Raw genomic sequence first — 72,089 nt, 5'->3', positions numbered from 1 at the left:
GAGGTTGCCATGGGAAAATTCTAGCACCTTTTACTTACTGCCTTCTCTGACCCCAAGTGCCAGACATGTGCCTGTGGAAGGAACAAATTCAGAAACAGCCACCATGTGGTCGTCAGGAATGTCCTCCCTTCCACACAGCCACAGTTTTGTTCCAGAGTCACCCCTCACATAACTGCCATCTTTTCTCCCCCGGGATAAAGTCTTCCTGTAAGTAGGCTCCAACAGGCTCACTTCAGCCTCCACTGGCCCCACTAGGCACAAGTGGCCCATGCTGGGTACACACACTCACACCGCCTGAATCCCCACACAGACAGGCTGGCATCAGGGGCTCCCATGCTGACTCCCATGCACCCCATTCTTGGAAACAATCAGGCTGTAAACTATGATGGTGCCTTTCCCTGAGCAAGACCAGCAGGTTTTGAGGCCAGCTCTGTTTCCTATGTCCCTCCTCCAAGGCACACATTCCTAGTCCAAAATAAAGCTGCTTAATGTGAGTCCATGGACCCACCTGTGTCACTCTGAGGTTTCTCTCTGTATGGTGCCATGCAGGCATCTCTGGGAGGTACTGTTGTTTAATAAGCAAGTGAAGAACAGTGTATAAAATGTGCTACCTTTCGTGTGAGAGAGAGGAGGAATATATGTATTATGTAGTTGTGTGTGTGTGTACATTTGCCTATATTTTCAAAAATAGACCAGATAAACCAGAAGCTAATTAAAATTGTTACCAATAGAACTTTGGAGGGGAAAGGGATGGGAGGTACCCTTCCCTGAATTGACCTTGTTTTTAAATTTTTGACTTTGGAATTTGGTAAATGTTTTACATGACCTTAAACTTTTAAATCTAACCAAAAAAAATACAGTCACTAAAGATGAAAAACAAACTGAAACAAATTTATTCAACTCTGTTTCAGGTTGCTGGCATAACTACAAGAGAAAAGTTATTTCAATTCACTTAAAATACATTCCTTTCACTGCATAGCTCACTAGGAATATAGCCTAATGAAGAACTCAGAGAAATTTTATAATGTATTCACTAGTCTTATTATTAGTAGTAATGTTATTATTTTGAAACTTTTTGTGTATGCTGTAACATAAAGTAAATAAGTAACTGAATAAATGGCATTAGACTCCAAGATTTTAGTAGAAAAGAAACAAAGAAGTTAAGACATTTTACCTTTTAAATCTTTAAAAGCTAGGTCCCTCTGACTCTCCAGCCTATGTTTTTTCCAGGATAGGATACCATATGACTTAAAAGAGGAGGAAATGCTATTTTTAAAAAACATGGATTATCATTTGTATTCGTTTCCTAGGGCTATGTATTAGTCCGTCCTCACATTGCTATAAAGAAATACCGAGACTGGGTAATTTATAAAGAAACGGGGCTTAATTGGCTCACGGTTCCCCAGGCTGTACAGGAAGCATGATATTGACATCTGCTTCGTTTCTGGGGAGGCCTCGGGAAACTTTCAATCATGGTGGAAGGCAAAGGGGGGAGCGAGGAGCTTCACATGGCCATAGCAAGAGGAAGAGGGAAAAGCAGAAGGTCCCACACACTTTTAAACAAGATCTTACAAGAGCTCACTCACTATCATGAGAACAGCACCAAGGGGATGGTGCTAAAACCATTCATGAAGGACCATCCCCATGATCCAATCACCTCCCACCAGGCCCCACCTCCAACACTGGGGATAAGAATTCTACATGAGATTTGACTGGGGACACAGATCCAAACCATGTCAGCTTGTTATAGCAAAGTACCTTGAACTAGGTAGCTTAAGACAACAGAAATGTAAAATATGTTTCGTAGTTCTAGATACCAGAAGTCCAAATCAAGGTATTTGCAAGTTCCTTCCTGGGAGCTCAGAAAGAGAATCTGTTCCATGCTTCCCACCCAGCCTCTGGTGGTTGCTGCAGTTCTTGGCATTCCTTGGCTTGTGCAGCACAAATCCAACCTCTACCTTGTGTGTCTCTGTCTCTGTGTCTCCTCTTCTCTTCTTAAAAGGCCATACATCACAATGTATTAGGGATCCATCCTACTCCAGTGTGACCTTATCTTTATTTAACTAATTATATCTACAATTAAGTTCACATTCTAAGGTTCCGGGAAGGACATGGATTTGGAGAGGGCATTAGTCAACCCAGTCCATCACTTTTCTTTTTTTTCTTTTGTATTCTGAAACAAGTGACACTTTCATTTTGGGGGAGTGTTTCACCTGTTCCAAGTTCTTTTTAGGTTCAGACATAAAGTCTAAGAAGGAAATTAATTATAGGCAATCATAGTTAATACTAACATTTGCTTAGCTAAATTTACAATATTTCCAGACTCTGCAGTGACTGCTTTCCATGAATGTTCTGGTTGAATCCTCACAGCCGGACAATTATTATCCCCAATTTCAGTAGAGTCTGTTGAGGCTCAGAGAGATTAATTTCCTGAAGTCAGACAACTAGGATGCAAGAATCAGGAGCTTGGGAGAAAGAAAGCAGTCAAGCTCTGGAGCCAGTATACAAACACTTGTGTGATTCTGTACGCCTTCCACAAACCAGGCCTCTCAACAGACCATTTAGCAGGATTCAGGTTCATCATTTGGAGAAAGCTTTCCCATCATCTCGACTCTAGCTCTGGTTTGTCTTTCAGATCACAGAGGGAAAGGAAAGGAAATTAACACGAGAACTGAATGTTTTCATGAAGTCACATCTCTTGGATGATACTATCAATGCCAGTGTATAGTAAGCAACACATCAGTGTCATTGGGCCTGACTCCTGGCTTCCTGATCTCTTATATATTACTGGCATTACAAGACTGATTGACAACCAGATTTAAAAAAAAAGAGCTCTGGGCCAGGAGTGGTGGCTCACACCTGTAATCCCAGCACTTTGAGAGGCCGAGGTGGGTGGATCACGAGGTAGGGAGTTTGAGACCAGCCTGACCAACATGGCGAAACCCCATCTCTACTAAAAATACAAAAATTATATGGGCATGGTGTTGCATGCCTGTAATCTCAGCTGCTCAGGAGGCTGAGGCAGGAGAATCGCTTGAACCTGGGAGACAGAGGTTGCAGTGAGCCGAGATTGTGCCACTGCACTTCAGCCTGGGCGACAGAGCAAGACTCCAAATCTAAAAAAAAAAAAAAAAAAAAAGCTCAGTCTCCTATTTCAATCTCTGCTCCTCCTGCCATTTATGTATTTATCCTCTTTAGTATCTGGCTTTCTTCCCCACTAGAGCTTAAGGTCTATGAAGGCAGGGATTCTTCTGTGTGTGCTATATCCCAAGGTTCTAGCTATATCCCAAGGTTCTGGGACACTCTCTAGTACATGGAAAGTACCCAATACATATTTTCGAATGGAAGTTTGCTATCTATGTTGAAATCAATTCGCTTGTTTTACTTAAACTTATCTAAGTAAAAATTTATTTTTGAAGGAAACTTGATATTACTACCACAAATGGAAAGCAGTATCTCATGTAGCACAAATAGAATTCACAAAAATAAATACAACTAAGCAGTTTCAATGTTAACAGTGAAAGTATAAATTGAAATATACAAGTATATCTGAAAAGATGTTAAACCACACTCACAGTAAGAGAAATGTAGATTTCAACCCAAACTGGAGATACCATTCTTTATCAGACGAGTAAAGATCAAAAGGTCAGGTTCTTGGCATGTCGGCATGAGGGTGGGAATCAGGTGAGCTGGTAGATTGCTGGTGGGCTTGTGAGCATTCACCCTTATGTCAAGGCACTGCCAGGGAACTGTTGGCTGTGGGCCTGCCTAGATATGTACCATCGGTGAAATGTCAAGGTTTTATCCTCCCAACAGCATCACTGGCTATGATCTCATGGGTAACAACAGGTTAGTAATTGAATTTGGCCCACATTTCCTGAGGGCCAACTGAGTGCTGAGCTTCTAGAGACTGGGGTGGGGGTGGGTGGCAGATGGCCTTTGGGATCTATTTGGACATGGGCATGGAAAGCCTGCCAACCTACCACAGAGTGACAAGGCGCATTACCAAGAAGGAAACAAAGCTGCTCAGAAAGATGTGGAGCCGAGGGGATTGGGTCCAGTGGGCCTTCCCTGCCCCTGCCCACCAATGAGTCTTCCAGTCTGCCTTGTATAGGTAGATGCTTGTTGCCCTCTCCCTCTGGGTTCCATCCACTTGGTGCCCACACCCCACTGTTCTCAGTCTTCTGCGAGGGCATGCCTGGTCCTTTCCAAATCCGTAGAGTGGAGTATCTACATGGCAGCACTGCTTTCTCCACTGACCACACCTCCAGGGAGGTCACTCTGCTTGCTATATTGAAAGACCCCCTTCCTCCCAGGTGCAAGGCAGGGAAGTGGTAGGGGAGGGAAGGCCCTCACCCTGTCACATGTGTAATTTGGTAGCTTCAAGACCACCTGAAAACGCTCAAACCTTTGTGCCAAGTAAAAGGGTATTGAAACTGGGCTGAAAGAAGGAAGCTGGAGTGGACCATTCTGGTGCCAGGTTACTTCTGTCCCCTAGACCCCAGTCCTGCTCACTCCATCCCATGGCAGCATACCATGCCACACCTGGTCCTGCAAAACACGTGCCATGGGACACTCTGGTGAGGACAGATGGAGTAAGAGAATGGGTATCTCAAGGACCCCTGCCATTCTGCTCTCAGTGGAGAGAGCCATGTAGCCTGACAATATAGTCATCCAGTCAGCCCATCAGAGTAAGACAAGGAGAGTCCCTGGGTTGCCTGAATGGATTGGAAACAGCTTATACTTGCTCATAGCCAAATTATGAGGATTCAGGGAACCATGTGTGCTACAGTTAGGGGTGGTGCCCATGGAGGCCTGGGCTACTTGGATTAAGGAGTGTCCATTGGATTATCTGTTCAATTCTGTGTGGGGCTGGTTTTGCACTGCAATTTCTTTGGCAGGATGAACAGCCTCCTGATATCAGCTTCAGACCAATGAGAAAATAATCACTTTTTTCTCTACTTTCATTGCATGAGCAAATTAAAGCTATAATTTTTTTTGTTTTGTGGGGAAGTTATAGTAGGAATTGAAGCCATAAAGATTATATTATTTCCAAATTTAGAAAGAAAGATTTGATTTTTAAAAATCATAATTTCAGACAAGGCTAAAGGAGTGGGAATGATGAGAGTTGCTTTTATTTCTTATATACTTGTCCAAACAGTGTGGGCCAAAAGCTTTTGAATGTGTGCTAATTACACGGTGAAGCGTTTGGGATCTTGGGAGCTTTTAACTGGGCATATGGTTGGGCCAGTTTCTATTCCAAAACTTCTTCCTGTGCCTTACAAATGTTTTTGGCATGCAAACTTTTTTTTCTTTTCTTTTTTTTTCTTTGTTTTGAGATGGGCTCTTGCTGTATTGCTTAGGCTGTAGCGCAATGGTGCAATCACAGTTTCCTGCAGCCTCACCCTTCCAGGCTCTATCAATCCTCTCACCTCAGCCTCCTGAATAACTAGGATTACAGGCATGTGCCACCATACCTGGCTATTTTTTTTTTTTTTTTGGTAGGGACGGGGTCTCCCTCTGTTGCCCAGGCTAGTCTGGAACTCCTGGGCTCAAGTGATCCTCCCATCTCTGCCTCTCAAAATGCTGGGATTATAGGCGTGAGCCACTGCGCCTAGCTGACATGCAAAACCATGAGTATGTATTTGCCTCTAACAAGCCCTCTAATGCAAGGTACTACAAATTAATTTTATAATATAGTAATGGTTACTTGTTTTGTATTAATATTTTACAGTTGACAAAATGTTCCCTCAATTTCTTTCTTACAACAATTCTATAAGTCTAGCATATTTTCATCATCTTGACTATATGAGGAAGCTGTTTCACTAAGCTGGACCAGAGCCCACACAGCCAGTAAGAGGTGAAATCAAGGCAAAAGTCTCTATTTTTTTTTAACCTTACATGCTATCTTTAGGTTAGATAATGCATAGCAGTTCGAAAATAAACATGCAGAGAATGGACTTGCATCCCCAAACCGAAGCTATACAGCTAATAATAAGTAGGGGAACTTTGGTAAAATACCCCATCATTTTTATGGTTTTCAGCAATCTCAGCCCTGCAGCTACAGGAGATACGAGTCTCTTTCAGGACATACATTTCAAATCATTTATGTAAGGCTTAAGCTGAAAATTTGAATCCCTGAGCTCATCCTTTTCTCTCTCCATGTTGTCCAATGACATTAAGAGCAACCAGCCAATCTCATCCTCATTAGTTTAACAAAAATGTTCTAAGGTATCAAATACATGGTCACTCATAGTTTTATGTCTTATAAATATGTGATTAAGCATATTCAGTAGTGATATTCTACATATCTCTATCATCACATAATGCCGTAAACTATCAGTGTTCTCTTTGCTGCTGGAAACAGTCATTAGTACCTTTAAATCTGATCAGATTAGAGAACCAATTCCAGAAACCCCAGAACCAATTCAGAAATTCAACCTTAAGACTATTTCCCTAGAACCACTCTGTGTAGTAAAATCTGTATTAGTCAAAGTTCTCCAGCGAAACAGAACAAGTAGAGTGGGTGTGCATGTGTATAGAAAGAAAGAGATTTATTTTAAGGAATTGGCTCACATGACTGTGGGGGCTGGCAAGTCCAAAATTTTCAGGTCAGGCCCTCAGGCTGGGATCCAGGGCAGAGTCCATGTTGCAATTTCCAGTCTGAAGGCAGAATTCTTTCCTCTTTATAGCTATAAAATTACCCTCTAAGCATTGCTTGACCTGCCTCTTACAAATTTTAATGTGCTGCTTTCTCATTATCAATCAGTTCAAAATGTTTTTGAACTCCTTTTGTGATTTATTTTGACTCATGCAACTGTATGTTTCAAAAAATATTTTGGTGAGAATTATAAAACATTCTATTTTTTTTTTTTTTTTTTTGAGACGGAGTCTCGCTCTGTCACCCAGGCTGGAGTGCAGTGGCGCAATCTCGGCTCACTGCAAGCTCCGCCTCCCGGGTTCACGCCATTCTCCTGCCTCAGCCTCTCCGAGTAGCTGGGACTACAGGCGCCCGCCACGACGCCCGGCTAATTTCTTTGTATTTTTAGTAGAGACGGGGTTTCACCGTGGTCTCGATCTCCTGACCTCGTGATCCGCCCGCCTCGGCCTCCCAAAGTGCTGGGATTACAAAAAACATTCTATTTTTACATAGCAGCCATGCGTCTGTAAAAGAGAACCCTATAAGTAATGTAGTCTTGGAATGCAATGTGATTGCGTGCCAGTTAGGAAATGAATGCACCACCTACTCTTGATTGTTTGTCACCCACACCCTACCCCACAGAAACTGAAGGTTGCAGGAAATGTTCTTCCCATAATTCTTTATCAGCTATATCAGCAACAAGGCAGTTTAGGTCTACAGTTAACAAATCTGGTTAGACTGTATTCACAAGTTAAGGTGTCTAAAGAGATAAAGTTTAGGGAAACTGCTTGTGGTTCCAGTATAATTTTCCCAAGGAAGAAACCTTTTTAGTGTCACTGAGGACATTTATATAACAGGGCATAAGTTAAGTATTTTATTAATAGATAATGCTGAACACTCTAGGAAAAACTGAGTCAGCACTGAGTGATTTTCAGTTTTGTAAAATTTCCTGAATGAATTCTCAAGAGAGTGTTCTTTGGGAAGGCTGGCGGGGTCCCTCTGGAACAGAAAGGAGGCTGTGGCATGGAAGGTCAAGGTCATTTGATGACTCTACATACTGTCATCAGGAGAAAAGATGAACCATTAGGATTGTGAAAGTGTGAAAAATGTGAGAGCCTTTTTTTCTACAAAAAAAAATGAATCTGTAGTCATATGTGTTTAATACCAAAGATATGTGGCATAAATGTTTATTTTCTACCGTACACTTCAGGTTTTTATGGCAAAGAAAGATTTATGCCTACTAATGGTTTAACATATGTGGAGAAAATATGGTATTTTCAATCTGTGATGTTGGTATAATTAGCTATCCATTTGGACAATAAAGCCAGATTCCTAAAGCATCATATTCTCTAAATGTCCAGAAAGATTAAAGACCTAAAAGTGACTGGAAAAATATCTTAAAGCCAATATATAAGAAAAAATGATATAGAGTATATTGGTTTCTATTCATACTGGAAAAAGAACTAAAGATACCCACATGTGTATATATGTATAAAATGTAAGCATATAGAACAGTATGGAAAAATATCTGTACAATGAAACACACCATAAACAAAGTTATTTTTATAAAATTTACTGTTTCAATAACAACACAAATCTCTTTAGAGAAAATTTCAAGGAATGCAGGATAAGGACACACAAAAAAACTCACCATAGTCACAATGAAAATGGAAATTTGTATACTTGTATATTCATTTCTGAGTCTAAAAATATCACATTCATATGGGAGAATATTTGGAAACCTAAGAAAACTGTAAAGAATAAAATCACTTATACTCTCACCACCTAGAGATTTTAATCACTAACATTTTAGTAGGTTTCCTTCTTGTCTGTTTATACATTGTATGTAGGATCTTTTTCAAATTTTTAATATAAACAAAGTATTTTTGTATGTAAAAAATAAATATTTAAAAATCTAAGAGCTATAAACTGGCAAGGGGATATGTAAGTTTTTTAAATATTGGCCATTAATGTCAGCCAGACAGCATATTTTTATTCTTCAGCTCTTTTGTTTTGGCTGAGGCTACCTGAGTCCTCCTTCCAGTTGTCCAACATCACCCATTCACATTACCCCATCTAGTCCAGAGGTGATAGGCTCAGGTTAGCACCTTGAGCTGGTGGATCTTGCAGCATTGCCCCTGATGACCAGAAAGAGAGCCCTAGACCTAAGTCCAACTGCCCCTGCTGCTCCTGACCTTACTTCTCAGGAAGACCAGGAATGGAGACCAGAGAGACCCATTGAAATCCATGGTGGTTAGCAGGAGAGCTGCAGCCATTTGTTCATAAGCCAGGTTGTGGCTCTTTGAAGGGCAGAAGGGGCTTAGGAGTTACCAAGGACCATACATTATAGGAGATTTCACCAGACAGCTTCTGGAGAGAGATGGTTATGAAATTAATTCATCAGACTTTGCCAAGAGATAATAAATTCCTTAGCAAGGGGCATCTTTTGAACAGGAGAATTGGCACATGACTGTTGGGTAGGCTAACGCCACTAATTCTGAAAACCAAAGGGGTCTTCAGGAAGGACTGCCCAGTGAGAGAGGTTTTTAGATCTGGCTGGACATTACCAATGAGATGCTTCAGAAGTGAAATAGAGCAAATACAGAAAAGCTTACCTGAGTCACATCCTAGGCACATCTGTATAACCAGGGCTAACAATGCTTTTCAAATTGTGACTGAAAACTGAAAGATATTTTAGAACACAGAAAACCACGAGATAGACTAAACAGGCCAAATTTCTAATATCTTACCAGAAAAAGAAACATTTCCCCTTATGATGCTAGAAATATAAGCCAGGAGGGAAAGAAGAACCAGAAAACGGAGAAAAGACAAAATAGATCAAAAAAGAAAAACAAACAAAACAAAAAAAGGCAAAAAGAAATCTAGCTGTTAGGTTCTCAGCAGATTTTATTGGTTTCATGATGGCCAATATTAAAAGAAAAACTTTAGCCAAATTAAGTTTAACAAAGTTTAACTGAGCAAAGAAGGATTCACAAATCCAGCAGCCTCCTGAGCCAGAGTAGGCTCAGAGACTCCCGTGCAACCACGTGGTGGAAGAAGATTTATGGACAGAAAAAGGAAAGTGACAGTACAGAAAATGGAAGTGAGGTACAGAAACAGCCAGATTGGTTACGGCTTGGCTTGTGCCTTATTTGAACACGGTTTGAACAGCTGGCCACCTTTGATTGGCCAAGACTTGGTGGTTGGCACAAGAGGAGGCTATAGTCTGTTTACAACTATATTTAGGTTATAGTTCACACTGTATAGAGAAACCTTGAGGCCAAACTTAAAATATGTAAGGAGGCAGATTTAGGCTAAACTTGATTTAACATCAGTGATGGTACAGGAGTAAATGGTGCAGTGTTTCAGCTCAATAAGGGTGTGAACTCTTTTTAAACCTTGCAAAATCTCAGTCTTTCTCCACAATTCAACTTCTTTCTTATCTTAGCATCCTTACAGTAAGGAGAAGTAAAGCAAACAAGAGTACATAAAAACTTCAAAACAAACAAGATAAAATACTTCAGAAAGAACTACACCCTAAATCACAACAGAACAAAGTGAAAGGGATTTCAGGATATTAGGTTGCATAAATCCTAATTAAAGACACAAAAGGGCATTAGGAAGACAATCTTCCTAGGCCCCACACAAGGAAAAAAAAGGGATGAAGAGAATATATCACAACTAGGTTTAAAATACTCACTGATCTTGGATGTAATGTGGGGATCCTATATTCCTATGTGGCTCTCTCTGCTTCCATCTTAGTATATTTACCCCTCAGCATTCTATGGAACTGATTATATGGGGTAGATTTTATTCCTTCCACCTAGGAAAGTCTGGAATCCCTTAGACAAGGGTGCTCAAGTGCCATGAGCCATGAAGACACTGAAGAATCTGCAGACACATCTGAATGTTAGAGCATGCATGGGAAGAGACTGCCCAGCCCATGGGCTTGGGTGGCCATTAGGCTTCCAAATTCCAATATGATTCACACCATTCATAAGACAAGTCCCAGCTGGACCCTCCAGGACTTGCTGTTTATGTTTTACCTCAAACAGAAAAGACTGCAGAGCCACCCTCTAACACCCTGAATCTATAGACATAACGACACCAGCAACAATGACACTGGTTTCATTCGCATCTTTAGAAGGTCTACTCACACATGGACCCCTGTTTTGAGATAGATATTGTGGGCAAAAACTCCAGGGACTACACTCATGTGCAGCTTAAAAGAAAAAGCTACTTCAGTAAGTCTGAAGTTGTCCGTGGCAGCAGCTCCCCACAATACCTGTGTGATGCTATAAAACAGTAGTCAGGAAATGTAAGAAGCATTACAGCCAGCCTCTGAAGATCACACCATCTGACAAGTACCCACCTGGGCTGGAATGTGTGTGTGTGCTGATGATAGGTCATATGACTTTGTGGCAGTCAAGGTGAGTCATTTACCAGTTCTGCTGTTGTGTGACAAAGCCAGACTGGCTAAGAGGCCCTGCATCCCACAGAGGGTAATCCTCTGTTCAAGGGGCAGAAAATCTCCTTGTGGTCACCATGGACTCAACTCCAAGACAGATGAGGCTAGAGAAGCGGTGTCAATTGTATTCAACAGATAGCAGACCCACCCCAAAGAAAATTAAACAGAGAATATACTTTCAAAAGGATGACATCTCAGATGTGTCTCAGGACACACCAGACTAAGGAGAGCTCATGAGGAAGGAGGCTGCAGCCACAGTGTATGGCTGTGTCACCTGAGTCAAGGTACTTAACCTACCCAAACTTTTATATTCTTATCTGAAAAACTGAAGGTAAAGATAGTATACTTGGAATTGTTTTAAGGACTGAATGAGGCAATTCTTTGAAAATACGTAGCAAAGATTCTGGCATATAACAAGTGCTTAATAAGTATTAACTATTATTATTAGACCCTTGATATAAAGAGAAGGGTAATATTGGAGTGTTTCAGTTAAGACTGTTTATTTTTCAGCCACCCCAAAGAGGGACTTTGGACAGGGGAAGAAACTGTACAGGGACTCCCAAGGTTTTACGAGAGTTGGATGAAGAAGAAGAGCAGGGAGAGGATCATTAGCAAAAGTGATCAAGAAAGGACACACCCTGGGGATGCAGACTGGGCATCTGACTGGGCCCAGGAGCAGAGCAGCTCCAGGGAGGAGGAAGAAGCTGTAGCACATGTGTGATAAAGCAAAGGGTCAGTCACCTGTTGCTGTGAAATTAGCCAAATTTGGCAGCTTAAAAGACAATAAACGTCTTTTATCTCCCACAGTGTCTGGGCATCAGAAATTCAGAGGCGGTTTAGCTAGGTAGTTCCGGCCTGGGGTCTCTTATGAGGTGGTAATAAAGACATCAGATGGTGCTGCAGTTATCTGAAGGTTTGACTGGGGCTGGAGGATCAGCTTCTACAGTGGCTCATGCAGGTGGCTGGCCAACCAATCCTGGCTGTTCACTGGAGGCCTCAGCTCCTTACCACCCAGACCTCTCCCCAGACTGTGAAAACAGTGATCTGTTTTCTATAATAATGAAGATCTTTCAAGCTGCTTGCATCACTATCTCAAGTTTTTTAAATATTTTCAAATTCTACTTCACAGGAAGCCATTCATTAGAATTATCTGAGTCTCAAGTTTGTTAGTTAGATTTAACAGAGCTAACCCTCATCCATGACTTATCAGCAGTTATAGGTAAAAGTAAGGCTTTGTGCTTGCTTTGGCAGCACAAATACTAAAATTGGAACAATATGGAGAAAATTAGCACGGTGAAGCATTTCATATTTTGCAGTCACAGGAAGGTCACTTGACTGTTTGCTGGCTAGCTAAGTAATAGTTTGAATCAAAACAAAATGGGTGGCGCATTATATTAGAATTGTGATTTTTCACTACAGAAACGTTTGTGTAAGGTGATCTATAAACTGAGAATGGAGATAAGTAACACATGGGGTGTTGTGTAAATATTTTGTTGTGTGTATCTTGGAAATGAGAAAATGTCAACTTTCATCTATTTCATGGAACTTAAAAAAAAAGAAAGTTGGGTTTTGTGCTCCATGTCAGTTGGAGATAACATCACTGATGGAGATTAACCATCATTCTAGCAAACATCTGCTGGTTCGTTAGAGTCTGTAGAGAAGTAACAGTGGTAGCCCAAGCCAGATCTTGACATCTGTTAGTTTTCTGCCCTTGGAATTTGATGAGCTCAATAATAGTGAACAATCGTGTTACCTATTTTAATGAAATAATGCATTCATAAATAAATTTATTTACAAATTATGAAATAGTTGAGATGCCCTGAATTATAAGCCACAAATAATAGAACAATAAGCAAAATTCGGACTTAACAACATTTTTCTTAAACTGAAGTATTTGAATATTAGAACCTATGAAAAAATACACATTGGGTTTGATTTGGGATTTCAAAATAGTTTCAGCAATAAAGTTCAAGAACAAATTCCACTGCTTTACTATTTCTCTGTGAATGTTAAAAATGCTACTTCATTAAACCTATATAACAACCTAGTGAAAGAAGGCAGTAAAATCTAGAAGAAGACATTGTGCCTAAGAGAAGCAACTTGTTTAAGAGCAAATACCTGTTGGCTATAGAGCCAGGACCTACCAGTAAGAGCCAGGAAGGTGACTTTTCATTATGTCAAGCTGATGTGAGATAGTTTGCTGAGCTATACTGCCTTCACTTCATGAGTACTTCACCTGTTTTTATTATTTAATTAGAAAGGTACTAAGAAGTTTGTAGAGTCCTTTATTAAGCTGGTGGCCAAAGAGACAACTAATGCTCAAAATTCTCTTGGCCACGAGGAAGGGGCTCGATTAACTTTTATACCTAGGTTTAGGAAGGGGAGGGGGACTCAAATTTAATAATTTTACAGAAGTAAAAACATGCAAGAATCAAAAGAAGCAAAATGGTTACAGAGTGATAAACAACTTAAAAGACAAATGGTTACAAGAAGAGCAATGGTACCAGGTGCAAGGTCCTAAATCTTTCATTATAATTAGATATAGGGTCTATGCCAGACAGGAACTCAAGGTTTTATGTTGTTATCTCTTGGAGAAAAATCCTGGGAACTTCATACATTGTTGGTGTTAGTACCTTATCAGTTAATTGGGCTCTTTGAAATGCTGAGGATCTGTTTACCCAGGCCACCTCCTTAGGAAAGGGGGTTGGCTGAGGAGCCCTTAGTGTCCTGTAAATTAAGGGGTCAATTGGAGTTTGTCTGGCCTTCCTAGCTAGAGAGAGTCTTATTTACCTGAGAGCAAGGCTAGGTGATTAAAGAGACAAGCAGGATAAAATTCAAAGTAATGAGTTAAAGTAAAAACAGGGTTAGGCATTTCAACACGTGGCACACATGGTGACAAAGAGGGGAGGAACTGCCAATTGGATAGACCTAGTTTCTATTCACTGGAATTTGCATATCAATACTTGCCAACCTGGCTTTCCAAGCTGCTTTTCTATTAGGAAGGAAATGTTTTGGGAGTTGCTTTTATTAAAAGAAATTTCCACTGAGAACCCTCACCCTTTCTACCTACCTAAAAATTATTTCTTAGTAAATCCTGTATTACCATGGTGGAGCCCCTAGACAGCTTCAGGATGGAAGCTGGTCAGCAGAAAGACCAAGCACCTGATAATAGTATTGATTGAGGCTTTGAGCCCAAGAGATCAGCTTGTTCTCCAGACTTCCAATATGCTGAAGATTGATTTTGATCAAGTAGCTAAGTATTTATTCAATCATGCTTATGTAATGAGACCTCAATAAAACCTCTGAACACCAAAGCTCAGTGGAGTTTTGTGGTTGGCGAACACATTGATGTGACAGCAGAGTGACATACCAAATTTCCCAGGGAGTGGGGCATGTAACTTCCATGTCTAGGACCCTCCCAAACCTCATCTTAGGTGTATTCTTTATAATAAAATTATAATAATAAGCTTAGGGCTTTCCTGAGCTCTGTGAGCCATTCTAGTGAATTAATGAACCTGAGGGGGTCATGGAAACTCCCAATTTAGTGGCCAGTTGGTCAGAAGTGCAGGTGGCCTGAGAACCCCTGAACTTGCAGCTGGCATCTGAAGTAAGAGTAGTCTTATTGGGGACTATGCTCGTAAACCTGCAGAGTCTGATGCTAACTATGGGCAGTTAGTGTCAGAATTGAATTGCAGTACATCCAGGTGGAGTGGAAACAGAAAGCATTCTATCAGAATCAAGAAAGGGATTGGCCAGTCACCTCTCAAGAGCGATGTGGTCAGCTGTCACTGCCTACATGCCCAAACTACCACCTTTAAGATAAATCTGGCCAGGGCCTAGTGGCAGGTGGCTCTCTTTCCTCCGAGCTCAACACTTCCCTGACATACGATTTGATTTTTTTTTTTTTTTTTGAGATGGAGTCTCAATCTATCACCCAGGCTGGAGTGCAGTGGCGCGATCTCAGCTAACTGTAACTTCTGTCTCCCAGATTGAAGCGATTCTCCTGCCTCAGCTTCCTGAGTAGCTGGGATTACAGGCACCCACGAACATGCCCAGCTAATTTTTGTATTTTTAGTAGAGATGGGGTTTCACTGTGTTGGCCAGGCTGATCTCAAACTCCTGACATTGTGACCCGCCTGCCTTGGCCTCCCAAAGTGCTGGGATTACAAGCATGAGCCACCGTGCCTGACCACCTGACATATGATTTGAATGGTGATTTTTCCAGAGAAGCCAGAACTCCCTTCTTTCCCAATAAAGGTAATTTGTTATGCTTAGAACTAAATGTGATTTAACTGTTGTAAGCATCTGTAAAATAAATTCCGAAATAAGACAAAAATATATTTGTGGTCTAAGGGTGTTTTGTTCTGAGGCCAGTTATGCAATCTAACAGTTGTCCATCCTGACAGGCCAACCCTCTACTAAAAGTGAGCACAGAGCAATTCCTTTATGGAGGAAACAAGTGATAAAGTAAGATTCATCATCAGTTAGCAGAAGAGATAGAAAAGACTTCGGAAAACATATAAAGGAAAAACCACAAAATATAGGTTAACCAACATCTCCTGAACGCTACAAAACATTTTAAATATATCCATTCTGGCAAACTTTCAAGATAAAAGCCTCTGTTTTTCAGGAATCCAAAGGAAAAATGGTGGGATCTGAAGAGACTATTCTCATCCATCCTACTTTGGGAGTAAGTCATAAGAGATCGAAAAACTGACAGCAGCGGTGAAGAAGAAAGGAAAACAAGCTTTGTCTTCAATGCCCGAAGGCAGAGGAAGGCTTGGGAAAGCTGTTGGTCTCTGGCATTGCCCATAGAGATCATCCCACTAAACTAGGATTTAGTGGCTGCTCCAGAAATTACTGGAAGAAGGAAAGAGTACTGGAATTCAGATAAACCACAGTCACTCATTACTTCTCTTTGTTACTATTGGGAATCAGAGACATAGATTTTATTGATATTAGTTATTCAAATAAAATAAACATGAATGTGCATACATTGGCTTTGTTTTTCAAGGAGATAACTTTTGGATACAATAGCAATTTAATGAAAATTCTTTAGGAAATAACACGGTCCTTCCAACCAGACTATGTTAGAAACAAAAATAATGTTAAATTCATTAATTGACTCCTAAAGTGGTTATCTTCAATGAATATCAGAGCAATTTCCAAATGGAAAAGCTTATTCATATCTAATGCTTTCAGTAACTTTATTTTGTATAAGTATGCCAAATTCAATGGTTTATTATACTTTTTGATGAGGTTTATATATTATACCTTCTTGCCATGAGTGGATGAAGAAACTTTCTGAAGGCTGAACTAGAGGATATAAGAAATGTAGGCACATTATGACAGCACAGGGGTGTGAGAAATAAAGAATATTATATACTAGGATTCACCAAACATATATTTAAGCTGATCAATTCAGGACACTTCCACAGAGCACTTGGGAAGTGTACATTCAACTAAAGTGCCATTGTCATTGTGTACCTGCTCAATTGTCAGGCAAGTTTAAGAGCATGTATAGTCTATGAAATATACTGTATGTATTGATTATTTTGTTTGAAATCCCATTCAGAATACACGTGACAATAAAGATGAACAGAACAGAGCCCTCAGAAATAATGCCGCTTATCTACAACTATCTGATCTTTGACAAACCTGACAAAAACAAGAAATGGGGAAACGATTCCCTATTTAATAAACGGTGTTGGGAAAACTGGCTAGCCATATGTAGAAAGCTGAAACTGGATCCTTTCCTTACATCTTATACAAAAATTAATTCAAGATGTATTAAAGACTTACATGTTAGACCAAAAACCATAAAAACCCTGGAAGAAAATCTAGGCAATACAATTCAGGACATAGGCATGGGCAAGGACTTCATGTCTAAAACACCAAAAGCAATGGCAACAAAAGCCAAAATTGACCAATGGGATCTAATTAAACTTAAGAGCTTCTGCACAGCAAAAGAAACTACCATCAGAGTGAACAGGCAACCTACAAAATGGGAGAAAATTTTCGCAACCTACTCATCTGACAAAGGGCTAATATCCAGAATCTACAATGAACTCAAATTTACAAGAAAAAAACAAACAACCCCATCAAAAAGTGGGTGAAGGACATGAACAGACACTTCTCAAAAGAAGACGTTTATGCAGCCAAAAAACATATGCAAAAATGCTCATCATCACTGGCCATCAGAGAAATGCAAATCAAAATCACAATGAGATACCATCTCACACCAGTTAGATTGGCCATCATTAAAAAGTCAGGAAACAACAGGTGCTGGAGAGGATGTGGAGAAATAGGAACACTTTTACACTGTTGGTGGGACTGTAAACTAGTTCAACCATTGTGGAAGTCAGTGTGGCAATTCCTCAGGGATCTAGAACTAGAAATACCATTTGACCCAGCCATCCCATTACTGGGTATACACCTAAAGGACTATAAATCATGCTGCTATAAAGACACATGCACACGTATGTTTATTGCGGCACTATTCACAATAGCAAAGACTTGGAAACAACCCAAATGTCCAACAATGATAGACTGGATTAAGAAAATGTGGCACATATACACGATGGAATACTATGCAGCCATAAAAAATGATGAGTTCATGTCCTTTGTAGGGACATGGATGAAACTGGAAACCATCATTCTCAGTAAACTATCGCAAGGACAAAAAACCAAACACCGCATGTTCTCACTCATAGGTGAGAATTGAACAATGAGAACTCATGGACACAGGAAGGGGAACATCACACTCCGGGGACTGTTGTGGGGTGGGGGGAGGGGGAAGGGAGAGCCTTAGGAGATATACCTAATGCTAAATGACGAGTTAATGGGTGCAGCACACCAACATGGCACATGGATACATATGTAACAAACCTGCACATTGTGCACATGTACCCTAAAACTTAAAGTATAATAATAAAAAAAAAGATCGTGTTTCGAACATAGCCAGAGAAATAAAAGATGAACAAAAATCTGGGACAGATAAGTTTGCAATACACATTTAATGTCATGTACACTCAAGATAAAGGAGAACTTCCCTTCCCCAGATAAATCAGCAGGGGGCTCACTGAAGCTGCGCATTCTGATTCAGCGGGCCTGAGATTCTGCACTTCTAGTAAGTTCTCGAGTGATGGTGACTCTGCTGATTTTTGGCCATGATCTGAGTAGTAAGATTATAGACTTCCCTACGCTGAAATTGGGAAGAAGAACCATTGAAGAGCAGCAGTTCAAGACATAACAGGCTCAGGGGACAGCATAATTTTGCTTTAATTCTACAGCATGTTTCTATCAAGAGGGGAAGGAGAACAAGTTGAAGTAATAGAAATTATAGGTGCCAGATCATATTGCTAAAACAAAATATAGGTTAACCAACATCTCCTGAATGCTACAAAACATTTTAAATATATCCATTCTGGCAAACTTTCAAGATAAAAGCCTCTGTTTTTCAGGAATCCAAAGGAAAAATGGTGGGATCTGAAGAGACTATTCTCATCCACCGTATTTTGGGAGTAAGTCATAAGAGATCCAAAAACTGACAGCAGCTATGAAGAAGAAAGGAAAACAAGCTTTGTCTTCAATGCCCGAAGGCAGAGGAAGGCTTGGGAAAGCTGTTGGTCTCTGGCATTGCCCATAGAGATCATCCCACTAAACTAGGATTTAGTGGCTGCTCCAGAAATTACTGGAAGAAGGAAAGAGTACTGGAATTCAGATAAACCACAGTCACTCATTACTTCTCTTTGTTACTATTGGGAATCAGAGACATAGATTTTATTGATATTAGTTATTCAAATGAAATAAACATGAATGTGCGTACATTGGCTTTGTTTTTCAAGGAGATAACTTTTGCATACAATAGCAATTTAATGAAAATTCTTTAGGAAATAACATGGTCCTTCAAACCAGACTATGTTAGAAACAAAAATAATGTTAAATTCATTAATGGACTCCTAAAGTGGTTATTTTCAATGAATATCAGAGCAATTTCCAAATGGAAAAGCTTATTCATATCTAATGCTTTCAGTAACTTTATTTTGTATAAGTATGCCAAATTCGATGGTTTATTATACTTTTTGATGAGGTTTATATATTGTACCTTCTTGCCATGAGTGGATGAAGAAACTTTCTGAAGGCTGAACTAGAGGATATAAGAAATGTAGGCACATTATGACAGCACAGGGGTGTGAGAAATAAAGAATATTATATACTAGGATTCACCAAACATATATTTAAGCTGATCAATTCAGGACACTTCCACAGAGCACTTGGGAAGTGTACATTCAACTAAAGTGCCACTGTCATTGTGTACCTGCTCAATTGTCAGGCAAGTTTAAGAGCATGTATAGTCTATGAAATATACTGTATGTATTGATTAGTTTGTTTGAAATCCCATTCAGGATACAAGTGACAAGAAAGATCGTGTTTCGAACATAGCCAGAGAAACAAAAGATGAAGAAAAATCTGGGACAGGTAAGTTTGCAATACACATTTAATGTCATGTACACTCAAGATAAAGGAGAACTTCCCTTTCCCGAATAAATCAGCAGGGGGCTCACTGAAGCTGAGCATTCTGATTCAGGGGGCCTGAGATTCTGCACTTCTAGTAAGTTCTCGAGTGATGGTGACTTTGCTGATTTTTGGCCATGACCTGAGTAGTAAGATTATAGACTTCTCTACATTGAAATTGGGAAGAAGAACCACTGGAGAGCAGCAGTTCAAGACGTAACAGGCTCAGGGACAGCATAATTTTGCTTTAATTCTACAGCATGTTTCCATCAAGAGGGGAAGGAGAACAAGATGAAGTAATAGAAATTACAGGCGCCAGATCATATTGCTAAAACAAAATATAGGTTAACCAACATCTCCTGAACGCTACAAAACATTTTAAAAATATCCATTCTGGCAAACTTTCAAGATAAAAGCCTCTGTTTTTCAGGAATCCAAAGGAAAAATGGTGGGATCTGAAGAGACTATTCTCATCCATCCTATTTTGGGAGTAAGTCATAAGAGATCGAAAAGGTGACAGCAGCTGTGAAGAAGAAAGGAAAACAAGCTTTGTCTTCAATGCCTGAAGGCAGAGGAAGGCTGGGAAAGCTGTTGGTCTCTGGCATTGCCCATAGAGGTCATCCCACTAAACTAGGATTTGGGAGCCTAATTGGAGGGGATTGAGACTACAAATTTAGAATAATGCCCTTAAAGAAGAAAGTGACATGTTCCATGTGTGCTTTCAGTTCCAAGACTGAAGTTTGCTGCATCCAGTTCCCTAAATATTAGGACAGTCTCCCCCAGAATCCAAGTTAGCGCAACTTACACAGCAATGAAAAAATCCAAAGTTCAAGAACAGAAGCTAAGGAACTCTGTAGCTGACAAGAGGGAGGAAGTCTGAAGAAGTGCACAAAGTTAAGGTGGGCCAGTTTGGAGGAAATACAAACAGCCATATATCAGTGCTCAGGATTCAAGGCTTAGCTTCTGAACAATCAAATTGCCTCCAATAGGAAAAGGAAAGAAATATGGCCTCTAGTCTCTATTACTGATATGGTTTGGATCCATGTTCCCACCCAGATCTCATGTCAAATTGTAATCCCCAGTGTTGGAGGTGGGATCTGGTGGGAGGTGATTGGATCATGGGGATGGATCCTTCATGAATGGTTTAGCACCATCCCCTTGGTGCTGTTCTCATGATACAGTTCTTATGAGATCTGGTTGTTTGAAAGTGTGTAGCAACTCCCCTCTCTCGTTCTCTTCCTCCTGCTCCAGCCATGTAAGACATGCCTGCTGTCTCTTCAATTTCCACCATGATTTTAAGTTTCCTGAGGGCCCTCCAGAAGCAGAAGCCACTCTGCTTCTTATACAGCCTGCAGAACCATGAGCCAATTAAACCTTTTCTTTATAAATTACCCAGTCTCACGTATTTTTTATAGCAGTACAAGAATGGACTAATACAATTACCACACCTAAAATGGAATTAACATTTAAGGATCACCTGAGCCCTTCATATAAATACCAGGACGATGTGCTGAACTGCACAATCTATCAAAGATTACTGGGGAGGTTTCTTGAGGGAGTTGGGATCCCATTCCCCTATCTCCTCTCCGTCTTTCCTTCCAGTCTGCAGTGATACAGGGTAGACTCAGGGCTTTGGTTCCATAGGTATCCTCCAAAATCACGACACACACAGATGAAAAATGTCTAAGATGGAGTTATATATCTCCTTTTCTGCATGTCAACTTTATTCTTAATATTCTACAGTCTCCTAAATCACTCCTTTGTTTTCTGAAACTATTCTAATTATAAATCTCCAACCTTATATAATGTTTCAGGGCACTATGTGCTAGCCACACATCTAGTACTACTACTTTGAATGTCTCTAAATTTCTCAGGGAAAAGAAGATATACAAGTATATGTGATTATTTGCTTAGATCCAATCTGCAGAACCTAGAAAAAATCATTTTCCTTTGTGAAACACAGCACTAACTTTGATATTATGTGGCAATCCAAGATATGTTAGGAATTAAGTGGAAAATCTTATGAGGTTATTGGATAGTGGAAGACAAAGGACCATTACGTAGACAAAGGGACAGGTTTCCTCATTGATTTCACAGATCAGGAAGCTGATACCCAGACTGAGAGTTTAGGTCATTTGCCCCATCTACTGCTTCTTAGGAAAATCAAGGTTGGATCTTAGATACGCTGATGTGGCCTGATTTTCCTTCTCCATTAAGTTTGGAATTATGATGTTAAAATCACAAGACATTGAAAGCCCATATACAAATGAAGATACTTTATCTATTGGTGTTCATAATAGAGAAATTTATCAGAGTCATTTTTAGATAGATGGACATTTAGTATTAAAATTATAAGGGGAATTGGAGTTGGAAAGGAAGACAGACTTATAGCTGCACATTTCTGCATCAGATGCAAGAAAGGCATATATTTAGACATAGCTGGATCTGCTGCTCTGAGCCAGACCAAAGCACACCTCTCCTCTCACACTCTGGGGTGGGTTTGAGGAGATAAGGCAACAGAAACATTCCCTATTTAATAAATAGTGCTGGGAAAACTGGCTAGCCATATGTAGAAAGCTGAAACTGGATCCCTTCCTTACACCTTATACAAAAATTAATTCAAGATGGACTAAAGACTTACATGTTAGACATAAAACCATAAAAACCCTAGAAGAAAACCTAGGCAATACCATTCAGGACATAGGCATGGGCAAGGACTTCATGTCTAAAACACCAAAAGCAATGGCAACAAAAGCCAAAATTGACCAGTGGGATCTAATTAAACTAAAGAGCTTCTGCACAGCAAAAGAAACTACCATCAGAGTGAACAGGCAACTACAGAATGGGAGAAAATGTTCACAACCTACTCTTCTGACAAAGGTCTAGTATCCAGAATCTACAATGAACTCAAACAAATTTACAAGAAAAAACAAACAACTCCATCAAAAAGTGGGCGAAGGACATGAACAGACACTTCTCAAAAGAAGACATTTATGCAGCCAAAAAACACATGCAAAAATGCTCATCATCACTGGCCATCAGAGAAATGCAAATCAAAACCACAGTGAGATACCATCTCACACCAGTTAGAATGGCCATCATTAAAAAGTCAGGAAACAACAGGTGCTGGAGAGGATGTGGAGAAATAGGAACACTTTTACACTGTTGGTGGGACTGTAAACTAGTTCAACCATTGTGGAAGTCAGTGTCGCGATTCCTCAGGGACTTAGAACTAGAAATACCATTTGACCCAGCCATCCCATTACTGGGTATATACCCAAAGGATTATAAATCATGCTGCTATAAGGACACATGCACACGTATGTTTATTGCGGCACTATTCACAATAGCAAAGACTTGGAACCAACCCAAATGTCCAAAAACGATAGACTGGATTAAGAAAATGTGGCACATATACACCATGGAATACTATGCAGCCATAAAAAATGATGAGTTCATGTCCTTTGTAGGGACATGGATGAAACTGGAAACCATCATTCTCAGTAAACTATCGCAAGGACAAAAAACCAAACACCGCATGTTCTCACTCATAGGTGAGAACTGAACAATGAGAACTCATGGACACAGGAAGGGGAACATCACACTCCGGGGACTGTTGTGGGGTGGGGGGAGGGGGGAGGGACAGCATTAGGAGATATACCTAATGCTAAATGACGAGTTAATGGGTGCAGCACACCAACATGGCACATGGATACATATGTAACAAACCTGCACATTGTGCACATGTACCCTAAAACCTAAAGTATAATAATAATTATAATAATAATAATAATAAAAAGGCAACAGAAACACTAAAGCAAAAGTAAGAGGGAGGGACAAATTAATGAAGCAAGAATTATCATTTAATAGACTTTCAGATATTCTATGACAACTGCTGAATTCTCAACTCAGGCCTGAGACAAAATGGCAGAGGAAGAAGATTAAAGAAGACAAGGGTGAGAACAGAGAAATCGGGGTGCTATCAGTGGCACAAGCTTCCAATTGGTGAATTTTTAAAAAATGAGCAACACATTTGCCAGCCCTTTGGTATTTTCTGCTTATATTGATATATATAAATTGCCAGTGTGTATTTCTTTGAGGTTTACAGATTTTCTTTATCAAAGTATCAAAATATTCAGAGGTTCTTCATTTATCCCTGGCATGTAGAGATAATGTGAAGCTCTTGGGAAAAAAAAAATCATTCTAGGCTTAGGAAGTGGAACCTGAAACTTCTTTCAATAAGCTTCTGAAGCCTGTGAACCATAGTTGTCTGTTCTTTTACAGGGCCTATTGTGTAGAAGAAAAAGGCCTGGCAACCCTCCCAACTCAACATACTAAAACCAAAGTAGCAGCCTTCCCAGCACCAATGGCCTGTTTCTATTAATTCTCCTATGCTCTCAAATTATCTTGGATTCTTTTCTTTTTCCTATATGTTAAGGGTATCATTGTGTTCTGAGAATTGTCCTTCCATGTGATCTGATTCCCTCCTTCATCTTCCATTCTCTCTGCCTGCAACACCAGTTTGAAGTCTGCAAATTACTTTTCTCTGCCTTTTCTGCCCGTCCCTCTCCCTGTCTCCAATAAATCCTGAACACTACCAGGTTCAGGATTTAGGCTCTTTAGATTTTTATGTTAATTAGCCTAATAGGGATATTAAGATAAACACATTGTGTAGGCAGATCACTTTAATTCTTCCTCTAAGAATAATGGCATAGGGGGACTGCCATAAGTGAGAATAAAGGAAAGCCATTGAGTAAGCCAGGACATTATTCCTAGGAAAATGTCGGTTTCTAATTACTGCTGACAATGCTAGTATTTTATTTCTATTACTCCTGGATATACCTGCGGTGATTGGCATTGGAGTTTGACAAGGGGTTAGTGTGCCTTTTTTAAGGGCAGTGTAGAAGAGTATCTATAATACCTCACCCATAAACAAGCGTGGTGGGAGAGGAACCCCTAATAACAGAAGTGAAGGAGGGTAAACAGTCTCTATGGCTTTTAGAAAACAGGGTAGAGCTAAGTGTAACTATCATGAGGTCCTTATGATCACATGCTTATTTGCTTCAAAAAGACCATTACTAAAGTGATGAAGTACAAACTTCTTAGTCTAGCATTCAAGATTTAACATCAAAATAGCAAACCAGTCTTTCGAAAAAGAACCTCTAATGCTCATGAATCCTCAAGAGTGATTTCCTTCTAAAATCTTGATTTACACATGGAATGACCTCCCCAGGGCTCTGCTAGACCCATATCCATCCCCCCTCCCTTCAAGGCCCAATTCAAGCCCCACCTTCCCTATGAAGCTTTGTCTGACCAACAGGTCCAGGTCCGCATGACCTCTTCCTCCTCTGAATACCCCTAGCACAGGAGTCCCCAATCCCAGGCCATGGGCTAGTACTTGTTCATGGCCTGTTAGGAACTGGGCCGCACAGCAGAAGGTAATTGGCGGGTGACCGTCTGAGCTCAACTTTCTGTCAGATAAGCGGGGCATTAGATTCTCATAGGAGTGCAAACCCTATTGTGAACTGCCACATGCGAGGGATCTAGGGTGCGAGCTCCTTATGAGAATCTAATGCCTGATGATTCGAGATGGAACATTTTCATCCTGAAACCATCCCAGCCACTGCCCACCCCAACCCCTTGCCCCCACCCCCACCCCACCATGAAAAATTGTCTTCCATGAAACCTGTCCCTGGTGTCAAATTGGCTGGGGACTGCTGGCCTAGCAGATACAGTCTGAACTCATTTGGCTCTTAATATATATATATATACCACCTTTAAATAATTCTTTATTTCTGTGTCCTCATTTCCCAGACTAAATCACTAACTCCTTCAGAGTTAAGGAGTCTAACTCTGTTTGAGTTAGACAAGGTTATAATTTGCACCTATCTCATGATGGCTTCTCCATCAACATTTCCTGTTGATTACTGATTGAGCCGCTATCAGAAGCAGATGAAAACTTGAGTTGATGGAACCAAAAGTGTCCTAGTTCCTGTGATGGTTAGCAGAATCTAGCACTTATCTAAAGACCTCAGAGTTTATTACCCTTTGAGTAATAAACCCCACAAATTGGAGACTCAGGTAGATTCAAAGCCATCAACACACTGGAAGAAATATCCGGACTCAGTGAGCGTCGGGATTTCCACAAGCTAAATTTTTGTTTAGGTTTTTGGTTTTTTGTTTTTCTTTTCTTTCTTTCTTTCTTTCTTTTTTTGAGACAGAATGTCGCTCTGTCACTCAGGCTGGAGTGAAGTGTTGCGATCAGTGCACTGCAACCTCTGCCTCCCGGGTTCAAGTGATTCTCCTGCCTCAGCCTCCTGAGTAGCTGGGATTATAGGCGCGTGCCAACACGCCCGGCTATTTTTTGTATTTTTAGTAGAGACGGGGTTTCACTATGTTGGTCAGGCTGGCCTCAAACTCCTGACCTCTTGATCCGCCCACCTCGGCCTCCCAAAGTGCTGGGATTACAGGCGTGAGCCACCGCACATGTCTTTTTTCTTTTTTTGAGAGGGACTCTGTCTCTGTCACTGGAGTGCAGTGGCGCAATCTCAGCTCACTGTAACCTCTGCCTCCCTGGGTTCAAGCGATTCTCCTGCCTCAGCCTCCAGAGTAGCTGGGATTACAGGCGTGCACCACCACACCCGGCTAATTTTTGTATTTTTAATAGAGACAGGACCTGGCTAATTTTTGTATTTTTAGTAGAGACGGGGTTTCACTATGTTGGCCAGGCTGGCCTCCAACTTCTAGCCTCAGGTGATCTGTCCGCCTTGGCCTCCCAAAGTGCTGGAATTATAGGCTGAGCCACCATGCCCAGCCTTATTTTTTTAGGTATTTAACTCAAGAGGCCAAGGAAGCAGAAACATCCACCCAACCTCCTTCTAGCATGAACAGCTCTTTATTCTGTATTGTCAAGTGGCTCTTGAAACACTTTTGAGACGTGGAGTAAAAAGTTATTAAAGACCAGGGGGCAGAGAAGACTATGCTAACTCTTTCCCAACTCACTCTTAAGAAACATCAACGACAGAGGAGCCCCTGAGCAACAAAGGCTCAGCTGAGGATGCTCCCCAGCATTTGAAGGCTACCTGGGCAGACCAGAAGAATGGAAGCTCTGAGGACAACAACTTTTCTGAAACCCATAATGACAAAGACTCTGCAAGTGGCGGAGACGCTCCAGCTTCTGGAGCAGATATGGAAGAGCCCAAGTGTGCAGATGACCGTCAGCATATACCAACAAGTCCTCTCCCGGCACCTGCGGAAAAAGCAGTAGAGACAAACCCTGAAGAGGCAGAAGAAATAAAACCTAGCGAGCTCAAGGAGGATTAGGATGCTGAAGAGCCTGACCTGACCTGTTGTGGCCTTTGTATTTCATGGTGGAAATCTCTAAAGGCAAGTGAAGGAGCCCTGAGAACATCCTCCAGGGAACAGACACCCTACACCCTCTCCATAGCAGCCCCTGAGCCCACTGGGCTGAGCCCTCCATAGGCTGCTTTAATGAGGGAGAGGCTGAGGTGCCGGTCAGGCTACGACATGCAGGATTCCGAGGGCCAGGCAGCGCGTTCTTGTCTGCAGTACCACTTAAGCTCATTTGAGGGGATCCAGCCCTGCCCTCCAAGTCCCCAGAAGACAACAGGGAGAGAGCTTCACCAGTTCAACATGAGCAGCCACCGGGGTTGATCATGAATCCCCCTGTTTCATGCCAACTGGGAAAGGTGTGAGAAGGAGGGAGGCACCCCGAGGCTTCTTGACACACAAGCAGCACCCCCAGCCCAGCATTGCACACCTGCGAGCACTCAGTAGGTCCTGGCATCAAGAAGGGGAAAGGCCAGGATCCAAGACCCGCTGGGATGTGCCCAGTCCCATGGACCCCCCAGCCTCCATGGAGCCCTCGATGTCTGGGGTGGCCTCATGGCCCCATTTCTCAAGATGAGGTTGGAGGCTTCTGTGTGTAGAGAGCACTGGCTTGGGCATCAGTGGTTCTGTGTCTGTGTCAGACACCAACAAAGAAACCCTTGATATACATATTGTAGCAGGACGAGCCGCAGACAAAACTCCTGACACTGGATTAAAGAAGGAAGAAGTTTATCCGGCCAGGAGCGTTGGCAGACTAGAATCTTAAAAGCCGAGCTCCCCGCAAAAGAAATTCCTAGCCCTTTTAAGGGCTTACAACTTGAAGGGGTCCATGTGAAAGGGTTCTGATAGATCGAGCAAGCGTGGGGAACGTGTCTGGGGGCTACATGCATCAGCTAACAGAACAAAAAGTTTTACAGTGCTTTCTCATACAATGTCTGGAACTTACAGATAACAGAAGTTGTTTTGGTCGGGGTTAATATTATTTTTATTATTTTAACCACCAGGGCCGGGTGGTGGTGCCAAGGTCGTCTACTATTTATCTTACTTCTGTTTCTTTCTAACTTTTTGCTTTCTCACTTTTCTCCTGTCTTATAAACTAGGGAAAAGGGGAGGTGGGGGAGAAGCTGGGAGGGACAACAGGAGAAGTGGTGGTCTCATTCCATAGTATAAGCACATTTTTTTCAATAAGTCAACCTTAGCTTACTGTAACTTTTTCACTATATAAACTTAGTATTTTAACTTTTCAAAAAAAAAAAAAGACAAGAAAACAAAAGAAACATCAGCGTATTACATATTTCCTCTTTAGACATCTGGACTCCTCTACAAAGAGGTGTCTATTTTTGATTTTATGGTGTCTAAGAACTTGGTCTCCCAGAGTGCCCTGTCCCCCAAAAGATGTTGAAAGCTGGCATTCTATAATCTACCCAAACTCTTCTGCTTTTATGTTAATTACAGCTGGCTGTAGAGAGAGTTCAGTCCCGTTGAGCCCCATCTTCCGCTTGAAGCTGTTTGACAGGTCCCCTGTGTGGCTCAGGGCCCAGCCTTTCAGATCAGTTCAATAAAGCCCAGGGGTCTACTCCAAGGACACTAACCCATCACTTTCCAGTGCCTCGTATAATTACGTAGCCGACCCTAGAACGCCCTCCCCGCCTCCACGTCCCCTCTACATGAAGTCGCTAAGCCAAAAACTCCTCAGGTTTTTCCACAGGCCGTCGTCACTCCCTCTTTGCCACGGCATTTGAGATTCTGGGCTAAGACTATTGGTTTCAGCATCTGGGATGTTTTCTCACAGCCGAAGATGCTGAATTAGAAAACTGCCAGAAAACGGGAGGCGTCCCTGGCAGCAGGTCCCGTTTTTTCTCGCCACCTGCCTCCCGGGTGCTGCAGCTTACGTCACGACAGTCTCGACCCTGCACACGGATTTTTTTCCTCCATTCCATGAACCAGACATAATGATTCTGGTTTACATATTTAAGCTAAGGGGAGAAGAAACGCGATTCTCAGGACCCAAGGGCTGAGGCAGGGTTTTTCTGTCTCAAAGACCTCCAGTTAAGACATTTTTCTCCTGCAAAGCCTTTCCTACAATGATGGCTTAATCGTGTAATTATGAAAACCAGTTACAACCTGGATAGCTAAAACAAAAAAACCAATTCCCTACGCCCGAGCCAAACCAGCTCCCCCTCGCCGCGCCGCATTCCAAACCCCCAGCGCTCGCTCAGCAACCGCCAGGTTTCGGTTCAACCGAAAACCACGGGAAGTGGGAGGAGCTACCGGCTCAAGGGAGGGAGGCGGGACTTGATCTCCGAGCAACGGCCCCGGTGATTGGCCAACCTTCTGCCGCCGCCACCAATGGGCAGAGGCCCTGAAACGTTCGGCGAGCCGACTGAGGCTGCGCGGGGTATTCGAATTGGCGGCGGTTTCTGGTTTGAGGTTCAAGTTTGGCCGCTGCCGGCCAGCGTCCTCTGGCCATGGGCACCCCGGAAAATGTCATTCAGTAAGTGTCCGTCTGGTGGGGTGGGGAAGCCCAGCGGGCTGGGGCGCCTAGGGTTCGGGCCCGGCCCGCCCCAGACCTGCCTTCTTTTGCCCCCTTCGCCCCCTTCCTGGGTTTGGAATGTGTCCCACCCAGCAAGGCTGTGGGCTGCTTGAGAGCCGGGGAGGGCTCCGGCACCTTGGGTTCCGCTGAGGCCTGGCGCTTGTCCGCCCATGTGCGCCACGGTGGCCGTTTGGAGCAATCTGGATAATTCGTTAGGCCCTCAGAGCTCTCGTTTATTCTTTGTAAGGAATCCCCTCCTGACAGTTCAAACTAACAAAAATCCTGAACCTTATGTTTAGATTTTATGATACATTTTTCAAAGTCACGTATTTAACAATTCGACTACAATAGGGAACGAATTTAAAGTTGCTCTCCTATCCGTAATCTCACTGCTATTTTTTAAAAGTCTTTGAATACAGTGTACTTTAAGAAAAAAAAAATTGAAAAAAAATAGCTTTGCTCATTATTGGTGATGTGTGCCAACCTGCTAACATCACTAACTTTTTTAAGTTCCTACGCCTTTGTTTTATGACTTAGATGATTTACCCAGACTGTTACTTAAAGGTATTTAAAACAATTAAGTCATAGGTGCAGGAAGTAAAACCTGGTCCGTTTGATCAGTTCTTTGGGATCAGAAGACCGAGATTGTTAAATACAGTCAAAACAAAAATCCATTTGCTCTAAGATTTTTTCTGTAGCCTTCAACCTAGCCAGCAAATTATTTTCTTTCAGAAGTGTCCCGCCCCTTTTTTAAAGGGAAAGCAGATATTCCTGGTCCTATTTTGACTTAATCATTAAAGCAAAGATTAATTTGCTTTAATGAACTGGATGTTTTACTATTACAGTGTATTTAGGTCATTTTACTAGAGAAATGTGGTTGGTGTTAGAATATGAAATGTTTACCTTGGGCGAGCCTACTAGACATATTTTGGAAGAAAGATTCGGAAATAGGGATTTGTCCCTCTGCTATAAGGCAAGAGAGACGTTCAAAATTCAGAATTATTATTTTTTTTAGTTTTAAAAATAAGCAATACGTTTATATGACTAAAAGAAGATTTAGAACAGTATTTACCGAGAACTCCTGTACCTGACTACTGTCCTACTCTGTCACATGTAACTGTTTTTCTAGTTTCTTTTTGGAAATATAAATATTTACATTATTATAATATATTCAATGTCTGCATGTTTGTATACATTTTTTGCCTTTACCACACATAAAATATAACAGTATATACACTGCTCTTTTGCCTAACAATATGCCTGGAGATCTCTACCAATACATAAAGTTCTTTTTTTACAACTGTGTAATATTTCATGTACCATAATTGATCCAAGCAGTCAACTATTTATAGACACAGATTGTTGACAATCTGTTTCAAATAGTGGCACAGTGAAAAATCTTGTACATCACATTTTGCGGATACACATGTGTATGTGTCTTCTAGATCTGCAGAAGTGGTTTGTTGGATCGAAAGCAAATCAGTCCAGTTTTGGTAGATAATTCCCTTGGCAGGAATTGAGCACATGCACACCTACAAGCAAGATGTGACAGACAGCCTGCTTCCCATTGCTGCACCTACACAATCTTTTCACATGTTTTTTATTTTTGCCAATCTGATGAGTGAAAAATTGTATCTCAGCGAAGTGAATTTCTGTTATGAGAGATTGAACATTTTTCATGTTTGTGAGCCATGCATGTTTTTCTGTGAAATAATTTATTATGCCCTTTGCTCATTAAAAAAAAAAATGGGTTAATAACTTTTTTCTCAGCTTCTAAAAGCTCATTGTTTTTCCAGTTTATCATTTCTCTTTTGACTATTTTGTGGGTTTTTTGTTTGTTTTGGTTATTTGCCATGCAGAAGTTTTTATTTATATATAGTTGTCTTTATCTAGCTTTTCTTTTGTGGCTTCTGGATTTTAAGTCATAAGAAACATTGATTTCATTCATATACCAAGGTGATAGCTAGAAGTAAATACTGCTTTTTAGGCAGGACATGGTGGCTCATGCCTGTAATTCTAACATTTTGGGAGACCAAGGTGAGAGAGTCACTTGAGGCCAGGAGTTCAAGACCAGTCTGTGAAATATAGTGATAACTCATCTCGGCAAAAAATAAAATAAAAAATTAGCCAGACATGGTGGCATGTGCCTGTAGCCTCAGCTACTCAGGAGGCTGAGGCAGGAGGATCTCTTGAACACAAGAGTTCGAGGTTACAGTGAGCCTTGATTGCACTGTTGCACTCCAGCATGGGCAACAGAGCAAGATTCCATCTCTAAAAAAATAAAAATAAAAATACATACTGCTTTTTACATCGTTTTTTTTTTTAAAAAAAAAATCTTATAGGGTCTCAGATAGAAAACCTAGGAGTCTTCCTGACTGATTTCCCACTTCTGTTCTCACCTCTACCTCCTTCTTCACACAGAGGGACATTAAAATGCAAATTAGGTCTTGTCACCCCCCCCACCTTTTCCTGCTCATCACACTTAAACCACACTGGCTTGCTTTCTGTTCTTGAAGTTCTCTCAGCCTTGACCATTTCCCCCCCAGATAGCTACATGGCTGTCTGGCACTGATCACACGTCACCGCCTCTGAGAGGCAGGACTTCCTTGACCACCCTATCTAAAAATAGTAACTCTTATCACATTCTCACCCTTTCTCCTGTTATATTTTATTTTGTTTGTTCTTCTGAGTACTGAATGTAACCCGACATTACTTTGCATGTTTCTTTTTGTTTAGCCCCTCTAGCATCTGAATTCCCAAGGGGAATTTTGCTTTGCCTGGCTGATTTTTTTCAGCTGTGGTTGAGTATATGGAAGTGGGGGATGCGGAGTTCTCTGGGAGTTCTGTGGCTGATTTCTGAGCACTGCTATCATCTGCTCTTCCTCAGGGACTTGAAGCCATGAAAACAAACTGTGTCTGGGAACTCTACTTTGTGGTACTCTGGGCTGCCTCACCCATTTACAAGCCCTCTTTGACTCTTGTTCTAGTCATGTCTCAGCCATGCTCCTGGGAAGCAAAGGCAGGGGTCTAAGTCACTGCCATGCCTGGATCCCACTGGAAGGGCAGAGGTCTGAGTCAGTGCCATGCCTGGATCCCGCTGGAAGGGCAGAGGTCTGAGTCAGTGCCATGCCTGGATCCCGCTGGAAGGGCAGGAGTCTGAGTCAGTACCATGCTTGGATCCTCTTGTTAGGAGGAGGAGCAAACTTCTGGACACTGCCCCTCATGGTGGTAGTGACATTGGGGTTCCGTGAGAGGAGAAGGAGACTCTTGGGGATAGAGCTGGGACTTCTGGAAAAACACTGGCTGCTTCTGAGTTTTCTGACTATGTCTGAGCGAATGCTTCTTAAAATTTTAAATACTATTTGGATTGATATTTAAGATTTTTGTTTTAATGCATATAAATGGTATATATAAAATGAAGTATATCTTTTGCTTGTAGAAATTATCCCTAATATCCCATGTGCATACCTTTCTCTCTTCTAGGATGCTTGAAGCCCACATGCAGAGCTATAAGGGCAATGACCCTCTTGGTGAATGGGAAAGGTCAGCATTTAATTATTTTATTTCCCTTAAACAAACTATATGCTGCCCCGTGGAAAATTAACATTATCCATATTTTTCTAGATACATACAGTGGGTAGAAGAGAATTTTCCTGAGAATAAAGAATACTTGATAACTTTACTAGAATATTTAATGAAGGAATTTTTAGATAAGAAGAAATACCACAATGACCCAAGATTCATCAGTTATTGTTTAAAATTTGTAAGTATACTTAAGATGTATAATCAAAACTATAATCATGTTGTACTTTTGCTTTTTAAACTTAGATTGTAAGATCATTTTAGGCTTTTAATTCCTTGTTTCTAGTTCTGAAGATATGGAGAGGAAAAACTGTTCATTCTCTGATTCAACAGACTTCTGTGCCACTAGTGATTAAAAAGTATGTAGGGGCCGGGCGCAGTGGCTCACGCCTGTAATCCCAGCACTTTGGGAGGCCAAGGCAGGTGGATCACTTGAGTTCAGGAGTTCGAGACCAGCCTGGCCAACGTGGTGAAATCCTGTCTCTACTAAAAATACAAAAATTAACTGGGCATGGTGGCAGGCACCTGTAATGTCAGCTACTTGGGAGGCTATGGCAGGAGAATTGCTCGAGCCTGGGAGGTGGAGGTTGCCGTGAGCCGAGATCATGTCACTGCACTGCAGCCTGGGTGACAGAGTAAGACTCTGTCCCCACCCCTCCCCCCACCAAAAAAAAAATATGTGTGGACTTCTCTCTACCAGCAACCAGTCAATCAATTCTGTAGTTGTGTCTCCAATTCAATTCCAGCACTACCTGAAAATACCTTCAGATTCCACAGGTTAAGGGTTCTGTTCCACAAGACTGCCTCTCACGTCCAATGCCAGTTGCAAGCCACAGGTTGTTTTACCTGTGCTTCTGACTGACTGGCTACAAAGCAGAGTTCCCACAACCCTCTCCCTGGGTCTGGGTTTGATCAGTTTGCTAGAGTGGCTCACAGAACTCAGGGAAACACTTACGGTTAATGTTTTATTATAAAGGATATTATTAAGAATACCGATGAACACCAGATGAAGAGATGTTTAGGGCAAGGTATTGGGGAAGGTGTGTGGAGCTTCCTTGCCCTTTCCATGTGTGACACCCTCCAGGAACCTCCATGTATTTAGCTCTCCAGAAGCTTGTCTGACCTCTATCCTTTTGGGTTTTTATGGAGGTGCCTTACACAGACATGATTGATTAAATCGTTGGCCATTGTGATTGGCTTAAACTTCAGTCCCTCTTCCCTCCCTGAAGGTTCAGCGGTGGGGCTGAAAAGCCTAACCCTCTAAGCCTGCCTTGGTTTTGCTGATGACCAGCTCCCATCTGAAGCTACCTAGGGGCTCCCAGCTTAGCTGGCTAACTCCTCAGCAGACATAGACTAGCAGTTTCATTATTCTTATGTCTTTTTGTTTTGGGTTCGTGTAGGCTGAGTACAACAGTGACCTCCATCAATTTTTTGAGTTTCTGTACAACCATGGGATTGGAACCCTGTCGTCCCCTCTGTACATTGCCTGGGCGGGGCATCTGGAAGCCCAAGGAGAGCTGCAGCAGGCCAGTGCTGTCCTTCAGAGAGGAATTCAAAACCAGGCTGAACCCAGAGAGTTCCTGCAACAACAATACAGGTAGTTACAAAGTCAAACTCCCTGTGACGATTCTGACTTTGAAAAGTAATGTTTGCTGTTAAAAATTGTATCATTAGCAATTTGTACAGGGAAATCCTTCTAGTTTTGGACAATATGGATAATACAGGATAGTGTAAAGAAAAAAACTGCTCAGAAATATTACTGTTAACAATAACTGGTACATTTCCTTCTAGTATCTTTTCCTGTGCCTGTGTGGGTATCTTTGCGTTTATATATTTTAACAGCAAATCATATTGTATGTCTAGTTGTACATACAAAGAAATACTTAAGAAATTATGAGCTTTTAAACTACTTCTATAGTAGTTGTGAAATCTGTCACAGTGTTGTGTCATAATCCACTCTCCAATTGGACATTGAAGTTGTTTACATTTTGATTTTTATAAACAGCACCATGATAAATACTTTTTTTGGTTTGTTTGTTTGTTTTTGAGATGGAGTCTCACTCTGTCGCCCAGGCTGGAGTGCGGTGGTGTAATCTCAGCTCACTGCAACCTCCCACTTCTGGGCTCGAGAGATTCTCCTGCCTCAGCCTCTTGACTAGCTGGGACTACAGGGACTTGCCACCATGCCCAGCTAATTTTTGTATTTTTAGTAGAGACAAGGTTTCGCCATGTTGGCCAGACTGGTCTTGAACCCCTGACCTCAAGTGATCTTCCTGCCTCACTCAGCCTCCCAAACTGCTAGGATTACAGGTGTGAGCCACTGCGCCTGGCCTGTGATGAATATATTTCTTAATAACATTGTTCACATTTTTAAAACTTTTTCTATGATTAAACATATCTCACTTAGGGAATTGTGAAAATACAGAAAACGAAAGAAAACCTTTTGGCATTTTCCTTGGTGCTTTTTTCTCTTCTTGTTACAGGATTGCATGCATGCTTTATGTATATATACAGCTTTGTGTCAAGGTCTTTTTCCTTCAACATAAAAGTACTTTTTAGTATATTTCCTATTTTTACTTAGTTTCTTCTCATAGATTCTCAGAATTGAAACTATTAAGTCAAAGGGTATATGAAGAGTTTTTACACTTGTGGTGCATGTAACCAAACTACCTACTTGAAGGTTATACCAATTGTTTACTCTTCCCCTCTCATTAGTAGAATTTGAGACCTATTATCTACTGCACCCTTTGCCAGCCTTTAATATACTCATCTTTTCAATTTTTCTATAGTACTCATGCTTTTTTAAAATATCATTGAGATTTTTCAAATACACATAAAAAAATTAGTATAATAAACTTCCATTTACCTATCACCAACTTTTAATAATTAACATTTCGTGTTTCTCAATGCTGACGAATTTTAAAGCCGATCCATAACAGCAAAATATTTTTCCCCAAACCCTATTGTAAACATCTCTAAAATCTTATTTCTTACAGAGCCTTATTGCATAATCATACCTAAGAAAACTGACAATAATTATTTAATATCACGTAATTTTCAGTCTTTCCTCATCACATAAAATGGCTTCTTAACCATTGGTTTGTTTGACTTAAGAGCCAACAAGCGTTACCACTTGGTTGCTTTATAGTGTGCACTTTGGCTCGCATTGCTCAGAAATGTCAGGCATGGGAATTGCACATTACTCGACAGGTAGAGTTGAAAATGAAATATGCCATGAAATGACATTTGAGAACTTCTCACAGAGCATGAACAATGATATGTCTGCCTTTTGAAGCAGTAATCTAAGTACTTTTGTACTTTCACTTCTTTCTTCCAAATATATTCATTATGTTCCAAACGTATAAAGAACCTAAAGTAGGAGGTCAAACATCCTGTGTTAAAACGTTTGCAGACTTGACACGTGGAGAAAGAGGGTGCATTTTTATATGAATTTGAGAAATACTAACATAAACTAGGCAAAAGGAGGAATTTTTGTAATACAGATAATGTACTGGATATAAAAATATTTCCAGAATTTTATTTTTTAATTTCGAAGCAACTCTAAAATGCAACTGTACATTCTATCTTGATGTCAGACTTCACTAGCTTATAATAAGTTGTCTATGGTATTTAGTTTTCACTCTAACAGCCATGTACTGTAAGTTTATAATCTACATTGATGCCTTTTCTGCTGTCATTTAGGTTATTTCAGACACGCCTCACTGAAACCCATTTGCCAGCTCAAGGTAAAATCAGGCTTTCTAAAATGCCTGTTGTTGTCCATTTAGTCTTGGATTTGTACTAGTATTTTCTTTTCTTTAAAAAACAAACCCGGCTGGGCATGGTGGCTCACACCTGTAATCCCAGCACTTTGGGAGGCCAAGATGGGTGCATCACCTGAGGTCAGGAGTTCGAGACCAGCCTGGCCAACATGGTGAAACCCCATCTCTACTAAAATACAAAAATTAGCCAGGTGTGGTGGTGGGCACCTGTAGTCCTGGCTACTTAGGAGGCTGAGGCAGGAGAATTGCTTAAGCCCGGGAGGCAGAGGTTGCAGTGAGCTGAAATCATGCCACTGCATTCCAGCCTGGGCGACAGTGTGAGACTCCATCTCCACAAAAAAAAAAAAAAAAAAAAAAATCCAATTTTTAATGAAAACTAAATTGTACTCTCAGGTAACAGAGAAAGCATTCTGATCATCATAATGCCCACTAAATAGCCCCAAAGAGCAGAGGCTTTGTCTTAGCATTTTAAAAACTCAAACCTGCAAAAAAAGCTTGATAATTTCACTGTATTTCTAGGATTTTTTTTTTAATTCAAAATTGACCAAAATACTTAATCTGGACTCCATCTATTTTGAATGGAATCAAATGTGTTTAATGCAACTTTTAAAGAAATATAGCCATTTCTTTTTCTTAGAACTAAATATCACATTTCAGCAATAAGCGTTGCCTATCCTATCCGGTTATTTAAAATTATTAGTTAGGTTTTACATTTCTTTTGGGTACTTCCTGGCATTTTGAATTGATCAGAAAATTGTATAATACTTATTTTAAAAACGTTTTAGTTGCAATTTCTGAGACAGTGTGAATGAGTTGATTTACTTCTAATGATTCCTACGGGAAGAATCGGGAATTTATTATGTGATAATTTTACTTATTATGGTTTTACCCTTAATTTCTCCTTATTTTATCCTCTTTTCCCTCATAGCTAGAACCTCAGAACCTCTGCATAATGTTCAGGTTTTAAATCAAATGACATCAAAATCAAATCCAGGAAATAACATGGCCTGCATTTCTAAGAATCAGGTAATAATGACATTTGTAGCTTGTGTGGAAACTGGGAATGGTATTGAATAGCCAGCCTGGCTGCCTTCTACATCCACTTTGACATCTCATTTCTTTGATTTTTCACTCATGGCTCTAAGCTCCATGTCAGCCACCTGCTCCTGTGGCAACTTCCTGGGCCTGTTATTCTCCCCCACAGCTCACCTCAAATACAATTTGTTGTCTAACCCAGAGGCCCTCACCACACAGCCTCCTGTCTTTACTCTCCCCACCAGCTTTTCCCTTACCAATGTCCTTTCCTCTGTTCTGCTGGCCTCTGCATAGGCTCTGGAAATCCCTACCTGGGAGTGCATCCACCTGGGGGCTCCTGAGCCTGGCTTTCAAAACTCAAGAGCCTCAAAGATTGGTGCCTGTTACCTCAAGTAACAGGGAGGTCTCATACTCCCAGGCACTGGGACATGCTTCCAGTGTCTGATTCACTCCTTATGTTTTGTGTATCTCTTATGTTTCCAGGTTCACTGTTTAGCGCCAAACTATAGTGATTTTAGACTTCTTTTCAGTCTCTTCAAACTTGGGACCTGGCTACCTCTAGCCTCTCTCAAGAACTTCAAAAATACTATTTCAACACATAGCAGATGCCATCAAGCGACATCTGTCAGTTTTCTGCCACCAACCAATAAATGTAACTGCATCCTTCCCTGTGAGAAAAGGTGGCCTTCTATCTGTGCTTGTCCTTATCCTCATCAAGATTTTTGCCCTATGGAGATCTCTTCTGCCTCCATGGTGTATCAACATGGGAAAATAATCAAGTCTCTCTTCTTCCTGCAGCCTCATGTTTCCCAGCTATGTTTCCCATGTTACCCTCCCCAGTACAACTTTCTTTCAAAGTTCATCAAGGACCTCCTTGAAGCAAAAGCCAATGGAAATGCCTCTGTGCTTAGGGTGTATGTACAGGTTTTATTAATGTAACACATTCTTAGAAGTAGAATATGCATTCGTGACTTTGACAGGTAGTGCAGCTTGTCCCAATTTACATTTTACGTCCTACACATGCTTGCCAGCCTCCTGACCTCCTATTATCCTGTCTAAGCTCTAGACAGTAGAGACGGGTCTTGATTGCAGTCACATTTCCCAGACCTAGCTCAGAGTGTGACATGGAGGTGTCTGGCATATATTTGTTTAGTGAATGAATTTGAGAACTCTTGAGGGCAGAGTAGTACCTGAGGAAAATTTTAATTAAAAAAAAAAATTTAACACAGCAGTTGGAATGTCAATCCCATAATGTTCAGACACTATACTGTAGCTACTAGACTATGAATTGAAGGGAAATCAACTATAGTTCTTCTCTACTGCTGAGTAGGACTTTATTAAAAACAAAACAACAAAAAAAACCTCTTTCTTTGATTAGATTAAGTTACAATAGTTATTGTAAGGTTGTTGATACAAACAATCTTTTGATATTAATCATAATTTAAAATTACATAAATCTACTTGGGATTAAGGTCCCTCTTCCCTTCAAGCATTTTCATATTGTTTTGTGAAATCATTTGGGTGAAGCTTTCTTCTCAGATAAGTGAATGCTCATGTTTGTTTTCTGTTTTTTAGGGTTCAGAGCTTTCTGGAGTGATATCTTCAGCTTGTGATAAAGAGTCAAATATGCAAGTATAATCAGTGCATTAATCTATTATTAGTTTCCTTTAAGTGCTCCTCGGTACGTTGTTGTAAATAATGTATTTTCCCCCATTGTAGGGAACAAAGAGTGATCATGATTTCTAAATCAGAATATTCTGTGCACTCATCTTTGGCATCCAAAGTTGATGTTGAGCAGGTTGTTATGTATTGCAAGGAGAAGCTTATTCGTGGGGAATCAGAATTTTCCTTTGAAGAACTGAGAGCCCAGAAATATAATCAACGGAGAAAGCATGAGCAATGGGGTACTTGCAATCTTGTATTTTTAGTTATTCTTATGTCACCTAAAAAAATCCTCATCTCTGAGTAATTACTTTATTAGAGAATAATTGACTATGTTGAAAGACTGCAAAAAAGTCTTCATCTCATCCTATCAGAAGCCCGGAAATCATTGTTAACCCATTTTGTGTTTGCCCCGAGAAAACTGCACTGGCAGCGAGCTGCACTTTTTTTTCTGAATTGGAAATTGCTTAACCACTAGTGTAGCAGCCAACTTAGTCCAAGGACTAAATTGATGTCTTGGCAGCAAACTCATAGTTGAAAGAGTACTAAATTGGATATCCATACCACTGTCATCTTAGCTTTAGTGAAATAAATATTTAAAAATTTTTCAGTATTATCTGTATATAGTAATTCTAAACCTCTACGTCAGTTATTTGAACCTTTATTCCACTCGGAACTTTTATACTATCTAAGTTATTTGGGCTATAGCCATTCTGGGCCTTTCTTTTTTGTTCATTACTTTTTATACTCGGTTGACAACACAGAAGGCAAGTCAGTTAACACAGAGGACTCATTTTGTACTGGGCATAGATGCGTTTTTCTTTCACGTACCATGACCAAAAGTCTTAAGCCAGACTCTTTGACTTGTCTGTGTCATGGCTCTGTTAACCAGTTGTTGGAAATGAGACTGACCACAGCATGCTTGAAGCCCTGATCATTTAGTGTACTTCACTTCTACTTAGAAAGTCTCTAGAAATTTTTATCTTTTAAAAACAAATAAAAATTTATTTTAAAATGATTTGCACAATCATGATTGTTTACAAGAACAATCATGTATATGATGACTAACAAAATCTTTACTATTATACTGTGCTATTATTATTATTTTTGATCAGCATGTAGATTTTTTTTTTTTTTTTTTTAGTAGCTTACATGCCCTGAACATATAGTAGCCAAGCTGTGGGCAGGTAAAAATTAAAAGGTGATACAAGTTTCACTTCTAAAACCAAATATGAGAAAGACTAACAAAAAAATCGGCCCCCTAAAATATAACCCTTTCCTCATTTTGCATGTATTCCTATGATGACCTGGATTTAAATTTTGCATGCAAACCATTTTTATCTTTCCTAAAGTAAATGAAGACAGACATTATATGAAAAGGAAAGAAGCAAATGCTTTTGAAGAACAGCTATTAAAACAGAAAATGGATGAACTTCATAAGAAGTTGCATCAGGTGGTGGAGACATCCCATGAGAATCTGCCCGCTTCCCAGGAAAGATCCGAGGTATGTTGTGCCCTTCATGACATGTCCTGTGCCCAGCAGCAGGAATGGCAGTTTGATTTGTTCCTTTCTATGTGCTGTTTTAGAGTTAATTCTGATGTTAATTTAGCTAGTAACTTTCTGAGAAAGTCTAAAATAATTTGACACAGAAGTTCACAATGTAGAGTGAGAGTAGAAAGTTACAAAACAGAATGGTAGTATGTTTTACATGTTTGTGTGTATGTGTACATGTCTATATATTCATGTATTTATATATAGACCTTTTTCTGGTTTTTGTACAGTGACTACTGTGTAATGAAAATTGGAGTATAGTACTCTCAATAATTTATCATTTAGATATATTTTTTGTTTGCCATTATTTCATCTTGGAAAAGCAGGGAAGTGATGAGTGTGTTAGAGCCACATATATTTTCTTAAAATTAGTAGTGAATGAAGGAGATTGGAAATAAACTCATTTAAACTGTATAATGGTTGCTTAATCTTTCATATTATATGTCTGTCTATGACATAGGATACCATGAAGATAAAATACTTTATTTTCTTACATATTTGGAAAGTATAAAAATGTGACTAGATGGTTTTTTAAAATATCACATGAAAGGTGTGTATATATGTATATATGAAGGAGAGCATTCATTTGTATATATATATGTATGTATGCATGTATATATACACACATACACACACACACACACACACACACACACACACACCTTTTTCTTTTTTTTAAAATTTTTAGACAGGGTCTTGCTCTGTCGCCCATGCTAGAGTGCAGTGGTATGATAACTGTTCATTGTATCCTCCTTAGTAGCTGCAACCACAGGCATGTGCCACCACACCCACCTAATTTTTTATTTATTTTTTAATAGAGATGGGGTCTCGCCATGTTGCCCAGCCTGGTGTCAAACTCCTGGGCTCAAGCAATCCTCTTGCCTCAGCCTCCCAAAGTGTTGTGATTACAGGTGTGAGCCACCACGTCTGGTCTGAATGTTCTCCTTTATTGCTAACTGCTATAGTTTGTATCTTTCCAGACTTATTGTGTGAAAACACATAAATACGAATACAATAGAACGTTCTACATAAATAAGACTTATTTTCTGCTTTTTCTACCTAATACCTCTGATAGGTCTTTCACTACTATCGCGTAGATATCTAACTACTTCTACTTGCAGCATAGTCTTCTGTCATACCTTATAAAAGGGAGTGTATCATGTAGAAACTGTTAGAAATCACGCTGCCTTTCAAGTGTATGTACCTAAAATGCTGTCAGTCTGCCCTCTATAAACTTAGGATTTTGCACTCACATTAATAGTGTGTAAAAGGACTTGTTTCTTGTACACATTTGGCTAACATTAACTATACTAAATCTTTTCAAGCACCTGATGTAGTTTCTTTAATTATAGGTAGATTTGGACATTTTTTGGATACATTTCGTGGCTGTTTAACTTTTTTCCTTTAAATTGACTGAATGGCTTTGTCCATTTTTCTATTGAGTCATTTCATTTTTTTCTGATTTATTTGGATTTGTTTTTTTGTATAATTTATATTTTCCCTGGATAGTTGCAAGAAATTATTAATAAATTGTTCTCCCTGGCTCCTTTCCTGTGGTATATCCCTGGTTCCCATGTCTTTATCTCTTCTTAATGTCCTCATTTCAAAGGCACACATTCTCCAGTAGCTTATTTAAAAAAAAAAAAGAAAGCAACAGCAGCATGTTTGAGGGATTAGTTTTTGAGGTCTCTTGCATGTCTAAAAGCATCTTTATTTTACCCTCACATTTGGTTGATAATTTGGTTGGGCACAATGTTCTAGGAAGGAAATCACATTCCCTCAGAGTTTTTAAAGACACTCCTTCATTGTGTTTTGGCTTGCACTATTGGTGTGGAAAAACCCAGAGTCCTTCTGATTCTTAATTCTTTGATGTGATGTTTATTTTTCTCTAGAGGGGTATAGAATCATTTTTCCTTGCTGTATTGTGACATAGTGATGTATCTGGTATTTATCTTTTCATCCGTTATACTTTGTGCTTAAATGTTCTAGTTTTGCAATTCTGGGGAATTTTCTTGATATATATTTTTAGAGGTGGATATTTTTTCCTCATACTCTCTGTTAGTCTGTCCTGGACTGGTCATTTAATTTTCTTAAATTTCACCATTTTCTATCTTTGTCCTTTTTTCCCCCTAATTTTATTTGAGATTGCCTTAATTTTTATGGCCATCTTATTAAGTTCTTTTTTTTTTTTTTTTTTTTTTGAGATGGAGTCTCACTCTGTCGCCCAGGCTGGAGGGCAGTGGCGTGATCTCGCTCACTGCCAGCTCCGCCTCCCGGGTTCACGCTGTTCTCCTGCCTCAGCCTCCCCAGTAGCTGGGACTACAGGGGCCTGCCACCATGCCCTGCTAATTTTTTTTGTATTTTTAGTAGAGACAGGGTTTCACCGTGTTAGCCAGGATGGTCTCGATCTCCTGACCTTGTGACCCGCCCACCTCGGCCCCCCAAAGTGCTGGGATTACAGGCTTGAGCCACAGTGCCCGGCCAGCATCTGCTTTTAAACACTTTTACAATGTTCCTATCTTCACCTCCACCTTCACTTCCATTCTGAGGTGTAGCTAGCATTGTAGATTTCTGAACTTGTCTAGCAATTAGGGATACACCGCTCCTAGCCTCCTTCAACAGCTATGTTAAGTGTTAGAATTCCTTCACTGTCATGTTGGTGAGATTTTGGGAGTATATCAAGCCACTGTCTTTAACTAGAAGCCTCCCTTTTCCAAACTTACTTCTCTGTATGAATAGCATCAGGATATATTTTCCAAGTGGATTGCCTGTTGTCTGTAAATCATTTATTGATCTGCTCAGCCTTTCCCCATTGATTTAAAATATCTTTACCATGTACTAAATTTTCATATATATGAGATCCAATTCTAAAATATCTATACCTTTGCTTTAGTCAGTAGATCTCTTCTTGATCATTTCATAGGTGTATTTACTACAACTTTCTTGTTTTTTGAGATGGAGTCTCCCACTATCGCCCAGGCTGGAGTGCAGTGGTGCAATCTCCGCTCACTGCAACCTCTGCTTCCCGGTTTCAAGTAATTCTCCTGCCTCAGCCTCCTGAGCAGCTGGGATTACAGGTGCCCGCCACCATGCCCAGCTAATTTTTTGTATTTTTAATAAAGATGAGGTTTCACTATGTTGGCCAGGCTGATCTTGAACTCCTGACCTCGTGATCCACCTACCTTGGCCTCCAACTTTCTTATGTGTTTTGGTGTCTAGTGGAGAAAATCTCTGGTATTGTTCAGAATATTTCTTCAGAATTGAATATTATGATGATTTTTAATCTTTACTAATTTGGTAGGTGAGAAAATGGTGTAGGTTATCATTTTTGCTGACAAGTGAGGATGAGGTTTTTATATTTTTTTCCATTAGTCTGTAAAATAACTATTCTTGCCCTAGACATTTGGTGGTGTGTGTTTGTTTGTTTGTGTTTTGAGGCAGGGTCTCACTCTGTCATCTAGGCTGGAATGCAGTGGTGCAATCTCAGCTCACTGCAGCCTCCTCCTCCCAGTCTCAAGTGATCCTTCCACCTCAGCTTCCTGAGTAGCTGGGACTACAGGCACATGCCTCCATGTCCAGCTAATTTCTTGTATTTTTTGTAGAGACAGGGTTTTGCCGTGTTGCTTAGCCTGGTCTCAAACTCTTGAGCTCAAGCAAACCACCAGCCTCTGTCTCCCAAAGTTCTGGGATTGATTACAGGCTTGAGCCACCCATGCCTGGCTGGTGTTTTTCTTAACAATTTATAAGCATACTTTTATATGGTGAGAAATTAACTCATCTAACTTTATAACACTAAAGCATACAATTACAATCTTACACTGATGTGAGTAGCAAAGCAAAGATTTTAAATTTAGAGCTTATTATGCTTCCTGTTGTGAGACAGGCTTTTGTGGCAGTTATTATTGCAATTTATATTTGTGTTTCCTATTCTTCAAAGTGAAAACGGCTATGAAAAGTATTTTATTTATTTATTTTTTTCCCTTTTTCAAGCCCTATCTCATATACCAATCTAAGGGTATTTTAACGGGAGGAAAACCATAATGAGCTTTTGATAACACTGATTTGTTGACCTTTTCCCAAAATTAAGTAAAGAGAAATAAGATAATATTTAAATGCTGATACAACTATAGAGACTTGTTATTTCAGTGGTTAGAAACTATGAGCTGCTAATGGTGTCTGTGGTTCAGAAGCTACAAAGCATACATTTTGTAGAGTGGTCTTTTTGTTGTTGATTGTACATTTCAGAATGCTTGAAGAAGGAGTATGGGTAAACTTCAAGGAAAAAGGAATCTATTGAAGACAGATGCCATGCTTTGAGAAGTTGTAATGCCTGATTAGTAGTATTCTGGACTTCATGGTTTTGTTTTTGTTGTTTGTTTGTTCAACATGAAAGGTTAATCCAGCATGTGTGGGGCCAAGTGTAGGCTCCCAGCAGCAACTGAGAGCTCCATGTCTTCCAGTCACCTATCAGCAGACATCAGTGAACATGGAAAAGAACCCAAGAGAGGCACCTCCTGTTGTTCCTCCTTTGGCAAATGCTATTTCTGCAGCTTTGGTGTCCCCAGCCACCAGCCAGAGCATTGCTCCTCCTGTTCCTTTGAAAGCCCAGACAGTAACAGACTCCATGTTTGCAGTGGCCAGCAAAGATGCTGGGTAAGCTGAAGGTAGTCCTAGAGATGACAGTGATGTGAGTGGCACCTGTCACCTTCTTTACATGACTTGCATTATCTGGAACAGTATGTAAAAGATGAATGACGTCTGCCTTTTATTTTTAGATAGGTATGTTGTTGAAAAAGCAAGTGACAAAACATTGCTCCCAATCCTTTAGGCTTACTTATTCCATGCTTCTTTTAGAGTATTTATTTTATTTTATACTTTTGTGAATTAAAAATTTTCAGTACCCTGAAAGTCAACAGTCACTTTGTAACTGAAGAATATACAGCTGTTAGGCTAAATTGCCTTTGCTCACTGGCTTTGATTGAATACCTGCAGGGATCATAACTGTCTAGACAATTATTTGACATGTGTTCTCATATTCCTTCTGTCTTCCCACAGGGAGCAGTTTGGGATTAATACACATGATTCTGTCTCTCAAAATGTACCTCTGCACTGGAAGTTTTTACCCCAATTTTGAGGGATTTTTCCAGATTTCAGAAATTATCGTTAATGTCGTATCACTCGTTTAATTTACATTTTTACCTCCGGTCATTTTGGCTCTCTTTTAGCTCGTTTTTATAGGGATTTGTAAAATTAAAAATGCTTTGCATGTTTTACTTTATACCTTAACAGGGTTTATTAAGGGAACTCCAGCAATGTTAAATAGACATGTTAGATCCACTACCCCAAGTGCACTTAAAGTGTGATATAAATGGCTTGTGTATCATTTTTTTCTTTCTTGATAACCATTACTTTTAAACACTAGAGGACATTGCACTGTGGCTGCTGGCTCATCACAGCAAAGGTATCCTGCACAGCTGAGGCGCACCAGTGCTTCTCCACGTCCTGACTCTGGTTAGCTGCCTGGAGCCGGGCTCAACTCTTTAACCTCTGTAATGAATGTGATCATTTGAATAGTCATAGGACTCTACCACATATAGAGATGGTTCTTATCCCTGTAATCACTATGTCACACAATTGTTTAGTACCTGGTCTTTTCTGTAAGAATTCTTTTCCTGAAATGGAACTCAAAGGAAAAAAAACATTTTATTTACCAACACTGTAGACCCTAAGTAGTTCCATCTGTATTTTAACAGGCTTGTAATTATTGACTGATTCTTTTTTCTTTCTACCATTATTTCTTGAGAGTTAGTTAAAAATTCTAATAGATCAAGCATTTTTTTTGTTTGTTTTTTTTTGTTTTGAGACGGAGTCTCACTCTTGTTGCCCAGGCTGGAGTGCAATGGTGCGATCTTGGCTCACTGCAACCTCTGCCTCCTGTGTTCAAGTGATTCTCCTGCCTCAGCCTCCCAAGTAGCTGAGATTACAGGTGACTGCCAGCACACCCCGCTAATTTTTTTTGTATTTTTAGTAGAGAAGGGGTTTCACCATATTGGCCAGGCTGGTCTCGAACTCCTGACCTCAGGCGAACCTCCTGCCTCGGCCTCCCAAAGTGCTGGGATTACAGGTGTGAGCCACCACCGTGTCCAGCCTAGATCAAGCATTTTATTCTCTAGTGTGTCTCAAGAGTTTTCTCTTCCAGATGTGTGAATAAGAGTACTCATGAATTCAAGCCACAGAGTGGAGCAGAGATCAAAGAAGGTAATGTTTAATTATAATAGATGTGTTTCTGTCCAGATTCCTCTGTGTCACTCAGAGGTGTATTTTGTGGCTGTGGTTTATGAAGCCTTCAGGCCTTAATGAACCTGAGTGTTAGTTTTCCTATTCTTAGAGTATAAGTTATTTATCCCTGAACTATTTCAAATAAATGTAGAAATCCACTTGTTAGTCACATCTTCTTAGTTTAACATTCTTTGGAAACGTAATTTGTGAATACATTTCTAGTAAATTTCTCAGGAAATTAATCCAAAACAGAGTCATCTTTAGTATGTTAGGTAGGAAAGGTTATCAAAAGTTTAATTAGGAGTGTTACACTGTTAATCGGTACTACTTTGTTAGAGGCATTTGCATAGGAGATAAGTCTTATAAATAATAAGACACACAGGTTGGGCTTTCACTTCCCCCCTGTGTGACTTGGACATCTTTTTTCTGGACAGTTTGGTGAGGAGCAGGGCTGTTTGAAATAGCTGGAGGTTCATTAACTGAACCAAGACTTACTGAGCCTGCTCTGTAGGTGCCAGGCACTGTTATACATGGTTAGGGATGAAGTCATGAACAAAAAATCTCCACCCACACAGAGGGGGAAAGAAATGTACATTGGAGTTGTGGGGTTGAAATTTCAGAGAAGGTGGTATTTGGGTAAAGGGCTAAAGTTAGGGAGCTACCATGCCATTAGCTTGGGCAACCTTTCAGGCAGAGGGAATATTAAGTGCTAAGCCCTCAAGCAGGAAAATCTCTGATATATTCTAAGCACAGCAAAGGGACCAATGTGGGGAGGTAAGCAGGAAGAGGAGAAAGGTGAGGCCTGATCAAACAGGACCCAGGCTGTGCAGGGCCTTGTATTCTATGCCTGACTGCAGTGGAATGAGATGGTAAGCCAATCTTAAGATTTACATTGTGACTATGAACTTGGGATACAGTGGCACTGAGGGTATAATTTATGACAAAGTTGCTAATATGGTATAATCCAGACCAACCACTCAATCTCTTTGAGCCTTCATTTCCTTTTCTGTAAAAGGATAATTTTCACCTCATTTACTTCATAGGACTATTATAAAGATAAAAATGAAATATATGAAAGCACTATAATACTGGAAATTCTTAGTGATAATTTTTAACAATGACAAACTGTTTTAATTGTAACTTACTTAAATTGTGTGTCTTTTAAGTTATTCTGATTTCCCTACTGATACCACATTTTGTCTCCATTTCTTCGCTAGGGTGTGAAACACATAAGGTTGCCAACACAAGTTCTTTTCACGCAACTCCAAACACATCACTGGGAATGGTTCAGGCAACGCCATCCAAAGTGCAGCCATCACCCACCGTGCACACAAAAGAAGCATTAGGTAAAGTATTTTATCTGAGTGTGTAGCACCTGATGACAAGTTAATGAAAGCTCTTTTGCAACCTGTTTACAGTTATTCTTTTTGTTCTTTAAGGTTTCATCATGAATATGTTTCAGGCTCCTACACTTCCTGATATTTCTGATGACAAAGATGAATGGCAATCTCTGGATCAAAATGAAGATGCATTTGAAGCCCAGTTTCAAAGTAATAACTATTTAAAAGCGACTAAGTGCATAGCATTATAGGTGGTTATCATGGAAAATATCAAGAATTATTTAAGAGGTGGCCCTGCCCTTGATTAGCTTGTCACATAAGGGCAGGGAATGCATGAAATAAAAATAAGACAGTTCTTGACAAGGTACTCAATGTGTGTGATAGATTTGCTTGATTAAAGGAAAAAAAAAAAAAGAATAGTACTAAAGAAGGACAAAACCCCCATGGATAAGAAGGGCTGAGTACTCAAGGTGTGACTTGAGCCTTCACTGGTAGAGGAATGGCTGGGGCAGAGTGTTAGAGGAGGCTGGCAGCTAGCCCACATTTGTCTAGAGTCAGGGGATTCATGCTAGAAGCCAGAGATCATGATAAAGATAAGTAGAAGCCAATTAGACTCAGGAGGATTTGAAATGTAAAGCTAAGAGGTTAATTCTTTCTTGAAGGAAATGGGAAACAAAACCCTGAGAGCGTTTATTGAGTGAGTCAGGTGACAATAGTAGTGATTTAGGAGAATGATTAACACCTTGCTGATATGTGGCAGAGACTCGTGACCTGGGACTTGAGTACAAAACCCTGTTACCATAGTTAAGTCACTTCATCTCACTATAGTGACTTACTGCCTAGTATTTGAAAAGCTGATATTAGTTCTTTTCTGTCAGCTGTTATTCCTTTTTCTTATTTGTAGTTGAAGTTTAACATAAAGGATGTTTTTTCCTACTACAATAATTAGATGCTATTTTTTATTCTGTTGCAGAAGATGTAAGGTCGTCTGGGGCTTGGGGAGTCAATAAGATCATCTCTTCTTTGTCATCTGCTTTTCATGTGTTTGAAGATGGAAACAAAGAAAATTATGGGTAAAAAAAATACCATCTAGTTAATGGGATGCTGCAGAGTTTTCTCTGGGACCAGAGGTGGTGGGGTGGTGAGGACAGAATGTGAACTGTCAATCACATGGTCAAATGAGCCTTTTGACCACACGACCAGGGGCGTGTTGCCAAAGTTCTCCAGATCTACAGTACTGCAGGAATTCATTTTTGGCTTCTAAAAGTTATGTGACAGAAATTTCTGTATTTCCTACCCTCACTTAAGTAATGATAGGTCTACTTTTATAAGTCATGTTAATTTGATTACACTCAGTTTTGCTAGAACTGCTATAAAAGCAAGGAATATCTATATAAAGATTAACTCATTAAATAGGGTAAGTAGAGAACTTTTCTAATGGTCAAGTGATAGCATTTATTTCCCTAGCATGTTTTACTATTTATAATTTAGCAAATCTTTCCTTAGATTACCACAGCCTAAAAATAAATCCACAGGAGCCAGGACCTTTGGAGAACGCTCTGTCAGCAGACTTCCTTCAAAACCAAAGGTAAGCAAACCTGTTTTATCTATGAAATGGGTCCTACAACCCATCTGCTTTATTGTACCAAATGATTATGCCAGTCAGAGGATAATGTGTACGTGAAACTATGCTGAAAAATATGAAACATAGGAAGAATATGTTTCTTTTAGGACATTATTTAATAATTATTCAAGAAGAAATAGGGTATATGCATATTTTCCAAGTGTCCTACCAAAATTATTTATTAATATTAATTACTGTGGTGGTTTCACATTTATCCACAAATTCTTTGAATTTTTTCCTCCAGTTTAATTCATCTCCTTTTGAGTGTGGCTAGATTTGGTGACTTGCTTCAGATAAAAAGCAAAGGGAAAGGGAAAATTAGATTACAGTAGGGAAACATGGCAGATTCTGCCTAATCAAGTGATTGGGTTAACCAGGAATAAGTTGTGTTGACAGCAGATATCCCCTAATATGATGTAATGAGAAGAACACTTCACCTCTGACATCCTTCCCAAAAATCCATAACCCCAGTCTAATCATGAGAAAACATCAAATAAGCCCAAACTGTGTAGGGACATTCTACAGAGTTTCTGACTAGTGTTCAAAAGTGTCAGTGCAAGAAAGACTAGGAAAGGCCAATAGACAATGACAGACTCAAGGAGGCTAAGAACACTTGACATCTAAAGGTGACATGGGATCCTGGATTGGATCCCTGAACAGAGGAGGCACATTAGTGGGAAAAAAAAAAGGTGAAATCCAAATACTCTACAGTTAATAGTACCCATTTCGTTTTTACAAATGTGCCACGGTTCTATAAGAAGTTGACATTAGGGAAAGCTTGGTGAGGAGGATATGTGGAAATTTTGTGCTATCTTTGTAACTCTTCTGTAAACCACAACTTTTCCAAATTAAAAAATATATATATAATTTGAAAACAAAAATGTGGCTCTTGCTGTAATGTAACTCCACTGATTTTCCAGTTCTGGGGAAAAGAACTGAACCATGATATTGTGGGCTGTGTTAGCCAGGGGTTGACATCTGTTTCTTCTTTAATCCTTGTTTCTTTGGATCTTAAAGTGTTACTGAATAAGGTTTCATGGACAAAAGAGGGAGATTGCTGCTTTTTTCATTTCATCTTCTGTTATAGGAGGAAGTGCCTCATGCTGAAGAGTTTTTGGATGATTCAACCATATGGGGTATTCGCTGCAACAAAACCCTGGCACCCAGTCCTAAGAGCCCAGGAGACTTCACATCTGCTGCACAACTTGCGTCTACACCATTCCACAAGCTTCCAGCGGAGTCAGTGCACATTTTAGAAGATAAAGGTGTGTGTTACACTGTTTTAGTGTCTGTCTTCTGCCAACTTTGATTCTTTCAGTTTTCTTCATGAAGTTTGATTCTTATAGTTTTCTTCATGAAAATTCCACATGGGAACTTTGAAAATCATAAAGAAGAAACTTAAAATTTGTTCATTGTATTTTTGTTCATAGGTTTTTTTTTTTCCTTTGGCATATTGTCTTCCTAAAGTCTATGTATTTTTAAAATATAATAGCTTAGATTATAGGTAGAATGGGAGAAAATCTATAGAAGCATTAAAGGAAATAAGGTCCAACCCATTTGTGTAGATAGAGCATGTTTACTTTGTTTCATAGCAAACAAAACAGCCACTACAGACATTAAATTATTTGAATGCTAAAAATAATGAACATTTATATTTTCTAATTTAATAAGAATAAAAGATAGCCAATTTTAGTCCTAGATGTGTGTCTACACACATATGTCAACTTTATTAGACATATAGCCAAGTACGATAGTCAGAAAGTCTTATTTTTCTTACTTTTAGTGATCTGACTTTAAGAAAGTAATGATAAAACTCACAAGTAGTCCCTATTTCTACCGTTTCAAATCTATCACCCTATATATTTAAAAATTCATCATATATCTGAATTGAATCCTAACATATGACATTGTCATTGAACACAGATAATTGTTAACTATTAAGTACCAACCTACAAACTAGACAGTCCTCTCGGTATCCACAGAGGATTGGTTCCAGGAACCCCTGCAGATACCAAAATCCAGGTGGATGCTCAAGTTCCACAGTTGACCCTGCAGAACCTGTGGATATGGAACCTGTGGATATGGAACCTGTGGATACAGAGGGCTGACTGTATACTAACTGTATCATTGCTCACGCTTTTAAAATACAGCAATTGTTTACCAAAGCAATAATAGAAGAGCTGCCAAAGAATTTCACTTCATCGGATGGAAGCATATTTTAATGTGGGTTCTGAGCCTATAGACCTAAACATTTTTGACCAAGAATTTCCTAGAGTGCTAATCCAATATAATACATTTCTTTTCTGAATCTTAAAGGAGAGGTCAGTTGAAACTTTGACAATTGCCAAGCACCATCACAAGCTTGCCTTTAATTAAAAAAAAAAAAAGATTAAAGCCTTTTCCATCCAGGAAAGGTAGTTTAATGAGTCTAAATAATCTTTCAAAAAGTCAATATTGGCTATTCTTAAGAGTATTTGCCACTTTGGCTTTATAAACAAAAACTAATGTTCTAGTGCTAAAAAGTAGTAACACCTGTTCAGTGAAGGAATATCTGATAAAATGTAATCCAATATACTTGGCTGTGTGCAGTATTATAATCACTTGGTAGAAGTTTATTCTGTATTTCTGTTCTTCCTAGTTTATCTATCTATAGATAGATTTTTTTTTAATTATAGAGAGTAATAAATATTGCCAGGTTGCTTTCCGATTTAAACACAAAATCGTTTCAATAAATTAAATGCTAACTTAGTCAATCATCTAATTGACTACAACACGTTAAAGTGAAAGACCCAAAATCTCTGCCCTCCAGAACCATTGTAGCCTTTTACTCTCCATGTTCTTGTGTTCAGGTTCTCCTGAAGCTGGGTGTAGCCCTGCCATCCATACCAGTGACTTCCCATGGTCTGATCATCCTGCTCACATGTTCTTGCCACTCTCTCGACCCCTTTTTTCTTGAAGGATTGTAGGGATTAGATGTAGAGTTGAAATGCTCACATATATTAGTAGTAGATTTTATTTGTTTGTTTTTAAGGATATGGTCTTGCTATGTTGCCCAGGCTGAGTGCAGTGCAGCCTCAAACTCCTGGGCTCAAGTGATCCTCCTACCTCAGCCTCTTGAGTAGCTAGGGCTACAGGCTCCTACCACCACATCTAGTTAATTTTAAAAAGTTATTTTAGGGATAGGGTCTCACTATGTTGCTCAGCCTTGCCTCAAACTACTGGCCTCAAGTGATCCTCCCACCTCAGCCTCCCAAAGCACTGGGATATAGGCATGAGCTACTGTGCCTGGCCAGTAGTGGATTTTTTAAAAGTGATTTTTTCCTCCCATTTTTTGAATCTTATTATACATTTTACAATGGAACACTATTTTGAAATCATAATGCAAATCAGTGTCAAAAGAAATCCTAGACTTTGTAACCATATCAAATAGTGTGTGTTGTGCACACATGTGCATCTAACATATCTCTCTAATTTTTGAATCTTTCAGAAAATGTGGTAACAAAACAATGTACCCAGGTGACTTTGGATTCTTGTGAAGAAAACATGGTGGTGCCTTCAAGGGATGGAAAATTCAGGTATTGTGAGGGTTTATTTGGTTCTGCCATTCTCTTCATTTCCATTCTAACATTGTTTACCATTTTCATTCTAGCTTTGCCTTTTTGGCTGTAATAGGATACCTAATTTTAGCCTTAAAGGCTAATAAAGATTATATGGACTAGTAGCTTTAAGTCAGAAGGTACTCTCTGTGAATATACATACAGCAGTGAACCTAAGCACTTGATATATCAGGCCAGTGCTTGATGAGAAACATCAGAGAAACCCAAATTGAAGGACATTCTCCAGAATACCTGGCCAGTACTCCTCAAAACTGTCAAGGTCTTGGGAAACTAGGAAAGACTAAGAAACTGTCACAGATGAAAGAAGAGTAAAGAGACATAACAACTAAATGCAATCTGGTACCCAGGACTAGATCCTGAAGCAGAACTTCCTTAGTGAAAAGAGTGGTGAAATCGAATGATGTCTACAGTTTAGTTAATAGTAATGGAACAATATTTGTATAAAAATATATACTTCAGTATGTTTAGGTAGATATTGATTGGGGGTGTATGTGGAGATATATCTGCAGTCAGTTCTCATTATTCACTATAATTCTATAGAGTCACCACAAACACTGAATTAGTGAATACTGAATATTCTTAAGGGGAATACAGACAGCATCCTGCAAGCCTCTAATAACAACATTTTGTTAAAAAACACCTTATTTATTATATATTGTCAATTCATTAACATTGAATTCATGTCCAGCAACACTGACTGACATCTAAATAAAGCTTATCTAATACACATATTTTCACAGATTTCTAGTGCTTAGGAACATTAGAGAGCACTTCAGCACTATATTTCGGGACCATTTTCAATACCAAAGTCACCAAGAAAAAGCACAAAGACAAAAAAATTGTGGCACTAAGTACAGCTTGAAAAGGATACTTGTTTGCAGTATGAGAGCTGGAACAGGAAGGCTGAGTGTCACCTTGTTCAACCTTAGCTCAGAACATGTATGTTAGGTGACTCAATTTTTCATTGCTCTGCATATCTGTAAATGACTGAAAAATCACTATGAGTATTGATTTGAAGCTTACAAATAAATTGTAGCATACAGGTGAATTCACAAATATGAAATCCATGAATAATAAGGATCAACTGTATACTGTGTGTGTGTGTGTGTGTCTGTGTGTGTGTGTGTGTATGGACGTATATGTATACATATACATCCATATACAGTCATGCAGTTGCTTAACAACTGGGATACTTTCTGAGAAATGTGTCCTTAGGCAGTTTCATTGTTACATGAACATCAGAGTGTACTTACATGAACTTAGATGGTTTGATTAGTTTACTACACACGTAGGCTATATGGTATAACCTGTGGCTCATAGGCTACAAACATGTACAGCATGTTACTGTATTGAATACTGTAAGCAATGGCAACAGAGTGGTGTAAGAATTTGTGTATGTAAACATAGAGAAGATATAGTAAAAATAAAGTGTAAAAGATAAAAAATGGTGTTCTGTATAGGGCACTTCCCATGAATGGAGCTTGCAGGACTGAAGTTGCTCTGGGTGAGTCAGTGAGTGAGTGAGTGGTGAGTGAACGTGAGGGCCTAGGATATTACTGTGCACTGCTGTAGACTTTAGAAACACTATAGTTAGGCTACACTAAACTTCTAAGAAAAATTTTTCTTCAGTAATAAATTAGCCTGAGCTTACTGTGACTTTTTTACTTTATCAACTTAAAAAGTTTTATCTTTTTGACTTTTGTAATAACACTTAGCTTAAAAAACAAACACATTGTACAACTATACAAAAATATTTTTTCTTTATATCATTCTGTAAGCATTAAAAAAATTTTTTTTTTCACTTTTTTAACTTTTTTGTTAAAAACGACCACACAAACATACACATTAGCTGAGGCCTACACACCCAAGCTCAGGATCATCAGACATCACTAGGAGACCGGAGGTTTTCGGCTCCATTATGATCCTATGGGGCCACCATTGCATATGCTGTTCTCTGAATTGTTGTTATGCAGCACATGACTATATATATTGAAGTATACTGGAGTGTTGTATTGTGATTGACATTTTCTGTTTGTTTCAATGTTATAAAAGCAGCCATTTTTGGAATAAAGTTAAATATTCAGTCTTGATGATAGTAGTGTCACATAGATGCAGCTTAGAGAAATAAACCCACTCCTGACATTTCCTACTAAAGAATATCCCATGTATTATTACCTCACCTATTTATCTGATATAACCTTATCTTGATTTTATTATTTCTGTTCATATTGTACTAGCTGTATATTTTCATAGATTTGTTTGTCTAAAAATGCTTTAATCAACTTTTAGTCTGTGAGGCTATTGTGAAATGTCATTTCTAGAATGAGAAGGGACTTTCATGTGACTGAATCCAACAGATTTCTAATCATGCGGTGTTTTGGTTTCTTTATTCCTTTCACACGTCCAGTCCAATTCAAGAGAAAAGCCCAGAACAGGCCTTCTCGTCTCACATGTATTCAGCATCCTTACTCCGTCTGAGCCAGCCTGCTGCAGGTGGGGTACTTAACTGTGAGGCAGAATTGGGCGTTGAGGCTTGCAGACTTACAGACACTGACGCTGCCATTGCAGAAGATCCACCAGATGCTATTGCTGGGCTCCAAGCAGAATGGATGCAGATGAGTTCACTTGGGAATGTTGATGCTCCAAGTACGAACACTCACTCTTTGTTATGCCCTTGAATCAGGACAGGAGCATGGGGAAAGCTGTCCCATGAAAGAAACCCACAGTGGGACTTGAATGTCACTGAGTAGAACAGATGTCAGTGAGTTCAGACAAAACTTGCATAATGCATCACAATGGAGTAACAGTAGCATACTTGAAGGGCAAATCAATTTTAATTTTAGAATGTATCAAAATAATTACTGTTGGAAGAGGGAATTAGAATTTGACAGCCTACTACGTGCCAGGCATTTAATCTAATACGATTATATTTTACATTTTACAGAAGTAAACTGAGGCTCAAGTTTAAAGAGACACCCCTCCACCCCCTTGTTACACATAAACAGTCTGGCATGTTTAAGAGCACAGAGTCTGGAGATGGACTGACTATGTTCTAATCCTAGCTCCCGCACCTAAGTAGTCACGTGATCTTGACCAAGATCATTCCAATTTTCCATATCCCTCTTTTCTGTAGAGTTGAGCTGATGCTAGTACCTACCTTAGAGGCTTATTGTAAGAACCAAGTAAATTAATAAAGCACTGAGAACAAACAGTGTTCTGCATGTGCTTAGCGCTGAGTGAGTGTTAACCATGTTGGATTAGTGTTTGATAACTGCCACTAATAAAATTTTTTGTAACATTCCAGATTGGAGAGAAAGCTTTTTCTTACTTTTAGATATTATTTCTCTTTTGTGGACCCAAAGTATATCTCATATACGCAAATTGTACATAGGTAGTATAAGTTTTGTGGCTATAAGTGGAAAAGCAATTAAATAATATGTGTCTATCGGAGCACATTAGAAGTAACTAATGTCCACATCTGCCCTTAAGACATGTATTCCTAATTGTGTTAAAGATAGAATCTAGCCGTTCCAGTTGAGTGGAGCAAATGCACCTAGAGTTGATTCCCTTTGTCACAACTGAATATTGATCCAAATTTGTAGATCTAAAATGGCAAATAATAAACTGTGCAGAGCTACCAATTTTGACTTTTAAAAATAGTTCTTTTTTATTTTGAATTAATGCTCTTAAAAGTATAAGGCTTTGAAAGCTTATTTAGTAAATATCTCTACTTACTGTCTATAATTTATTTGGTAAAGTTCTTGAGTACTCAATTCGTGTTCCTTTTTTTTTTTTTTTCTCTTTCCTTTAAGACTTCATTGTTGGGAACCCATGGGATGATAAGCTGATTTTCAAACTTTTATCTGGGCTTTCTAAACCAGTGAGTTCCTATCCAAATACTTTTGAATGGCAATGTAAACTTCCAGCCATCAAGCCCAAGACTGAATTTCAATTGGGTAAGAATTATTTGGATAATATAACTTTAAATTCTTGTTTCTCAATGAGAAGTTGAAGGTAACTTGTGTGTGTGTGTGTGTGTGTGTGTGTGTGTGTGTGTGTGTGTGAGATTCTCCTATTTGCCCCCCAACCTCCAATAGGGAGTTGTATCTGTAATACTAAACTGAACATTTTGTTAAGCCGTGATTGTAGGATTGTGCTTCCTGTTGGGACTATAACTCCTATAACTCATAGAGGGCAATTTGCCAATATCTATTAAAATTAAAAATGCATTTACTTTTAAACCCAGCTATCCACTTTTAAGGATTTCCTACAGATATTATTATATACTTCTATAGTAAAATACTATAGTAACATTGGCAACAGAACAAGAAAGCTCACTCTGTACTGATAGGGAATGAGCTCCAAAACATACCATACTGTTAAATGAAAAGGGCAGAGCCGTATGTATTATATGCCACAATTAAAACAGTTAGCTGTAGGTGGGAGTGGGAAACAATGGGAGCAAGACTTCACAATATTCCCTTTTAACTTTTTTAATAAATAGACTTTATTTTTAAGAGAAGTTTTAAGCTTACAGAAAAATTCAGCATAAAGTACATATTCCTACCTCCCCATATACACACACACAGATTTTCCTGCTACTAACATCTTGCATGAGTGTGGTACATTTGTTAAAATTAAGCCAATGTTGATGCATTATTAATCGAAGTGCTAATTTACATTAGGGTTCACTCTTTGGGTTGTATATTCTGTGGGGTTTGACGAATGTAGTACAATGACATGTATCCATCATTACAGTATCATACAGAATCATTTCCTCACCCTAAAAATCCCCTGTGCCTCACCTATTCATCCCTTCCTCCTTGTCCCCCAACCCCTGGCAACCACTGATTGTTTTGCTGTCTGTGTAGTTTTGCCTTTTCCATAATGTCATATAGTTGGAGTCATATAGTATATAGCCTTTTCGACTGGCATCTTTTACTTAGCAATGTGCATTTAAGGTTCCTTTGTGTCATTTCATGATTTGATAGCTTTTTTTTTTAATCACTGAATAATGTTTAGTGCATGAATGTACCACACAGTTAAACCTTTCCACTCATCTAATGAAAGAGATCTTGGTTACTTCCAAGTTTTGGCAATTATGAATAAAGTTGCTGTAAACATCTGTGTGCAAGTTTTTGTGTGGACATAAGTTTTCAACTCATAATTTGGGTAAATACCAAGGAGTGTAATTGCAGGGTTGTATGATGAGAGTATGTTTACTTTTGTAAGAAACTTCCAAAGTGGCTGTACCATTTAGCATTCCCACCAACAGTGAATGAGAGCTCGTGTTCCCCAGTCTTGCCCTCATTAGGTGGTTGTCAGTGTTTTGGGTTTTAGCCATTCTGATAGGTGAACAGTGATATCTCAATCTTGTTTTAAGTTTCAATTCCCTGAAGACATACGGCATTGAATATTTTTTCATATGCTTATTTGCCATCAGTATATCTTCAGTGAGATGTCTATCCAGATCTTTTGTCCATTTTCTAATTAGTTGGTTGGTTTCTTATCATTGCTTTGTTCCTGATCTTAGGGGGAAAGCATCTACATAGTTTATTACCTATAAGTATGATTTTAGCTGTAGGTTTTTTTTATTTTTTATTTTTTTATTATTATACTTTAGGTTTTAGGGTACATGTGCACAATGTTCAGGTTTGTTACATATGTATCCGTGTGCCATGTTGTTTTGCTGCACCCATTAACTCGTCATTTAGCATTAGGTATATCTCCTAATGCTGTCTCTCCCCCGTCCCCCCACCCCACAACAGTCCCCCGAGTGTGATGTTCCCCTTCCTGTGTCCATGAGTTCTCATTGTTCAATTCCCACCTATGAGTGAGAACATGCGGTGTTTGGTTTTTTGTCCTTGCAATAGTTTACTGAGAATGATGTTTTCCAGTTTCATCCATGTCCCTACAAAGGACATGAACTCATCATTTTTTATGGCTGCATAGTATTCCATGGTGTATATGTGCCATGTTTTCTTAATCCAGTCTATCGTTGTTGGACATTTGGGTTGGTTTCAACTCTTTGCTATTGTGAATAGGTTTTTTGTAAATGTTCTTTGTCAAGAAAGTATCTCTCTATTCCTAGTTTGCTGAGAGGCTTTTTTTTTCAATCATAAGTGGGTGTTTTATTTATCGTGCTCCTTTCAATATTTTCTGCATTTATTGATATGATTATATGATTCTTTGTTGATGTGATGGATTTCATTAATTGAAATTAATTAATTAAGTGTTGAACTAGCCTTGTATACCTGGGATAAACTGCACTTGGTTGTTATAGTGTGTAATTCTTTTTATACATTGTTGGATTGGATTTACTTATAATTCTTTTTACACATTGTTGGATTGGATTTACTAATATTTTGCTGAAGATGTTTGTATCCGTGTTCATGAGAGGTACTGGTCTATAGTATTCCTTCCTTGTAATATCTTTATCTGGTCTTGGTGTCAGGGAAATGCTGGCCCCTTAGAACCCCTTAGAATGAGATAGGAAGTATTCCCTCTGCTTCTTTCATCTGCGAGAGATTGTTGAGAATGGATATAATTTGTTCCTCAAATGTTTGATAGAATTCACTAGTGAACCCATCTGAGCCTAGTGCTTCCCATTTTGGAAGGTTATCAATTACTGATTCCATTTCTTTAACAGATATAGGACTGTTCATATTATCTATTTCTCTTTTGTGGGCTTTGGTAGATTGCGTCTTTCAAGGAATTTGTTCATTTCATCTCAATTCTCATTTGTGGATATGGCATTCCACTATTGATTTCTACTGTAATGTTTATTTCTTTTATTCTGCTTACCTTAAATTTGCTCTTTTTTCTAGTTTCTTAAGGTAGAATCTCATTGATTTTTAGATCTTCTTTTCTAATATATGTATTTAGTGCTACAAATTTTCCTTTACTGCGTCCCACAAATTTTGGTAAATTGTATTTGCATTTTCATTTGGTTCAAAATATTTTTAAATTTCTCTTGAGACTTCTTTGACCAATGTGGTATTCAGAAGTATGTTTAATCTCCAAGTATTTGGGGGACTTTACAACTACCTTTCATACTGTGTATGATTTCTGTTCTTTTAAATTTGGTAAAATGTTTTATGGCCCAGAATGTTGTCTCTTTTGGTGACTATTCCATGTGAGCTTGAGAAGAATGTATATTCTGCTGTTATTCGATGAAGTATTCCATAAATGTCAATTAGATCCAATTGATTGATGCTACCATTCAGTTCAACCATGTTTTTACTGCTGATTTCCTGCCTGCTTTATCTGCCCCTTCCCATCCCTCCCTGTCCTGCCCCTCCCCTCCCCTCCCCTTCTTTTCTTTCTTTGTTGAAATAGGGTATCACTCTGTCATCCAGACTGGGGTGCAGTGGTACAATCTTGGCTCACTGCAACCTCAAAATCCTGGATTCAAGCAATCCTTTGACCCCAGCTTCCTGAGTAGTTAGGACTACAGTCATGCACCACAACATGCAGCTTTTTTTTTTTTTTTTTTTTTTTTTTTTTGATAGAGATAGCGTTCTCACTATGTTGCCTAGGTCTCGAACTTCTGACCTCAATCAATCTTTCTGTCTTGGCCTCCCAAAGTGCTGGGATTACAGGTGTGAGCCACCACACCCAGTTGATCTGTCCATTTCTGATGGAAGGGTGTTGAAGTCACCAACTATAATAGTGAATTCATCTTTTTCTCCTTGTAGTTCTATTAGTTTTTGGTAACTTTTGACTCACATATTTTGACACTCTTGTTAGGCTTATACACATTATGTCTTCTTGGAGAATTAATCCCTTTAACATTATATAATGCAGGCCAGGCACAGTTACTCACACCTGTAATCCAGCACTTTGGGAGGCCAAGGCAATAGTATCAGCTGAGGCCAGGAGTTTGAGACAAGTCTGGACAATGCAGTGAGGCCTTGTCTCTACAAATATTTTTTTTAAAAAATTAACCAGGCATGGCGACATGTGCCTATAAGTCCCGGCTACTTGGGAGGCTGAGGCTGGAGGATCACTTATGCACAGGAGTTCAGATTAGCCAGGGAATATAGCAAGACCTTGTCTTATACACACACACACACACACACACACACACACACACGTAATGCCATTTTCTATGCTGATAATTGTTTTGCTCTGAAGTCTGCTCTGTCAGAAATGAATATAGCTATTATTACATTTTCTTTTATTAGTGTTAGCATGGTATATCTTTTTCTATCCCTTTCCTTTTTTTTTTTTTTTTTTTTTTTTTTTTTTTGTCTCGCTCTGTCACCCAGGCTGGAGTGTAGTGCCGTAGTACTGTGATCTTGGCTCACTGCAACCTCCGCCTCCCAGGTTCAAGTGATTCTCCTGTCTCAGCCTCCTGAGTAGCTGGGACTACAGGCGCACACCACCAAGCCCAGTTAATTTTTATATTTTTTTTAGAGACAGGGTTTCACCATATTGGTCAGGCTGGTCTCAAACTCCTGACCTCAGGTGATCCACCTTCCTTGGCCTCCCAAAGTGCTGAGATTACAAGTGTGAGCCACTGTTCCTGGCCTTATCCCTTTACTTTTCATCTGTCTTGGTATTTAAAGTATGTCTTTGTTTTGATTGGTATATTTAGACCACTGATATTTAAAGTGATTGTTGATATAATTGGATTGTCACTATATTTGTTTTCTATTCCTTGCCCTTGTTCTTTGTTTCTTTGTCTACTATTCTCTTTCTTCCTTCTCTGATTTTTTGAGTTATTTCATAATTCTATTTTGTCTCCTCTCTTAGTGTATTAATTATACTTCTTTTAAATTTTTTTTAAGTGGTTACCCTAGTGTTTGCAATATACCTCACAACTAATCTTTTTTGCTTGTGTAAGAAAATTTTTATTCTTCACATTTGAAGGATAATTTTGCTGGATACAGAATTCTAGATTGGTGGATTCCAAATTTCTAAGTACTTTAGATATTTCACTCCACTCTCGAAGTCCTGTGTAATTCTTATCTTTGCTCCTCTATAGGTAAGATGGTTTTATTTGTCTTGCTTCTTTCAATATTTTCTGTGTCTTTTTCTGCAGTTTGAATATGATATGCCTAGATGTTGATTTTTCAGTATTTATCCTGCTTGGTGCTCTCTAAGCTTCCTGGATCTGTGGTTTGGTGTCTATCATTAATTTTGGAAAATTCTGTGCTATTATTACTTCAATTTTTTTTTCTTTTTTTTGAGACGGAGTTTACTTCTTTTTGCCCAGGCTACAGTGCAGTGGCACAATCTCGGTGCACTGCAACCTCTGCCTCCAGGGTTTAAGTGATTCTACTGCCTCAGCCTCCCGAGTAGCTGGGACTACAGATGCCCGCCACCATACCCGGCTAATTTTTTGTATTTTTAGTAGAGATGGGGTTTCATCATGTTGGCCTTGAACTCCTGACCTCAAGTGATCCACCCATCATGGCCTCCCAAAGTGCTGGGATTACAGGCGTGAGCCACTGCTCCTGGCCTCAGATATTTTTGTCTGTTCCTTTCTCCCTTCTTCCTTCTGGTATTCCCATTCTACGTCTGTTATACATTTTGTAGTTGTCCCACATTCCTTAAATACTCTGTCTATTTCTTTCTTTCTATTTTTTTTTTTTTTTCATTTCAGTTTTGGAAGTTTTTATTGGCTTATCTTCAAGCTCACTGATTCTTTTCCCTGCCATGTATAGTCTATTGGTGAGTCAATCAAAGGCATTCTTTATTTCTATTACAGTGGGTTTTTATTTCTAGTACCTTTTTTTGCTTCTCAGTTTCTCTCTGCCTATATTACCCATTTCTTCTTGCACACTGTCTACTTTTTTCATTAGAACTCTTAGCATGTCAATTAGAATTAAAAAAAAAAAAATTTCTAGTGTGGGCCTGGCATGGTAGCTCATTCCTATAATCCCACCACTTTAGGAGGCTGAGGTAGGACGATCACTTGAGGCCAGGAGTTCAAGACTAGCCTGGGCAACATAGTGAGACTCTGTCTCTGCAAAAAATTAAAAGATTAGCAAGGCTTGATGGTGTGCACCTATAGTCCTAGCTACATGGGAGGCTGAGGCAGGAAGATCACTTGAGCCCAGGAGTTTGAGGCTGTAGTGAGCTATGTTCATGCTACTGCACTCTAGCCTGGGTGACACAGTGAGAACCTATCTCTAAAAACACAAACAACAAAATCCTAGTCTGATAATTCTAAAATCTCTGCCATATGTGTATCTGTTTCTGATGCTTACTCTGGCTCTTCAGGCTGTGGTTTTTGTCTTTTACTATGCCTTGTGAGTTTTTGTTAAGAGCGGGACCTAATATATGAGCTAAAAGGAAATGGGATTAAATAGACCTTCAGTGTGAGCTTTCATGCTTAATCTGCCTATGGGTTAGGCTGTGTTTACTGTTTGCTGTCACTACATAAGAGGCTATAATTGCCCTTTGTGTCCTTATTTTTGTTTCCCTTGTTGTCTTTGGGTTTCCCTAGGGACTTCTTAAATAAGGTCTGAGATGTGCAGTTCTTTACATTGTAACTCCCCCAGTACTGGTTCCAGCTGTGGTTTCTGTTCCTGGGCTTCTACTTTGGCAAGCTGTGATTCTCTGTGTCCACTTCTCTGTCTCTCTAATTTTGGAGGAAGCAGATTGTCCTTTGACCTCAGTTCTCTAATGGATCTCAGAACTGTCGTTGATTTTCAGCCATTTGGCTTACTGTGAGGGTGGAGTGATGACTCCAAGCTCCTCATATGCTGGACCAGGAACCAGAATCTACTACTTTACATCTGATTTTGAACATGTGAATTCTTGTTTTTAATTTAATTTAAAAATCTACTAGTACAGCCTAGGTGTGTTAGCTCACTCCTGTAATCCCAACACTTTGGGAGGCCAAGGCAGGAGGATCACTTGAAGCCAGGAATTTGAGACAAGCCTGGGCAACATGGTGAGACCCCATCTCTACAAAAAATTTAAGAATTAGCTGGGCATGGTGGTGCACGCCTGTGGTCCTGGCTTCTCAGGAGCCTGTCTCTAAAGAACAAACAAAAAACTACTACAACTTCACCTCTGTGGTCTTTCCCCCAAAATCCAATAACTCCAAAGTAACCACAAGAAACATATCAAACAAACCCAATTTGAGGGCCATTCTACAACATACCTGACTAGTACTCTTTGGAACTGTCATCATCAAAAACAAGGAACATCTGAGATACTGTCACAGCCCAGAAGAGGCTAAGTGGACTCTAATGACTAAACATAAAGTATACTAGAACACAGGCAAAAACTAGTGAAATGTGAGTGAGATGTACAGCTTAGTTAATAGGAGCATAATACTTTGGTTGATTGATTATTTGTGACAAATATACCATGGTTATATAAGAGTTAACAATTGCAGACAGTGGATATGAAGGATACAGAAAACTCTATGTCTTTGTAACTTCTTTGTAAATTGAAAACTATTTAAAAGGCTTACATAAATTAAAATTTTCAATTGTCTTCTAAGGTTCTAAGCTGGTCTATGTCCATCACCTTCTCGGAGAAGGAGCCTTTGCCCAGGTGTACGAAGCTACCCAGGGAGATCTGAATGATGCTAAAAATAAACAGAAATTTGTTTTAAAGGTAAATGACCTGAGTTGTCTTTTGTATGATATAGAAATGAATTTCAGAACTTGAGTTTGCCAATAATTTTTTTTTTCTCTAAGATAGTGGTGTTTTTATTTATGTCTACAGTTGGCAATTAAAAAACAAAAACTACAAAGGATTTAGAATTTTTTTCCCACTAAAATTGTCTTGCAGCAACCCCCACATTGTAGCAACAGTTCATAGCTTGTCATCACTGTCAACACCACATCTTTTATTGGGATAGAGGTTGCTTTATTGCTATCATTTTTCAGAATATGAGACTGGATATGAATTTCACATACCTGATTTGCAGGTCCAGAAGCCTGCCAACCCCTGGGAATTCTACATTGGGACCCAGTTGATGGAAAGACTAAAGCCATCTATGCAGCACATGTTTATGAAGTTCTATTCTGCCCACTTATTCCAGAATGGCAGTGTATTAGTAGGAGAGCTCTACAGCTATGGAACATTATTAGTAAGTATTCATTTTTATGATGAGCACATGAATTTAAAATGCATTTTTGGCTTGTACCTTGCACGTACTTTTGTGGTTGGGGCTTTTGTGGAGTGGTGGGCAGGGGCAAAGCTCTCAATTTGAAATTTTATTAATCTTGTGCAACTAACTCAGGATTCCACTTTCCATTGTTCCTAGAATGCCATTAACCTCTATAAAAATACCCCTGAAAAAGTGATGCCTCAAGGTCTCGTCATCTCTTTTGCTATGAGAATGCTTTACATGATTGAGCAAGTGCATGACTGTGAAATCATTCATGGAGACATTAAGCCAGACAATTTCATACTTGGAAACAGGCAAGTGTTATACTTTTAACAGGGTTCTTCTCTTCCTGTTTCCATAGCAGGCTTTCATCATTTGTGCTCATGCAGCCTGGCTTTGTGTTTAATATAGATTTTTGGAACAGGATGACGAAGATGATTTATCTGCTGGCTTGGCACTGATTGACCTGGGTCAGAGTATAGATATGAAACTTTTTCCAAAAGGAACTATATTCACAGCAAAGTGTGAAACATCTGGTTTTCAGTGTGTTGAGATGCTCAGCAACAAACCATGGAACTACCAGGTATAAAACTAAAGTGAGGGACTTGGAAATATTTCTCTGTGTTGCGCTTATCAGATTTTCAAAATGAATTTGGGGATCTAGGTGGTTTGAGGTGGTCTTTTGAGGAGCAGTTGAAGGAGAGATGAGCCTAAGGCCAACGTGGCAGGGATAGAATTCTATTCCTGAAGAATACTCTGCTTTCTTATTAGTCCATTACAGATCCTGTTATCAGGAAAGGGGAGCAGATATATTCTGTGAGTTTGATCATAGGGAAGAGTATTTAATGATTAGTGAACCCTTCAGAAAGGAAGTCATGCAGCAAAGAGACAGCTTGGTTTATTGAGATCAAGGTAGGCCAGCCCAATTTCCTAAATCAGGGATAACAGGGAGACCCGCATGCCCACTCCAGGCAGAGTTGAGCACATGTTGGATATATCTGGGATGCTCTCAGGCAGGATGGTGGGTTTGACTGTAATAGATGGTACAGCCAGATTCCCAACTGGCCAGATCAAGAAATGGATCATTATTATTCTAATGGAAGATTGCAGAATTTTCAACCAACTAGAATATTAGATGACCAGTGGGGAGAATGCTAATTGGGATAAATGAAAAGTTTTGAACCTGGGTTAACAAAACCAACTGCCAAGTTCCCTGGTGAAAGCTATGTCTTTCCAGGAGCCCATGGTAAAAGGGGCAAAGATTAGGTGGGGAGGGGAGGGGTCTTGTTTCTAGTATGTTGTCACTGCTATTGAGGCCTTAGGAGATGGTCATCTTCTATCCTGTGGATGTGGATGGGGCTGGAGTGTTCTTTTCAGTTATGAACATATCACACAACAAGAGGCCATGGGGGCGAGTTAGAGAACTACAACCAGAGTCCCAGGGGAGTGAGCTAGGAGGACTTCCAAGCTGTCTATGTGGAAGAGGGCTTAGAGTGTTGTGTTTGTCATCTGTGTGACAGAATGAAGGACTTGTGAGGGACATGGTAGCTCAGGAGGGCAGAGCTTTCCAAGAGACTACCGTAGGAGGTGGAGGGTAGTCTGCTGTCTGTGGAAGCCTGTGGCAAAGCCTAGATATTCAGTAAGACATGTTAGTGGGGCGATTGAACAAATGCCTTCCAAAATGTTTTAAAAGTAAAATCCTGTGAGTATTTAACTTGCTGCCTAAGTTAGACAGGCATCTTTATATAGTCATGTGTAAATTACTACTTAAGTCATATGTACCTCTATCTTCTTCATAGATCGATTACTTTGGGGTTGCTGCAACAGTATATTGCATGCTCTTTGGTACTTACATGAAAGTGAAAAATGAAGGAGGAGAGTGTAAGCCTGAAGGTCTTTTTAGAAGGTGGGTATTAGCGTTGGTGCTGTAGTGAAAAGAGAATAACTATAGTAGAATGTTGGGTTCCATCTGGCAAAAAAAAAAGGATCTCTGCCACCGCATGGAAATCCTATGCCTTGGGCAGTATGGTGACAGGACAGTCCTGGGCACTGGGCACAGGGAATAAGCTGCATAACTTTACCACTTCTCTCTCCCCACTGGGGCAGCTGATGTCCTCACTGAAAACTCCTGGCCAAATGGTTGACATCCTGTACACACGCAAATGTTTCCACCCCTAATCACCTAATGTCACTGGCCCTCAGGTTTTCACTTGTTTTTTCTTTTCTTTTCTTTTTTTTTTTTTTGGTCTGTGGAAATACTGATCCTATTTTTGTCAGATATTTGTAAGAAGCGAAGGAAATAGTATATGTGAAAATGCTTCATAAATTATAAAGTAATATGAGTAGCTCTCTCTCACAGGACAGTCCTAGCCCTGTGTTACTTGAGCTTCTCAAAAATTGTTTTTTTTTAATCTATAAATCACTGAAAATTCATGATTAGGCAAGAGCTCTTCCTGTCAACATGGATGGCTCTCCTAACACAATGTGTGAACAAACTGTTGGAATGTTTTGTTTAAGCTGAGTATTTGGTACCTGCATATTCATTATATCACTTATACTTTCTTTTTTGAGGCATAAAAACATATGCAGAAAAGTACACTCCTCTTAAGTGTACAGCCTAATGGACTTTTACAAATGTTTATATCTTCTTGAGAAAATGTAAGATGGGATTCCTGTGAACCTCATCTCCCCCAGCCCCCACAAAAAAAAAAGAAAAATGGCAATAATTTTATGAAATGTCATATACCGTACATAAGTAAGGTTAGGTTCAGGCCCTGGAGGAAAGCTTATAACAACTATTCTTTATTCTGCATAATGAGCCCTCATGTTTAGTAAATACTTTATTCCATCTTTGGCTCAAAATTGAAGGACCAGATAGTTTCATCTCTGACCATCAGTGTGAAGAAGAGCTGGAAGTTAACCCTCAGCAGGCCTGGTGGCATTTCCTGTCTGGAGCACAATTCCTTTGTATTCTACTTTCTCTCCAACACCTTATCTCCATGTTCTGGAGTTTCTGCAGTTAATTTTAATAATTATAGTAGTTGGAACTCTTAACTCTGTGCTCTCTCCTGGGCAGTCCAGCCTGTCTACCTGGTCCTGGTGCATATGCAATTAGGTTTGACAGAAGCATTTGTCCAGGTTATCCAATTCTGGCAGTATTGTATGTACAGCTATTTTTTTAAAGGAGGGGGAAAATTTTGACTGAGTTGTTAAAATTAAAGCTCGGTGGAGCCCACCTGGTAACAAGGGAACAAGATGTATAAGACAGTTAATTGGGTCTTTAATCTCTTTCATGTAAATAGATATAGTGTTTCCATACTTGCTGCATTGTATTGTGTTTAGGTGAGAGTTGTTATACTAAACTGTCCAAGCCTGTGGAAGACAGATGCAGGGGTGGGGTTATCCTGCAAACTGAAGGCTACATTTTAGCCATTATTTATGCTTTGTCTTTTTCAGGCTTCCTCATTTGGATATGTGGAATGAATTTTTTCACGTTATGTTGAATATTCCAGATTGTCATCATCTTCCATCTTTGGATTTGTTAAGGCAAAAGCTGAAGAAAGTATTTCAACAACACTATACTAATAAGATTAGGGCCCTACGTAATAGGCTAATTGTACTGCTCTTAGAATGTAAGCGTTCACGAAAATAAAATTTGGATATAGACAGTCCTTAAAAATCACACTGTAAATATGAATCTGCTCACTTTAAACCTTGATTTTTTTCATTTATTGTTTATGTAAATGTTTGTTAAAAATAAATCCCACGGAATATTTCCATGTGACTTAGTTGTTATAAATATTTCAACAAAATATACAACACCATAAGGTCCCTATGTAGCAGGCTGATTGGGCTGCTTCTGGGATGCAAGCATTTGTGAGAATAATTCAGACATGAGCATTCTCTAGAAATCACTTTTTAAACACTGACCTGTTTAAGCCAAAAAAGGGCCAAGACAGCTATTTTCCAAATTTGAAGTTTGGTGTCTGTGTAAACACACACACACACACACACACACACACACGTTTCCCTAACATTTCCAAGGGACTTCAAGTTTTTATGAATAAAGCTTGCCTGTCCTTTATTGTACCTGTTCTTCATTGCTCTCTACGAAATAAAAATCCTAAGCCTGTTTATTTTTTAAAAGTACCAAAGGAAAATCTCAGATCTTAAAGTCTTTCTTATAAGCTATATAGATCATTAATTAACCATCTCTAAAATTATAGCAGACAACTTGGCATTTGTTGACTTTCAGAGCTGGAAGGGCCTTCTAGCCTGGACTGACCTTCCTTCCTCCATCCCTCCTTCCCTTGTTCCCTTAGCATTACAATGAAAACAAATCCCAGGTTATGCACAATTCAGGAGGACAGAGTGAATTGCTTCCTCCTACCCTTATCAGCCATCATGTTGCCCATTCCAGAGGCAATCACACCCCATTTTTTATGAATCTTTCCAAAAAGAATGGAATGCATATTTCTATATACTGTGTTTTTGAAGCAACTAGCATAGTTCTGCTTTTTTTAACTTAATGTGTGGCAACAGAGAATATAACTACATATGGAATGACCTCATGCTTTTTAATAGTCGCGTATTAGTTGGTTATGTGATATATCTGTATATAAATGCCTAGAAGTGAAATTGCTGGGTCAAAGGTGAGTGCGTTTAAAATTTTGTATTAATATCTGCAAATAGCCTCCCATGGGAGTTGTGTCAGACATCTATAAGCGTCTTTGTTCTCCATACTCTCATTAGGACAGATCAGGCTCTCTTTGACTTTTGCCAATCTGATAGATGAAAAAATATGTCTTTTTTTTTTTAATTATACTTTAAGTTCTAGGGTACATGTGCACAACGTGCAGGTTTGTTACATATGTATACATGTGCCATGTTGGTGTGCTGCACCTGTTAACTTGTCATTTACATTAGGTATATCTCCTAATGCTATCCCTCCCCCCTCCTCCCACCCCACAGCAGGCCCCAGTGTGTGATATTTCCCACCCTGTGTCCAAGTGTTCTCATTGTTCAGTTCCCACCTATGAGTGAGAACATGCGGTGTTTGGTTTTCTGTCCTTGCGATAGTTTGCTCAGAATGATGGTTTCCAGCTTCATCCATGTCCCTGCAAAGGACATGAACTCATCCCTTTTTATGGCTGCATAGTATTCCATGGTGTATATGTGCCACATTTTCTTAATCCAGTCTATCATTGATGGACATTTGGCTTGGTTCCAAGTCTTTGCTATTGTGAATAGTGCCGCAATAAACATACGTGTGCATGTGTCTTTATAGCAGCATGATTTATAATCCTTTGGGTATATACCCAGTAATGGGATGGCTGGATCAAATGGTATTTCTAGTTCTAGATCCTTGAGGAATCGCCACACTGTCTTCTGCAATGGTTGAACTAGTTTATGTCCCACCAACAGTGTAAAAATGTTCCTATTTCTTCACATCCTCTCCAGCACCTGTTGTTTCCTGACTTTTTAATGATGGCCATTCTAACTGGTGTGAGATGGTATCTCACTGTGGTTTTAATTTGCATTTCTCTGATGGACAGTGATGAGCATTTTTTCATGTGTCTGTTGGCTGCATAAATGTTTTTTTTTTGAAAAGTGTCTGTTCATATCCTTCACCCACTTTTTGATGGGGTTGTTTGATTTTTTTGTTGTAAATTTGTTTAAGTTCTTTGTAGATTCTGGATATTAGCCCTTTGTCAGATGAGTAGATTGCAAAATTTTTCTCCCATTCTGTAGGTTGCCTGTTTACTCTGATGGTAGTTTCTTTTGCTGTGCAGAAGATCTTTAGTTTAATTAGATCCCATTTGTCAATTTTGGCTTTTGTTGCCATTGCTTTTGGCGTTTTAGACATGAAGTCCTTGCCCGTGCCTGTGTCCTGAATGGTATTGCCTAGGTTTTCTAGGGTTTTTATGGTTTTAGGTCTAACATTTAAATCTGTAATCCATCTTGAATTAATTTTTGTATAAGGTGTAAGGAAGGGATCCAGTTTGCACTCTTCCCTGTTGACCAGCTGT

General features: G+C 39.5%; 1 protein-coding gene across 4 annotated transcripts; it reads left to right on the top strand.

Annotated features, from left to right (window-relative positions):
- Positions 1-29,344: 29,344 nt before the first annotated feature.
- Positions 29,345-69,844, top strand: BUB1 (BUB1 mitotic checkpoint serine/threonine kinase). Of its 4 annotated transcripts, none has more exons than XM_032177346.2 (25): positions 29,345-29,469; positions 32,992-33,051; positions 33,133-33,271; positions 34,491-34,687; positions 36,793-36,836; positions 37,801-37,898; positions 39,483-39,535; positions 39,627-39,811; positions 40,922-41,073; positions 45,515-45,774; positions 47,321-47,379; positions 48,618-48,746; positions 48,840-48,950; positions 49,714-49,813; positions 50,247-50,328; positions 51,452-51,629; positions 53,852-53,939; positions 56,389-56,627; positions 57,794-57,937; positions 65,446-65,561; positions 65,878-66,039; positions 66,217-66,374; positions 66,472-66,643; positions 67,860-67,966; positions 69,517-69,844. In XM_032177346.2, the coding sequence occupies exons 1-25, from the start codon at positions 29,444-29,446 to the stop codon at positions 69,710-69,712; spliced, it is 3,255 nt and encodes a 1,084-aa protein (XP_032033237.1). In that variant the 5' UTR covers positions 29,345-29,443; the 3' UTR covers positions 69,713-69,844. The 4 variants fall into 4 exon arrangements, 3 of the variants coding, with proteins under 3 accessions (XP_032033237.1, XP_058284883.1, XP_058284884.1); XM_058428900.1 differs by having other exon boundaries at positions 48,840-48,954; positions 49,715-49,813; XM_058428901.1 differs by lacking the exon at positions 29,345-29,469 and adding an exon at positions 29,624-29,750 and having other exon boundaries at positions 48,840-48,954; positions 49,715-49,813.
- Positions 69,845-72,089: the final 2,245 nt, after the last annotated feature.

This window comes from Hylobates moloch, unplaced genomic scaffold (genome assembly GCF_009828535.3).
Source record: "Hylobates moloch isolate HMO894 unplaced genomic scaffold, HMol_V3 SCAFFOLD_15, whole genome shotgun sequence".
NCBI lineage: Eukaryota > Metazoa > Chordata > Mammalia > Primates > Hylobatidae > Hylobates > Hylobates moloch.
Note: the sequence above shows the minus strand (reverse complement) of the source record. Positions and strands in the feature narration are given on the sequence as shown.

Bases quoted from the DNA above. Each gene is read 5' to 3' on its own strand.
- BUB1 (XM_058428900.1), top strand. From the start codon at position 29,444: ATGGGCACCCCGGAAAATGTCATTCA. The intron at 45,775-47,320 runs GTAAGCTGAAGG...TTTCTCTTCCAG, and splicing joins GTGGCCAGCAAAGATGCTGG to ATGTGTGAATAAGAGTACTC. The intron at 65,562-65,877 runs GTAAATGACCTG...CCTGATTTGCAG, and splicing joins AACAGAAATTTGTTTTAAAG to GTCCAGAAGCCTGCCAACCC.